At 33.6% G+C, this 72,089-nt stretch overlaps 3 protein-coding genes and 1 non-coding gene across 8 annotated transcripts in view; 1 reads left to right on the top strand and 3 right to left on the bottom strand.

The window, feature by feature from the left end:
- LOC115244129 overlaps positions 1-27,216 on the bottom strand; it is a 28,340-nt gene extending 1,124 nt beyond the window's left edge. Inside the window, exons 1-5 of one of the 2 annotated variants that reach the window (XM_029821528.1) lie at positions 26,844-27,216; positions 26,077-26,203; positions 3,689-3,790; positions 1,541-1,726; positions 711-882 (exon numbers count right to left, since the gene is read on the bottom strand). In XM_029821528.1, coding sequence (XP_029677388.1) covers positions 734-882; positions 1,541-1,726; positions 3,689-3,773 — 420 coding nt within the window. In that variant the 5' untranslated portion in view covers positions 3,774-3,790; positions 26,077-26,203; positions 26,844-27,216 and the 3' untranslated portion in view covers positions 711-733. Of the gene's footprint in view, positions 1-710; positions 883-1,540; positions 1,727-3,688; positions 3,791-26,076 lie in introns of both variants that reach the window. The other variant, XM_029821529.1, reaches the window with a different exon arrangement.
- Positions 27,217-31,760: 4,544 nt separating this feature from the next.
- Positions 31,761-53,828, bottom strand: LOC115244126 (nose resistant to fluoxetine protein 6-like). Of its 2 annotated transcripts, XM_029821525.1 has the most exons (13): positions 52,984-53,828; positions 49,568-49,764; positions 46,800-47,008; positions 37,151-37,404; positions 36,888-37,058; positions 36,490-36,583; positions 36,299-36,418; positions 35,982-36,147; positions 35,379-35,554; positions 34,437-34,566; positions 33,777-34,094; positions 32,898-33,071; positions 31,761-32,702 (listed from the first exon to the last, which is right to left on the bottom strand). In XM_029821525.1, the coding sequence occupies exons 1-12, from the start codon at positions 53,429-53,431 to the stop codon at positions 32,946-32,948; spliced, it is 2,409 nt and encodes an 802-aa protein (XP_029677385.1). In that variant the 5' UTR covers positions 53,432-53,828; the 3' UTR covers positions 31,761-32,702; positions 32,898-32,945. The 2 variants fall into 2 exon arrangements, with proteins under 2 accessions (XP_029677385.1, XP_029677384.1); XM_029821524.1 differs by lacking the exon at positions 31,761-32,702 and having other exon boundaries at positions 32,784-33,071; positions 33,771-34,094.
- Positions 53,829-58,254: 4,426 nt separating this feature from the next.
- Positions 58,255-58,338, top strand: Trnal-cag. Its single transcript has one exon. It is a non-coding gene; the product is annotated as a tRNA-Leu (tRNA).
- Positions 58,339-58,871: 533 nt separating this feature from the next.
- Positions 58,872-66,462, bottom strand: LOC115244125 (glutamate receptor ionotropic, kainate 2-like). 3 transcript variants are annotated; one of them, XM_029821523.1, is made up of 17 exons: positions 66,209-66,462; positions 65,826-65,859; positions 65,609-65,706; positions 65,147-65,302; positions 64,648-64,859; positions 64,091-64,390; positions 63,793-63,891; positions 63,166-63,339; positions 62,612-62,827; positions 61,863-62,075; positions 61,448-61,532; positions 61,044-61,182; positions 60,529-60,865; positions 60,294-60,378; positions 59,914-60,060; positions 59,528-59,796; positions 58,990-59,229 (listed from the first exon to the last, which is right to left on the bottom strand). In XM_029821523.1, exons 3-17 carry the CDS (start codon positions 65,691-65,693, stop codon positions 58,990-58,992), a joined length of 2,757 nt encoding a protein of 918 aa, XP_029677383.1. In that variant the 5' UTR covers positions 65,694-65,706; positions 65,826-65,859; positions 66,209-66,462. The 3 variants fall into 3 exon arrangements, with proteins under 3 accessions (XP_029677381.1, XP_029677383.1, XP_029677380.1); XM_029821520.1 differs by lacking the exon at positions 65,826-65,859 and having other exon boundaries at positions 66,209-66,343; XM_029821521.1 differs by lacking the exons at positions 65,826-65,859; positions 66,209-66,462 and having other exon boundaries at positions 58,872-59,229; positions 65,609-65,693.
- Between the last annotated feature and the right edge of the window lie 5,627 nt (positions 66,463-72,089).

Genomic DNA, 72,089 nt, shown 5'->3' with positions numbered 1-72,089 from the left:
TTATGCAGGTTTGACAATATTTTCAGATAAATCTATGTATCTTTTGCTTACATTTATTCAAACATTTAATGTACGAAATGAAATAGGCGTATATCGCCTATGTGTTGGAAAGAGAGAGAGAGAGAGAGAGAAAGCGGAGACAAATTTAGTATAAAAAGTGCCAGCAAAGGGATATCAAAACTGCGTTCATCTTGACGTTATATGTGATGAAAGCGTTTGATAAACCAGTCGGAGTAAAGATTTATTTATCCTGATCAGTTAATCAAACGTTTTTATCACTTACATCGTCAAGATAAATGCAGCCCTAATGGCATGATCTTTGTTGCAATCGTCAGCCAATCAGAGCGCTTCCCGCGCGCGGTGTATGTGCTATTGCTATATATTTGAAAAAGTTCAGTCTTCGTGGGGGGCATCGAAGAAGAAGACGTATTTTCGCGTTCTGCATAACTCGTCGTAACTTGTCGCGGTCTTTTATGCGCGCGTGCCCTTTCGATCCTATATTCGAGTTTCTTCTGGTTTCTTCCTCCTCTTCTTAAAAGAATTTTGAGGTATATATTACTATTTGCATATATTACTACCTGTATATATTTTATTACCTGTTGGCCGATTATGAGCAAACTCGTCCGCCGCCATTATCACTTACTCAAATGTAGCGTAACGGTCTTTTGTCCGATTTGTGCGTAATTCTAAAGCATATTTATCATTGTTACCTTGACGGTGTCAAGGCCGGATGCTAATCTGGACTACTCAATTCCAGGGCGGTGCTCTGCTCGGGATCCGAACGTTCCTCGACGACGGTGTCCAGCTCTAGGGATGGAAAGCTTCGGGAACCTCGATCGCTTCTCAAAGATACGGTACGTGCCGGACGATCTACACCAGCTACTAGAGGACATGTCGACGATACGTGAGTTGCATTGCACAATAACAATATTAAAATATATAACTATATAGTTATTAACTATACTTTACATATTAAATATATAATTATACTATAGTCAGTATACTTCATATAAAAATGAAACAATATAGTTATATTTATTTATTTTTAAAGGAAATATTTCTGAAGCTAGAAGAGAGAACGGAAGAAGTGGGCTTAACAATAAATGAAGACTTTATTTATATTCTTTCATTCTATCTTTTAATTTCAGAAATATTTTTTTTGGCTTATTTTATTCCTTATTAAATATAATATATATAAAATATTCTTCTAAAGTGAGATTTATGAAAATATATCTGTGAAAATATATATATAGATATATATCATTTAAAAAAATATTTTATATATACATGATTTTCATTTTTTTTAAATTAAAAAATTTGAGATATTAAAAATTTTGTCATACATTTGTGATTTACGTTACATTTGTGTTACATATAGCGATTTTTCCGTAAGTAACTTACGCGTTTTATTTGATTGGTCAGTAGCACTTATTTAATTTTGCACGAGTAATTCGTTTTCCATTGATACAGCAGAATATCTGTTCCGCATGCGCGCGTGTTCTAGTTTCACTTTTTAAACTTGGTTGTATACTCTACTCACCTAGACGATGAACTGGGCTGAAACGAACGAGGCTCAATGCGCCATGATCCAAATCACAATTTCTTCGCCGAGCTCGTTCCCTAGCGAGTTTCGCTCTTCTCCGTAGGCAGCAAATTACCATTAATGCTAGCAATGGAAACCCCAAAATGCAGGAGACGATGGGTATTATTATGCTTTCCGGCGTCACTGAAAGATGCAAACACATTTTAATCATGTACAATAATTTTCTGAACTAGAGTTTGCTTTAGATAATAAAAATAAAAATAAAATTATATAATGAAATATAAAAAGAAATTGATCTATTTTAACTAACTGTTTTAATCTATATATAAAATCATGCTTATGCAACTATAAATAAATTCAATTATCAACTGCAAAATGATTCAAATTTAGATCATAAAAATAAAATTAAGATTTATTTATATTGTTCAATAGCATATAGTTTGCTATGATAAACTTGTGAAAATTAGTTGATTGTTAAAGACAATATTTTTTTTGCAGAAACGGGAAATTCAACAGAATATTATCGATATTTCAAACTTTTGATTTTATTAAAATATAATGAAACATTAAACTGCTTTGCATAAATTGTTTAAAATTTCAATTATATTGCTTGAGTTTATGCTTTTAACTGAACTTTGTTTTCAGAATTCTGCTGCAAGCCTTGTTATTGGCATAGCATAGAATACCCATGCGTTTTGCCTCCATTCTGTATTCGCTATATTAGATCCGTATATTGAATTGCCTTTATGCTTGCTATTATTTTATCCATGCTGTTAAACGGCGTAAGTGAACCAGTTGAGACTTGGTTTTCTGTTTCCCATTTAAGAAAAATCTTAATTTGTTAATTATGTGCGCTAATTTTGATTAATTTAAAAAATAGGATATATATATAATAGTGTAATATTTTGTGAAATTTAAATGTTTTATATTTCGCATGTTTGTCGCGTCTCTGAAAATTAAGGATTTGTTTTTAGCGTGTACGCGCAATTTTCCGTAGTTGTTGCTACGCAGCTGCAAATTAGAAGTATTGTGGGGATTTGAATGATACCCCGATTGCGCGAAAACTCTAAAGTTTCTAAAGTTTTAACGTCAACTAATTAATCCAGTGGAAAGCTTTGAAAGTATTTCGCTTCGCCGAAATACTTTATTCTTTAAACAGGCTTCCTAGGTTAATTAAGTGTTAATTAAGAATCTCTTGAAATACAATTACGAAAAAGTCGATATTCCAGATTACTTAAAGGGAATAGAATTCCATTATTTCAGATATTCGTATATGAATTTACACTCGTCATCGTCAGTAGCAATCAGGTAAGTCTTTAATCGGCGAATAAACCGATAATGGTATTGTTTTATTGTATTATATACATTGTTATCTTGTTAGCGTATTCGTATTCCTCGTAATTCACGTTATGTAACAGGCAACTGCCTGACACTAATTATATTATCAACCTATTGTCTCTTTCTCTCTCTCTCTCTCTCTCTCTTTCTTTCTTTCTTCGCTTCTTCAAACTCGGTTCTTCCACACTGAGAAAAAAAAGTTGTTAACTTGACTAAATGCGTTCAACTGATTATCATTTTTTTAATTGAAATATTTAAGTACTTAAGTCAAATACGTCATGTTAGATTTAATATGTCATATTTAATTTAAATACTTAAATATTTCAATTAAAGAAACATATTTAATTTAAATACTTAAATATTTCAATTAAAGAAATAATAATTAGTTGAACGCATTTAGTCAAGTTAACAACTTTTTTTTCTCAGTGCAGCTACTCGTTTATAATTCTCCACCGCCGCGAGCACGATCTAATACTTCATACAAGCGTCTAATTAAACATCATCTCGCGTAGTTAATATACGGCGTCTTCAAAATGAGATGCGATTCATGATAATAATGCCAACATGATGTAAGCGGCTTACACACACACACACACACACACACACGCACGCGCACGCACACACACGCACGCGCACGCACGCACACACACACACACACACACACATATCGCTCTTACATTTCATGCTGGCATTATTATATTACTAATTTTACTTCGCTCCAAGAAATATGTATATATATATATATTTCTTACAGCGAAGTAAAATTTAGTTTCGGCTGAATTAGAAACGCGATGTTTGCGTTCTTACCCGTTGGATATACCAAAATTGTAGGCCTTTTAGAATGCGGAATCGTTGGCATGGTGGGTCGACCAGCTCTCACCCCCGTTGACATTTTCCTTTGTTCTGCAACTGAATGGAAATACATCTTTGATCTGGCTTTTTCGATTTCGATATATATTTTCGTTTCTATCCGGTATAATATAATGTCTTGATAAATACAGTCGTACACACAAAATGTGAGAAAAATAAATAGAATAAAATATAAAATAAAATACACAATAAGATACAAAATTAATTGAAAATTTGATACAACGAAAGAGCGTAATTTTTTTGTCCTCATATTCGAGAATTATTGCGCATAGTTAACAGAATTACGACATACACTCAGGATAATTTTTTCGCGCAACAATTGATCAAAATATGTCATTTTCATCTCTGATAAATATTACTCGCTATATCATAGAGGGAGGGGGAGATTGAATAGCGAACAATTTTTACATTTCTCGCGTTGGAATGCGTGGTTCACTCGCCGCGCGGAAAGTGGAATCGATAGCCGTTATGTAGCTCCGATTTCAACGTGCGATTTGCACGAACCGGGAATCAGCTGACGATATTCGCGCCTCCTCAGAAACATAGAATTGCTGCCGTTATCCGAGGCACACAGAGAATCTCCACGAGAATCGAATTTCTTCGCTTTCGAGATTGTCGGATTTACTCGGTTACCCTCGGGATTCAAATTATTTGCCGAGACGGCGGAGATAACATCGTGACAGATCGGATATATTTGTGCGTTTCACTCGAAATCCCCCGTCTGAAATATAATTCAATAACATTAATATTATTTTTCAAAAATATTTGATTTTATTTATTTAATTTAATAAAAATTGCAATATTCTATAGATCCACGCGCGTATTATATCATGAAGAAAAGGAAAATAAAAAAACACGTGTCTCGCGTATTCGACCCCAATTACCATTAGCTTCGTTATCACTTCTCATTAATATTTAACGTGTCTGATCCGGAAAAAGAAGAAAATGTGAGAAACATTTTCCCACATACGGTGTATAATTCATGTTATGTCATCTGAGTTATCTCTATCTTTTCCCCAGTAATGCTGCAATGAAATTGTGTAAAAGAACATTTTAAAATACATGTAGGAGAACTTCCATTTTTAATTTCATATCTTTACCAAATGTTGATTTTAGCGAATTACATAAATTTCACATAAAAGTACAAACTTTTTCTTAAAAAAATATTGTCGAGATAGTAGTTTTTAAAATATTTCATCTACGTAGTAATTTTTAAATATTCTGAAATTCTTTGTAGAAACATACTTTGAATTATTTTTATCTTCATCGTTTTTTAACTTGGCGCACAATATCGCGCAAGCACGCCCATTATAATTTAATGGGAAAACCACAACGCTGCAGGGACACTGGCCGAAATTCAGGTGTAATAATAGCGGACAGTAAATGATCGAGAATTTGTGATATTGCCGGACGTCAGAAGCAGATAATGCAGAATAATGCGCGCGCGCGTAAAGGCTTGCTCAGTTGACCTCGGTTAACCTGGGCATGTCTATTCTGATAACAAGAAATCAAATCTGAATGCATGACATAATTAACTATTAAATTATTACTAATTTATTTTAATCCCGAATTTGTTGGTCCTGCGAATTAGCAAGAAATTGATATTAAAAATATGTTTGCCGGCTGAACATTACGCGCTTTTACTTTTTTGAAAAATATTAATTGCGAATCGTAAATACAAAAAACAAATATATTTGAATTAATTGGTAATTAATTGCTCAGATATACTGTAGAAATAGATTTCAAAAATATTAAATTCTTATAGATACATTAATATGAATACTATATAACTATATTGTATATATACAATAAATTATTAAAATAAGTTAATATCAGCTTGACATTAAAATGTTTCCCAAATTAATTGCTGCCGAAATATCCTAATTTTAAAAATTTATTACTCGAGGAAAAGGTTTAAAATGTAATCAATAACGCTCCAACGTTCATATTGCTAGAGATTAAATTATGAGAATAAAGAATATATTATGCCAATACAGTTAATTGTTTTCTTTTTCAATTTCTATTAATAATTGAAATTTTTATAAGTGAAAATCGGAATACTAGCGTAATATTAAGTCAGTACTCTCAATTCTTAATGTCAATTTTTAGCTAATTGGTAAGAACATTAAATTAAGGATTAGAGCAGTAAATTAGCAATAAGTTAACAATTAATTATACATTCAAATTTGTTTTTTCGTGGAGGAAATACCAGGTTAACAGAGATACACGATTGATATAGTTAAAGCGTAGTACGAATTACAAAACAGTTAATCTTCTGTGGCAGAATTCTAATCAGTTTCACGAGTTATCGCAATAGTTAAATTTGATCAATCAGTATGCTAAAAATTACTACAGGTAAAATTAAAATATACAGAATGTTTAGAAATACTTATATTTTATTATACGGAAAGGAATTATTTGATCACACAATCAATTTGCCATTGACTTTAATATCTTTCTAACCATCTTTAAGTCTCACTTCGCGATAGTTAGAATTCTTATAAGTCCGTCGATATCGTTTGCGAGATTCAGTGTGCTTTTCTTTAGCCGCTTTTGTTTGGTTTTTAGGATTCAGGTCATCCTTATTTCTGCTGCGGCGGCTTGTCGAATATTGCTACTATAAATCGTTTGAAAGGTATATATACTTTCTGAGCGCTTACGTTCAAGCATTAGCTGAGAATGATATTCGCGCAGGGGAAGGAATGGAAAGGTTCCGTTATCGTATCTCGAAGAAAGGGCTTTTAAGCTGCATGAAGCTTTTTTGCGCTTGGGGGAGAATCTGCTGATAGTTTGCTTATCCTACGCGTACTGCGAGGCAGACTGAATTAAAGGGAACAAAAAATAATTGCTGTTTTAGGGAGCAAAAAATTGAAATTAGCGAATTTCTCGATTACCGAAAAATAAGGTGTGGCAGCGACGTTTTTACGATATCATAATTTATTCGAAGGATTTATAAGACAATGTGACGAGAAACGTGACGTAACATACGTCTTATTTCTCCATTTAAGGAATGTTTACCGACGCGATATAGATCTTTGTATGTTTAACCTTTGAACGATGAACTATATCATATAGAAGGTTATACATATAAGGTTTCAAAGGTGTCTTCTAAAGAGGAGTAAAACTAATATATATTCAACTAATGTAGGAAAATTTCTCGACTTATTAAAACCGTGAATTTTGAGATATTGACAGTATTTTAGATGTTGATCTCTAACACTTTTTATCTTTATTGGTTCAGCACTTTCTCGCGTCAAAGTAGATTGTTCTATCAACTGCTAGCCTTTTGGCAGAGAGAAATAGTCTTCTCCTCTTCTCCGAGGCATGTTCGTGAAAACCTGTAAGATTTTCTAGTCGCTAAAAAATGATAGTTATGACGTTCTTGTTATCTGAACAGCACGTCGCAATCAATTTTATCCATCCATATATACCATTATAATAAAAACATCCTACAATAATTTATTTATAAGCATTTTTATTAAATTATAAATATATCTCTCCTAACAGTCATGTCGAAATATCTTTAAACTATTTTGTTTCGCGGTGTCTGCCTGCCATTTTAAAGGCTGGCAAGTTAACAGCTCCATCTGCATTTCCCACATTTTGGAACGCTATCGAAATACGAGCGGTATGTATGGCCGCAGGAAGTTGCTCCTCATACTGTCTCAACATCACGGAATGTCAAGGTATTTACATCGCTTGTATATACAGGTTCGTCGTCTACCGGTCTCGAAACAGGAGAGATGTTTGGTCCCGGCTTTGTATACCGCGCGACGCTCGCACTGACAGATCCGTCGTAAGCGATGTAGGTAGATATGCATACTCGTGTGTTTATGCACGTGCACCTGCAGAGGCGGGTGTGAAAGGTGTCTCCTCAATGTGTCCTAATTTATGTACACGAAAGACAAACGCGCTTGTATATATAGACGAGATTAGATCGCCGTTATATCTGCTTATCTGTCCGTTCGGCCGCGTTTGATAGGGATGTAATCTCGAGAATAGCTAGGTGACTTTCGGAATAATATTAATCAATGGATTTCAATTTCTATTCGATGATTTCAAGATACAATTTGTTTTCTTTCTTCATAACTTTTGTTTTTACGCGAGTCGATATATTGAATAAATTGAGATAATAAATTCAATTCGCTATTGATTTTGTAATATCGGAGGAAAGATTGATTTAAAGTAAAGAGAAAATCTCTCGTTCATATACATATATCGATGTATCAATTTTCACATTATGTCGGTCAGATTTTATTTGATTCTAGAGGAGGTCACATTTAATCCGCGTCATCTATCAAACGTTCCATTAATTAGGGCAACCTCGATTAAATTGCGGATAAGCTGTGCGATTTATTCAGCCTACTCTCTCACCTTCTGCCACTTCCGTTCTACGCTCTTGTTATCTTCCTGTTGAATCATTAACACGAAACCTCGTCTTTCTGATCTTTAACTGCATCACCATTGAAATTAGAACTTGGAGAGATTGCTAATTCGCTATTTCTAAATTAGAAGTCGTTAGGAAGGTCGTGGTCAAGGTTTAGCTAAATACTTTCTAGGTCGTGCATGAGATCGATTTACTAATTGTGGGTTAGAACTGCAAAACGTTCTTTAATGACTTCGGCAACAGTCTTTCAACTGATTCCCCTCTAACATCATACAGCGTCATGTTGAAACGTCGCCGCTTCGTTAGTATGCCGGGGGATAATTTTGTCGTGGTGGTTATGAATCGTAATTACTTCTCGCGAGAGTCTCATTATTATTTCCAGTGGTATAAGTTTCATAATTTGCCGTTTGGTTAAATACTTTTTAGATCGATTTATTATAAGTAAAAATTCAAAACTTGTTTTAATGACTTCGGCAACAGTCTTTTAATTGATTCGCTTCTAACGTCATACAGCGTCATATAATGAAATATTACGGCTTTGTTAGTTTGCCGGGGATATCCTTATTATGGTGGTTATCAATCGTAATTGCTTCTCGCAGAGTCACATTAATATTTCCAATAATATCACTCTATTAATTTTCTGTCTATTGAAGTAATCCATTGTATCATGGCCGCATACGGTTCGTGTTATTTGCACATGCATACCGCGTCCTTTGAAGCTCGTGCTTCGGCACGTCACGTGAATGTAATTTCGCCCCGAAATCGACGGAATAAAACGACACGGAGAAATATGATCATGACGCGAAGTTAGAAATCTAAGCTAGGAACGTTCTCGGCTGCATGATATTCGAGAATAAATTGTCTGTTCTTTTCTTTTTTTACATCCAGAAATCAAGCAATGTTGCTTGCAATATTGTAATTTTTTCGGAAAAAGATTATCGAAGAAAAATTACAAGAGCGATCGGAAATAGAAAATATTGTAAGAAATACTAAAAAAGATATTTAATTTTTGTAAAATTTATATTAATGGAATCTGATAAAAAGCTAACTAACAAAATTTCATTATCTCTCTTAAAATTTCACATTCTGTGCATGGCCGATTTGTTGTTTTTTAATTCCGGGATTGAACGATATGCCGATAAGCAATTTATTTTTAAATTTTCACAGATTTAGTATGGGAAAACATTTTTCTGCGAAAATTGAACGCGAATTCTAACTATGTAATGGATCTAGTTTATTCCTCAGAAATAGTGTAACGAGAACAATTTCCTTTAATGTAAATATCTAAGCGATTCTCATTAATTTTTAAAAAGCAAGCAAGTTCTTTTGAAAATGCGTCTCCTTGTTTTTTTTTTTCATCGTGATAAATGGAGCGATTTTACTCGTGATATAGATAACACATTTTATCTGGTGTTGATTTTATTTACGACATATGTCAGATAAATCAATTGCCGTAAATATTCTTGCAAAAGACATAAATAAATTGCGTACTCTCCGAGAGAGATAATTAAATCGTTGCTTTTATTGGAAAAAGTATATAAATGCGTGGGCTGAGTATGTGTGTGCGTGTAAGCTATTTTTATCCCGGGACAAAATGTTGCTATAGGTACAAAATCTATTCATCTTTGTTTCTGTGATCGACAACTTTTGCTTTGAGTCACGTTGGAGCTCGCATATTCTATTTCTTTACTTCGGAAAAGGCCCAGGAAGTGTATTGGGATATTTTATGTACCTGCTCTGTGTGAATAACTAACTAGCTATGATTCTTCATGTAATACGAGTAAAGAAACTTAAATGGTAACATTCATAAATGTCAGTGACTAGAAAAGATATTCCAAATGATAAAATATTTTGATGATAAATAATGTGCATAAATAAAAGACTGATATTAAGAAAAAGGAAAAAATAATTATTTATCTATTGATTGTTTTTTCTTAAACATTTTAAATATAAAAATTATAAAATTTAGTGTATTAGAAAAAATTGAAACAATGCAAAAGGAAATCTAAAGAACTCTACGAATTTTTTCATTTTTTACATTAATATAAGAGACACTTGGTTATAAATTTATCATGAAATCATTTATTTTCGTTAATATTTACACTTGATTACATTTTTATCGCAAACGTTCAATGTAAGATTTATCAACTCAACTCGATGCAATTCAATTCTTCTTGAGGATAACAAAGTGAAAAGATTTTCTTTCTTTCCTATAAAATTGGAAAATCATAAAGCTTGAATAACTTGTATAACTTTTTATGCTATAAATTTGCTATGATTTTTTACTGTGGCTATATCGATTGCTTTGATATCGCGATAAGGTTTAAATGCCGTATCAATACAAATAAATATGTCAAAATCATTATTCTAATTTGTGAAATATCTCGATAAATTGCATTTACCTAATTATTTATTATTTTAATCACGTGACACCTAAGTATGACGAATTTTATAAAATGCAATTAATTGATCGAGCAATTTATTTTCGATCACCGTACAATTCGCGCAAGATATATCGTTGCGCTATATTATGGATAGTTACATAGAATCTCTTATATAAGTTAGCTAATAAATTTAAAAATACTATCTCTTTCCGGAAAGAATATGCGATGACATTTTTCACAAATATGGTTTACGCGAGAAATGTTATAGTGTATATTCTAATCTTATTACGTGCAGGAAAAATAAAAGCTAAAAATTCAGAATAAAAATGTTTTATTATCCCGGAAATATCGTCCAAAATCATTATTCTAATTTGTGAAATATCTCGATAAATTGCATTTACCTAATTATTTATTATTTTAATCACGTGACACCTAAGTATGACGAATTTTATAAAATGCAATTAATTGATCGAGCAATTTATTTTCGATCACCGTACAATTCGCGCAAGATATATCGTTGCGCTATATTATGGATAGTTACATAGAATCTCTTATATAAGTTAGCTAATAAATTTAAAAATACTATCTCTTTCCGGAAAGAATATGCGATGACATTTTTCACAAATATGGTTTACGCGAGAAATGTTATATTCTAATCTTATTACGCGTGCAGGAAAAATAAAAGCTAAAAATTCAGAATAAAAATGTTTTATTATCCCGGAAATATCGTCGAGGAAGTTTACTTATAACGCCGGATGCGCGTAATACTGATTCAGGCTTGAATAAATTCAGTGAAGATACCCATGCAAACTCGTAAAACAAGAAAAAAAGAGACAGAAGAGCACATGCAGAATATAAATCCAAAAATGTGAGATATATGCGGCAAATCTTTCTTTCTGCGCGACTTTTCTCGAAGAGATAGCGAAATACAAGACATCCGGCAAAAAATAAGAATCGTGTTGTCAGATCGATGAAAAGAAGTCATCTCAACTTTTTATAATTTGCCATGTGCATCCTCTTTCACCATTTGCCTTTACGTCTTCATGGTCATAAATCGTAAATTCTTTATCGTCCAATAACGTTACTTTCATTTTTATGTTTTTTATTACGAATTTTATGGCGTAAATTTAAGCGTGAACGTTTATACGATTAATCAATTGCACTTTCTTTCGAAGCAAGATGTGACGCGCCAGAAAATTCTTAAAATCATTACAATGGTTCGAGAGAACATTTTACGAAAATCCATTGGCTGCAGGATTTACGCAGAACTTGCTTTGATTTCAAGTCTAATGCATTGTACACGTGCAACGTAACTATAATAATATATTATGTAATAGTAAAGGTGCTTATAATAGAAGTAATATGTATTTAAATCCGACCATCATATACAGCTTTCAAATTAAACTTTTACTGTGACGCGATTTTAATTTACTTATAAAAATATTCGGTATTGAAAAAAATGAAAAGTAGCAATAAATGATAATTTTTTTTGATATTTTTTGTAAGGAAAATGTTTTCGATTCGACATTGGTCAAGAATTTTTGAATACTCTCTTTTCGCTTATATATATATATATTGCAATATCATAATTTTATATAAATTTATATAAATGCGATTGTTAAAAATATTAAGAACTTAGAAATTCTTTAATTCAATGCTTTATGCAGGCAATAAAACCTTACAATTGCAAATTTACAAACCAATGTACATATCAGCAACTATAGTTTCTAAGTTCAAGTCGAGATGTGATAGTCGAGATACTTATTCATGCGATCAGTTAGCGTTGTATGATGTTGCTTCCCTTGTCGGAAAGTTTGACAATAACTTTGTCAATTTGGTGAGATGTTTAATGCTTTGTAACTCTCTGTTATTGTAATTGGAATTACTCTCGATTATATGATGTATATTTGTCTCTATTTCATACATACACGCACACAAACAAACAAACAAGTGTAATAAAACCCGTAAAATTTTTTAATTTGCCTAACTTTTCTCAAGATATAGTTTTAATTTTATCAACAGTATATCGTTAAAATAATAAATTTTTTCTGCATGAGAATTATATTTTTATCGTTAATTTTCACAAATTTACTTTAATCCGTGTTTATAATTAAGCCGTCTATTAGCTGAAAATTGAATATGCTTTGGAAGAACCTTCATCAAACGATACGTCATCTTGCGATAGATTAAGTTTGTGCGTACATTTTGGACGCACCATTTTCGGTATGACAGCTTTCCTAGGCGAACGTCGTGCTTCATTATCATTTATATATAGTTTATATATATATATATGGTTTATATTTTATATACAGGATATATATATATATATATATGCATTCCATTTTAATCAATATATCAAATATGTCACAAACTGAGTAATATCAGAAAAAACATTCAAAACAAAAATAGTAGAGTTTCGAACTTCTGTAGTTAAAATTCTACGTAGATCGAGAATAAATTGCCCGATTGAATAATTGTTACGTGATTAAAATAATAAACAATTAGGCATAATTGCAATTTTTGAAAATAATTTTCGTTTCGACTTGTGTTTCGTGTCAGTCGACAATACTCGTAAATATTTGAAGTACACGATTATCGAGTCTGCGACTAATTGATTGTGCGGATAATACGCATTATTGGATTAGATTAGCCGATACGTTGATTGCTATCTGCGAATGCGTTGATATTTTACTGTTTTTATCTCTTTCTCTCTCTCTCTCTCTGTCTTCGAATTTATCCTGTTAATATAATTTAGGACGAATTTACTTTTACGAAAGAAGAAGTATTTTAATGAAACAATTTCAAGCACAAAACCGTTTTCTTACGTTAATATTTGCAATCAGACGACAGGGCTGGCATTCCTCCCTGCGGATATTTTCGCGAGTTATAGCGGAAAAGTTTCTTGCTATGGAAATAACTCGCGTTCAACTTCGCAAAACAACCAGTTTCCAATGTTAACGAGTCGTACTCGACGGATTATTAAGTCAACGTGTATAACGCTATTGTGTAGGAAGTATACTATGTTGCTGTTTACTGAAATTGGAAATATTTACCACGCGTAAAAAAAATATAATAATCTCTTTTATCTGCGAAATGATATAAAAACTGTTGTCAAACCGGGAAAGTTAATGTGGCGAACCGTAAAATTTGCCCCAGTAGACTTGAAAATGTCGTCTCGCGCGGTCGAAGTTGTAAACTGTTCCGAAAATTTATGGCTTTTACCGAGAAAGCGTGTACCTGGTTGCTGTCGTTGTTCAACCTGTAGCAGACATTTTTCTTGATAAAGTATGTGAAATGTTACCATACACTTTCTCTCGCTCTACATTTTGAGATTTTACATCATCTGAATTTTTAAACAACACCTGTTTATAAACTTGAATTTTCAAAGACACACGTATTCAGGTACAGTTTGCATAAATATAGCGTAACATTCGTATTTTTAACATGTTCCGTGTTCATTATTCGAAATTGAGTCAAACGTAATGTAGCATGAAAATTGTAAGTAAATATTTCTCTCACGTCATTACATAAAATTATTCTACTTTGTAGCAATTGATTTAACACGACGGTGCACGAAGTTTGAAATTTTCAGTAGATGATGTACTTCATTCCACTTCGGATGAAAAAAATACGCATTAATAAAATTTACATTTAGCGCGGTTTAAAATACAGGCCGTTTTTCCATGGAAAAACCCGTTAAAGACATTCGCGGTAATTTTTCACAGGTTTATAGAGCGAGACGTTACTTGTCTTCTTTGTTTTGCTATCAACATTACTCGCGACATTTTTCTCATCGGGTACTGAATAAAACTTAGCGAGAAAAATATTCTTATTGTTAGCCGGATATGCGCATGCCGAAAGTATTAAATTCCGCATAGCTCGGAGAGGTCTACTATTGTACTTCACATCAACGGTGAAACCGCTATTTATTAAACGCGATCTTTGTGATACTTGGACTTTATTTTGTTATAGCTTGCGTTTGCCGGAAAATATATAGAGCTTGCACTTTAAAACGATGCGGTTTATCGTCGATCAAAGAGAAGCACAGTTTTTCTAAAATTTAATATTCTTCGCGAGAGATGAACGTGTATGAACAAATACAAGCATATGCGCTGATAATATATTATTTTTGACAAGATAGATTATACTCTCTTCTCTCTCTTTTTTCTCCAGAAGACGGATTATTGGAGAATAATAGAGACAATGCATAATTCGCGATTGGACTCAATTGGATGAATATCATAGAGCTTTCATTCACAGTCGGTCCACTTTTTAAATTTGCGCATTTCTCATCTCCTTCTCTCATCCATTTCAGAGCTTTTCTCGCAGATTTTCTGAAACTTGTTCTCGCAGCGTAAACGACATTGTATCTCCGGCAAATCTTTCTTGTTTCTCTGGAGAAGTTTAATTTAAGACCTGGGCAAATTTCATCCTATAATTTCTCAACGTTGAACGTAGCAAAAAAACTTTATAGTTTATCGCATTTAAAATTCTGTATAATCACTAAAACGAAACACGGATCGAAACGGCCTTTTTCGCGAACGCAGTTTTACCGCAAAAATTTCTCTCGGGAAAACATCGCCGTTGATCGAGTAAAAACACGGGCGATATGTTTTGCAGTTTCTATCTCCCTGTAGTTTTGATATCATTTTCCTTGTTATATTATGCCCTCTGGCATAAAGAATATTGCTCAAATATCCGAATAGAACTGTGTACTACTCTGTATTATCTAAATGTTTCTCTTTTTTTCTCTGTTTCTGTAAAAAGAAATACTCCGTCTCATAAGAATGTAATTTTATGTTTTCTTAATTCTCTTTCCATTAGCACGCGGAAAGACACTTTTATGTGTCCATCTCGACACTGCCCTTTTTTTGTTCGGCCTTAACTTCTCGTTAATCCAAATCATTAATGTAATCACTAATTTATCCGATGACGCGTTAAATCCGTACTAACGCGAAAATGTAATTTTACCCAATCCAATAATGTCTTGTATTCGTCTTTTAATCGATTTGAAAATTCTCTCACGCACCTCTTAGCATTTATTTTTTAGTGATCGTATTTAAAGATGCTTTAATAATGGAAATTTTTTACATACCGTATTGCTTCTTCTTTTCGCAGGTTTCATAAGTCTAGTTTATATTAGAAATATTATTTATATTTATAAAGCTTTAAATTTATTGACGTCTCTTAATTCTAGACGTTGAATAATTTTGTAATTGTGCTACAATATCAATTTTTCGATATCAAAGAAAAAGTTGGCGCCAATTTAATCAAATAAAAGAAAAATTCTTATAATGTTACGTAAAACTCTACAAATACATGTAAAATATACATTTTGTACATACAAACACGAAAACTAATTGCGTTTATATGTACGTGTATATATGATTTGATTTTTGTTTTATTTATTAAATAGGAAAATCTTTTTATTTTTTTCTTGATTTATATAATCATTTACATAATTGTCAGAAATAATTAATTTCATAGGAAAATAAAATTACTAAATTTTGTTTATAAAGTGGGGTGACTGTAGGCCTTGGCTTTTCCGTGATTTTATGCCATCAGTATATGAATTAATACGGTTTCCGGTGCGTTTGCAACGTCGTTTGCACGTAATTGTCGTTGCAATTACGCGTCATGCTACTCACTAATTGCGATTACTAGACGCGGAGCAAAAATATGAGAGTGTCGTTGAATAAGAGCAGGAAATATTAATGAAAGTAAAATGAACGCGAAAATTTTTTAGCGCGGAAGGATCAAGAGGGTGAAAAAGTCGCGAAGGAAAATATTGAAATATTTTGCGTTACTGGTGAAGGAAAATGCTTTTATCGCAGTACGATATGTACGAAAGTTAAATCACTCTCCCAGAAACGAGCAAAGCGCAAAAACTTTATTGTGGTTTCATGTTGATTTTGCTTTCTTCTTGTATATATGTTTAATTGCTTCTTTGGCTAAATTAATTAATTTTTTACTTGGATAACCTGGGCAGACGAAAATAATATTTTGTGAAAAAAAAAAGTTTTTTAAATTTGTACTCTTACATGTGTTTTTTTAACATAAGCTTGTTTAATTCTCTTTCTCTTTAGTTATATATTCTAGTTTTTTCTTTATTTTATTTTATTTGAATTTTTCTTTACATATCTTTTTCTATATATCCATAATTTTCACATAATTCTCACGAAAATAGAATTTTTACTATATTTGATTTTAATCTAGTCAGCGTAACCTTGCATTTACATTAATATTAGGGAAATATGTAAAAGTTTTTTTTTTTAGTTCCGAAGAAAATCCATCATCAAATTTAATCTCGAGGGATTACATCGTTTTGGGGAAAAACATTTTTCCTTCTTGGAATGAAAATACGCACGTCAGGAAATACGTCATTACGATATGGCGCACGTGTGAATTCTGCGTGATGGCGCGTTATTTATCGCCGGAAAATCCGATGAGTAATTGTTACGCACGCTGACTTGTCGCGAGAGTGATCTATTGTGATCCACCTGTTGTACTACGATACAATACGGCATTACGGTATCATTAATACACTCGGTGCGTATTCGGAAGAAATATCAATGTATTGTTTGTACATGCAATCACCGCAGAATGAATGGATACACTTATACAGAGAGACATGCGATCACAATGTAATCTACTAGATTATCTTTCTGTCGAAATCCACCCCGGGATATATATTGGAGCATTAATGCTGTAACCAGAATTGTAAATCCGAGGTTACATCGTAATACTCTTCGAGAAGAGATTATGAATTAGTATTCTATATACATGACGCACATTAATTCTATTTTTTGCAAAAGATTTGTGAAAATTAATCTTAGAACAAATTAAAATATTCCAGCATTTATCATTTGCATATTCAAGACGCTTATAAATATGAGATCATATAAGTAGTTAAATTATGTAATAAAAAATAATGCGATGCAAATTTAAATCAATATACAGCGTAAAGCTCTACTTGTTACAAAACTGATTACGCGAGCTAGTAGTGGCGCAAATTATGGCTATAAGCCACGAAAAATGTATACGATCCGTGAATTTAATGGAAGGTGAGTGCGCGGTAATTTCACTCTAGCACGCAGAGGAGCGTCTCTCACGGAACAATATCTCGTCACGAAATTTGCGCATATTTCCGAAAAATTGCGACGAATAATTCCGTCCCGAAAAGTCAGTCACATCCGGCAAATTATGCGATAAAAGTTGCGAAATAATTTGAGATTAGCGATTCACATCGCATCGAAATATTCTTGAAATTCAAGCGGACTTGTTTTTTAACTTTTATTCCAGACAGGTTCTCTATTTGTTTTTTTTTTTTTTTTCTCTTATAACGTCGAAGCGCTTTGCCCCTCAAAGAATATTCCACGATCTAAAGTAGATGCTGGAAACAATTGGCGATTCCTCTGAAGGATCTCTTAGCTATTCGCGGGGAATTGAATTTAACAAGCGTGAATTTTAGAAAAATATCTGTGAAATTAATTAAAATCTATCGAAATTATTCATCCTGTGAGGTGTTGGATTGAAATAAAATTGAACAGCTGTTGCTCTTGTGATATGAATAGAACTTTTTGTCAGTTCATTGATTTTCTATACTCTGTACTATTTTATATTTTATTTAATATATTCGCGCTCGAAGAGTACAATATCAAGTGAAACTCATGTAAATGACTCTGGAAGGAAAATTTCGTCGATTTTTTATTTGTTATAATGAAACGCGAAATTGCTAACCATTGAAGTTTGAGAAACTTTTGCTTCGAGAATACCAACGTGCAAGATATCTGTTTCTATTCTAGCAGACGCAAATTAGACGCTTTTCGTGTAAATATCACTATTAGGTAGTATAATACGAACAATTTAATAATTCTGCTCGCTCTCGCATTGCGAGAAATACGGAATGATTTTCTCGTGCTATTCTCCGATATTACTAGTCGCCTACGGGGTTAGTTTGTCATCGAATATCAAACTCGCAAGGATTTTTTTCGTCAAAATTGATGTACTGTCTATCCAAATTTTTCTCTGGCCTCAATTCGCTGTGTAATATGGGTTATTCGTGTGTAACTTGAACGCTCAAATTTTACACATATTTTTTATTCATCTAGTTATGATATATATGCATAGCTATATTATATGATATGCAATCAAATAATGCATGAAAAATTCTTTTTTTCTTTTTGTATCGATATATCAAAATAATATGAAAATACCCGATCATTATATTAATGATATCAAAAGAGCATGAAACAAATTGTTAATTTTATTCGTAATTTTATTGCATGTTTTGATGCGATCGCGTTTTTTGTCAAATTGATGTTTTAAAATAAAGCATCTCGTTTTTTTCGTCGATGTCGCCGAGAATGAAATTTTCAATGCAACGTGATGTCCAACAGTCTGGAAAGCAATGTTCATGTGGTTCCGTTCGATTCGCGCGAAGTATTTATTACTCGTGATGAGCAATTTGTAACTTCGTTAAAACTCATTTCGTTAAAATTTACTTTGCCACATATTCAAATCCTGTGTCTTTTTAATCTCTCTATTATCATATCCGTAACTAAAGAAAACTCTTTGCTAAGAAAATAAGAGAATTTTATTTTACAATTGGCTCGAACATACTTGAGCGATCAAATAAATTACAATTACACGTTACTTGTTTTTTATTAAAGACAAGATAGTTTTGCTTGCGGAATGGTTTTTCGTTATGCAAAATGAGAAGGTAATACCGGAAATGGAATGAGAACGTAGAACGTGAAACCGTCATATAATAGTTGATGAATAGTTTCATATGTCATATGTCATATGTCATATATATATATATATATATATGAACGTACGTGAACACTTTGGAGTGAATAGATACTGTTAATTTATACACCCGCATAAAATTCGGGTGTATATTTATAATAATAAATAGCCATTTTTTCGTACTATATACGACATTTGATTTTTCTCTTTGGTTTTCCGCGGACGAACTCTCTACTAGATTGGTGCCTACGGAACATGATCACACGATATATATATATATATATAAATATATATAATTTGGCGAATAATTTAATTTATGTATTTGTCATTTCTTTTCGATAATAATCCTTCGCCGATACTTGTTGCTTTCTTCTTCTCCAACCGAGCTACTCTTTTTTTTTTTTTATATCGCAGTGGTCATCGCTCCGCGTTTTACGATCTCTTGTTCTCTTTCTGCCGTTATCGACATCGCTGTCCGACTTGGCGTATTATCTATGGTTTGCTGATATTTGTTGGTATAGTTGTTGTGGAGATAGTTTATGAAACGTCTGCAATACAACGGAGCGTTATTGCAATAATGTTATTGTCAGTCAATTGATCCGATAATAGCCATGTTATTCTTTCAAACATTCTCGCATTTAAAGGTTAAATGTATCATATTGCAGAAGCACAATTATAATTATTATTATAATAGAATTTTACAAGTTTTACGACAAGAAATGTAACGGTTATTTTAAGAGATATCTATTTTAATAAATTAATCTTCTTTATTGATTATATTCTCTATTGAGATAGATAATTTTGCGGAAAATTTTTGTTTCCCAAATTCGGTGAAGATTACACAATTATAATTGCGCAAATCATGTTTTTACTTTGATTATATAAAATTCTTCAAATAACAAAAATTAATCATGTATCTATCATATTTATGTTGATAATGGAAATTTTATCGTCCTTTCTCTCAATTATGTTTAAAATAAAGTTCAAATATTTGATATCTGTTGAAATTAATTTGAAGAGCTCATTAATAAATGTTAAATTTAGTAATGTGATCGCTATGTATCTAGTAAATACAGTGCGTGAAGTTATGCAAGAATGATTAATTAAATACATGCTTGGCGTAATTTTATGGAGATTCGCACACGATACAGTTTCAATTTCATTGTCGTATGAACTATTTCGAGACTTCTCTTAATGTAGATCGAGATGAAACGACGAAGAGAGAAAATAGCATGTCTAGGAAAGCGTACATATGGGACAAAAACTTTTCCCTTTCGTGATTTCGATTGACCTTCTCTCGGCGCGCAATAATGTGCGCCTTTGTCAAAGTGAACACACATTCTAGGTCCCGAAATAAGACGCACGCGCGTCTTTTCCTTTGGCGCTATAACCCATAAAGAATCCATTAAATCGTAATAAAGCCCTCGATAAAGAGCTCTCATATTATTAAGATAAAGGGTTCTCATATTAAACACAGAATAAGGAAAGTAATGTGTTCTTTTGTGATAGAAATTGTGTTACTAAAATAAGTTTACTTTTACGCTTATTTTTAGAATATTTAAGGTAGTAATAATATAGTAATATCTCCATATGAGGACGTGTTATTAATGTATAATTAATTTTTTGCAATTAAAAATGTATTACAAAAGAATTTAAATTAAGATAAAGTATACAAATTATAATATCTTTTATTACATTAAGAAATTTCTGAATATTTCGAGTATTTTCGCGATTGCTGTCTTCGAAGTGATGATGCTTTCGGCGTGCTTTCGTGATATAAATTATAATTAATTAGTAGAGCATTTATTTCAACGGGAGAGTCGCAGGTGTGTCGTACGCCATTAATGCGTGGTTGGGGGAAGATCCTTGTTTTATACCCCACTTTAAATATCATAATATCTCCGGAGTATAGTTCCTTAAGCAAATATAGTTCTCCTTTCTGCCCGGTCATAACTGAAAGCTAGCGAAACAATCTTTTCGTGATCTACTTTTTGGACGTGTCAGAGGATAAAGCTATGGCAGGTCGATCGGAGGGAGACGCAAAGGATGTAGCAAAAAGGGAGTTGAATATTGGCTCTCTTAAAAGCTCGTCTTTTAAAACGTCATGGCGAAAAAGTAGTCGTATTACAATGACAATTTTATTTTCCTGTTTCTTTGACACGTTCCGTAAAAACCACTTTACATTGGCATTTCCCGTCTTTACTTGACATTCGAAAGTCGACAATTTATATAAATTTGATACGCATCGCTAATAGACAATTTTATATAAGCTAGTAAATATATATTAAAGTTATTTCTCTCTCTCTCTCTTTCTCTCTCTCTCTCTCTCTCTTATAAATATCTCAGTTTCGTTTTTAGATTAGATAATAGATTTGAAGAATATATTTCCTATTTGAATCCCGTAAAAAAGAAGTTTATGAGATAACATCCATTTATTTCAAAAGTTGAAGAAGCATGGCGTGTCATGAAAAGATTTTGGACTGCACTAAAACATTTTCATTTGTACGAATCACGTGATTTTAAAGATTGGGTCAGAGATATGTTTAAACCTCCCCAGAGTACGGAATATCGCCGCAGGAGCATGTAGTACAACTACGTAACTTCGAGAATTGCATCCCTCTCTTGTACGGCCTCCAGCTACGCTTACATCAATTCCATTAAAGAGCAATGTAGAAAGACATTAGGCTTTATTACTTTTTTCTTTGTTTTTTTAAATATCTTATGACAAAGTATGTATAACGGTTACGCAATAAAATCTGCATATTATATGATATAGTTCTTACACAAACTAAAAGAGGGATATCGATTCAGAGAAAAAAAAAATTGAGATAATTGGAGTTGTAAAAAATAGTGTTTCAGCTGGCCGGGGTGTACGGGTTGAGAGCTAAGTTGGCGAAAGATTGTTCGGGCGTATTCTAGCGGTTGTGAATCTAATGTGAAAGCACGTCGAGTATCTCAACGATGGCAAAAGTAGCTAAACTTTTTACTCCTACTGAGATGCGGGTGCTTTGGAGTGGTGTTGTTGCGAAGCGCCGAGGGTTACTCAGTTGGTACATCAAGAGGACTTCTTACAAGATTCCATTGCTTGCGTTTTGGACTTCGCAAAAAGTACAGGATAATCCTGCGCCAACTACGGACAATTCTCGCGATAAGGTTACACCGTATAATTTGTACAAAGTAATCCGACCGTTGCCTTATTCAGGGGAAACTCCGCTTACAAGTTTGATCCATGACGCGACACGTGAAACTGGTTGGGGAATTTACTTAAGGGATAGTTCGTAAAGTGCGTCGTAAAAGAAAAATCTCCTCGATGACAACACGCTTTCCCGCCGGCTAAATATGAGCAGACGCTACTATGTTTCCATGTAATATATTATCAAAGTCGTGGCTGTAAAGCTGAGAGTTTAAAGGGGATCCGCTTTTTGGTTAAATTAGATGGTAATAATATCTTTTCAAAATAATATCTGTTTGCTAATTACCGCGCGAATGTTTTATTAATAGATTTAGTTAATGCACATATATGTACAATAAAATTATAACGTTTGCATGCAAATCAGTTTTCACACAGGTTATCTGCCTGAAATTGCGCGACCTCCTTGTATACAAACATCTAATGAATAATCTCGAATAGAGGAACATGTTTTGTTAATGAATACCTTTTCTAAAGAATCGCGAGAAAAGTAGAACGTGCTTTGTGCATATACAATTATTCTGGAAAATTTTAATGTACTTTACTCATGAATATCTTAATTAGGCAAGCATTGTAACAACTACCTTTGATATGGTCTCGTAAGTATTTATTAGCTCATGTTTGAATCCGGATGTACTCACATAATTCCAGGACTCCTAATTATATCTAGGGTGAATACATTAATATACTCATACATATACATATGCATACAAATGTAATTTTAATTAATATACATTCATTTTTGTACGGTAAATGTTTAAGTAGCTTTCGTGTTATATATTTGGAAAAACACGAATGCCAATTTTCTCACTTCGTGAGAGAAAGAGTAATAATACGTAGGATTACAGTGCAAGAATGTAATAAAAGTTTTATTATCCCTCGAAATCCTATACAATACCATCAAACTAGAAAAAGAGTAACGTGCAATGAAATAACAAGATTCTAAAGAGCATTGCTTACACGAATATACATTACATTTTTACATTCACATAAATCATGGGATTTTGCGAAGAATAACTTTAAACATGTAAATTTGCCCTTCTCACGTTTTAAATTTACTCCAATATTCTTTCTATAAAACCTTGCCAAGAATTGTTAATCCTATCGCCGTCACTAATTTTTTACCAAGCACGCGAAAAAATGTATAATATACTATATATATAAGTTTTATTTCTCAATATATGTATTTATTAACGATTTATTAGACGTTTTTCGAGAGTTGGACAAGTTTTTTTTTCTTTTTTTTTTTTTTTTTTTTTTTTTTTTTTTTTTTTTTTTTTTTATGTCGGTCGCGTCGTATATACGATATTTCGCATTCGTTTTCTCGGAATTTCTGTCGACTTGACTTTTGTACAGATGAAATTCTATCTGCGATTTATCGTGAAGGGGTCAGAGGGTTAACGAGACGCGAAACTTGAGTCCCGAATTCTGTAGTATCGTACCCGCGAGGCATCGTATCGTTTCTCTCCGACAAATATAGGCAATTCTACCGTCTGCCCTTGTCGGTTCGCTTCTCGGACGAATCTAGGCAACACGTTTACTCCTCGGAAAGTTTCACGGCCTAAAGGCAAAAGATTACCTTACAATCAAGTACCACACAGAACAACCATCTGTGTATTGAGTTACGGGGAGGAGAATTCTATTGCAACCGGGGAATTCAATTTGTTTGTTTTAATTGCTTTTGTTCCTCTTTTTTTTATTTTTTTTATCATCACAATTGTTCTCTTTAATTGTAAGTCGTATATAGTTTTTGTGTATACAGTTGGACTATAAAAGTAATTAAAAGAATTGAGATATTTTATATATAAAATGTATTTGAAGCTATGTTGATATATCTGGATATATTTATATTGTGTCCATCATGAATTCGACTGTAAAATCCGCTCTGTAAGCCTTATAAATTATAATCTCATAATGTCATTTTTAATTACGTTGTTAGAAAGAGAAATCAACATTGAATTGCTTTCGATCGAATAAGGGCGTGGAGGAAATTTATTTTCTTCGCGTTGTAAACATCGTAGAGCGCGAAGTAAATATTTTAACTCGTGAAGGATTGAATAAAATGTGCCAAAATTTATCTCTTTCTCTCGCATCATGATAACGTATTGAAAGAATTAAAAGAAAAAGAAAGCTATTGTTCCTCCTTTTGCCTGTTTATGTTTTTCAAATCAATTTTATTTTTATTCAGCTTGACTTTTTGCCAGATTTTTTTGCCGCTGATGCGAGTCACTCGTGCGACGAATCAACCACACATTGCGAAGTAAATTGAATATCATTCATCGACTTTTTTTTGCCAGTCCCCGTTTCGGACCAGTACTTAATTCCCATCGCGAGGGTAACCCTTGTGATTAGACTCGATTTTTTTTCAAAACGAACTCACCTCCCTTCTTTTGCTTCATACTAACCTTTGATAAACGCTCGCTATTAAACTGTCCCGACATCGGATAACGAAGCATAAAAAATGCATGAAATGATGCACTTGGTATTTCGCTTTGCCGGAATTAACTGTATTAATTAAACGTAACAGCGTCATTATAATGACATAGGATAATAGGGAGTAACCTCTTGCAAAGAGCGATGTTTGATGCTAACAGACGATGTAGATGAAAAAATCAACAGTTTGTGAAATGATTATTCGCAACGATATTTTGTTTGCAGGTCCCATAATTTGCGATACATATATCATGCATTACGAAATAGTGAAATATTATCGAGACGACATTGACAGATGCCGTACACCGTCTCGTTGAGAGAAGATCACGGCCTTTAACAAAGCAGAAGCAATATTTCAGAATGAAAAAGCAATGTTTCGACCTTGGAAACGATCCAACGTCTCTCGCGTATCTTGCGCTTATTAAGCGTCATAGTATGTGACGTGGGCTAATGCTGCAAGGAGAGACCCCGTCAGAATCATTCGCGGTCGTGAATCAGCAATGAACGCGAGTATCGAAAATCTATACGTCATGCTGCGAACAAAAACTCGCACAAATGGCGGAATTTTTGGATAACGAGTCAAACACAAAGTCGCGTGAATACGAGCGCGAAATGTTCGATGGTTCTCTCAAAGAAGCGAGCTCAAAGAGAATGAAATAATCAATATTCTATCAATTCCTTTACCTCTGATATCAACAGCGACCGAAGTATACTTATCAGGAGAGATATGATTCAAATGTTATAAATTAAATAATGTAAAGGCAGATATTCTCTATAAAATATTCTCTATGTAACTTTTTTCTCTTTCTACTTTGCAACGGTTAAAATTTTAACGGTTAATTTAATTTTAAGATATTAATATTATCAAACGTGAATATCTTTTTCGCAAATGAATATTGCGCATAGCTAATACAAATATTTTTGTATATACGTGATAGTAAGCCGTATTGTGTAACTAACGGTAATCTGTAAAGTTACAATCGTCAATTTAACTTTCCGTAATTAATGTTGATGGTGATATTACCATAATTATCTGTTGGTCAATTATTTCATATTCCAGCATATACGTAATATCATATACCAGCTGCGTGTAAATCGCGCGTATAGTCGAGGCAGATATCGGGAATATTGCAGATGTTTTAGACGCGGGGATAAATCCGGATAAGCTAAATCAACATACCTGGAAATTAATTTAGTTCGTGAAATCTTCGTGATGCGAGATCTACGAAAATTTTCCGGGTAATTGTCGCACCGGATCTCCCCTTGTTCATGCTTGGCCAACTTCGTGTATTCTCTTCGATGTCATTCTAGTTGGAGGGATACGAGTATTAACCTTCGTGCACACTAACTTCCACCAAACTAGCTTCTTCGCCGAACACATTCGGTAGTTTGACGTTTTATATGTCGGCGCAATATCTTTGTATGGATGTCGACGTTATAGTACTTTTGTATAAAATTTGAAAGCGATTCATAAAGTTTCTGCTGATTTGATGTATTCACACTTTTTGTCTAACAATAAGTGTATCGCGCAAATATTTTAATTACCGGTATAAATGATTCAAAAAATTCTCTAACTCTTAAAAAATTAAGACTAAAGGAAACTATCTCTCTTATATTAAATATACTTGGTAAATTATGTAATCAATGAACTAGATTTATATTTTAGATTTATTTTACTTTGAATAACACGTTGGATTTTGAAATATATCTTCATTAATACTACGCTTCCATAAAATATATCTTTTAGTTATTTCAATGGTGTAATCTTTATCGTATAACAAGAGTTAGAATTGGACACTTAAAGATCGATTTTTCTCTGTCACTAGCACGCCAGGGTATCTCCGGAAATTTACTAGTGGCTCGAAGTTCGTCGGTCTCGATTCTATCAGTCGAGTCACGTCCATGTGTTCTTTTTGGATTTCTCTGTCGAACTTTCAGAGCCCCAACCTTTTCTCGTTTTCAACTGCGATTAATCACGGTTGCGCGAGTCTTCATATGCAAATTTGTCCGCCCAAGGAAATTCACGAAACATTATTTCACCAAAAATATTTCCACTCTGTCCATCAATAGAGCACAATTTTGAGCCTTGTTATCGATCTTCCAGCATTTATGCATTTTACTTCGCGAAAATAGGTATTTTGTGTGTAGATAGTACGTAGTTTCTGTCAGCCTTCAGTGATGATGAGCTTCGAAACCTCGTGCGTATGTCAGGAATAACGAAATTTGCATACAATTCGAGTTCCTCGACGGCTCTCGGCCGACTGACCGAAAACGCGACTACCTTGCGCGTCTTCGTTATCCGCGCATGTGCCGCCGCAATATATAAGAGATTTTAATCGAAAGCCTAGAAAAATTGAGAGGGTAATTAAATATATAGCAGTTGGCTCGTTTATAAAACAAGATATCTGCTTGTCGAAGCTGGAATTGTGCAAATAAATTGCAATAATTATACGCTATAGCTTTTAATATTTAATGTATCTCGTTTAAACTTTTCCAATCGTTATTATTTCTTCAAATATTTGCAAAAGAGAAAATTTAACTTTAAAAAGATATTATAAATTAAATATCATATATAATACTTAATTGTGTAAAGTTAAATAATGATCGTTTATCACGATTTTAAATCGAATACAAGTATCATGTCGTGAATTTATGTATATTTATTTGTATATTTTATTTATTTTATTTGTATATTTTATTTATTTTATTAAAAATGATTAGATTATTTCTTTTGCAATTGATAATATATTTCTATGAAAGTAATCTCTTTGCTATATTATATAAAATAATGTCGCGAGACTAATAAAAACTTTAATTTTAATCTCACGACAGATACATACAAGCACGGCATAGAGATTGATAATCTTGCACATTAATTCCATTAAGTCTATCCAATCCATTTCATCAGTCACAAATAAATCCGTAACAGAGATATTGCATTCAAATTTTGTAAAATTCGATGAATCTGCCCTTCGGGGATGATAATTAATCAAGCCGCGTTACATGAATCTACAAATCTCACAGATATCCGCTATTTTTAGTCGAAGAACAATAGTATTCTGTGTGGGGAAGGGATTTTCCCCGGGGAGGGGATTTTCTACCGTTCGATTTTATGGTAAATTTACAATAGATACGGCCGCGATGTTACAAGCAAATGCTCTCCATCCTTTTACAATTTATACAGAATAAAGGAAAGCGAAGAAATTCAGAATTCTGTTATAATACATTTTGTTTGAGGATTTCGACGTAACATGTTTGTAACAAATTACCGGTTGAAAATTTATGTTCGGACAACAGAGCTCGCATATCTATATGCTGCTGGCAACTGAGAGCGAATGCGAAAATTCCTCCTTAAAGAGATACAAAGTTGTTGAAACATATGATGCGAGATGCAATTCAGTTTGCTAATTGCAAGGAAGCTGCACCGCCCCGGAAGTAGGTTACGTTAAGCCCGGCTGAGAATGCAGGCGGACACACTCATCAAAGTGAATGCGCGAAGCTTATGAGTACATTTGTGTGTGTGTACGTACATATATGCAAAGGAAGCATGTAAATCTGTGCACTCCGATTATGAAATGGAACACGAAATGCAGCCCTTTTTAATTATTTTGTAGAGACTTCAATTAATCACACGCTAGAACATTATATTTTTTATAAAATAGAGAATCTCAAGTTATATACGGAACATATAAAAATGTATATATATATATATATATATATATATACATTTTTATATGTTCCGTATATAACTTGAGATTCTCTATTTTATAAAACATATAATGTTCTAGCGTGTGATTAATTAAATATATATATATTATATAGTTCTTACGCTGATATGCACTAAGGATGATGGCGGCGTATATTTCAAAGCGTTAATTGAAATGCTTAAATGATAAGCGTGATTGAATGCACATTACATCTCGTTTATGAATAGGGCTTTGTGTGCAAAATTCGCTTGCCAGTACTGTAGCTTTTGTATGTCTGCATGCATTTCGTGATACTCTCAAAGTGATTTCCCACATTTCGCGCTTCGGTCCAGAAAACCGAACTCTCCTAGATATCGTGATTAAAAAATAGAGTACAAACTTTAGAAAAAAATAATTGAAAATTGTCAATATAGATTAGCACGAGACTTTTATTTTCGAACAAAAAATACAAGTAACATTCCAGAAATTATCCCGCTGCTCAAAATGAACAGTCCAATAATGGCGCACTGTATTTTAATACGGAAATATACGAGTATATACGAGCGACTTTTAATTAAACTTTCAGTTTAATTTTAATCGGGCGTTTAACGGCACGCGTTTCGTGTTTTTTCAATTGCTACGTTTACGTTCAATGTTTATTCATTGAAAGATTCGTATGATAATTAAAGTGATTTTCTTAATGAGATGTTGAATGTCTGACCATGTTTTCAAGCATGTGTCTTTACTCACAATCAGTTTTATTGTAGATTTTATCCGGCTCCATGTACTCTGAGAGAGTGCATCCGGAACCACATCCGACGCGCGAACGCGCGCGTGTATGTGAGAGGTTACTGTCGTTGCGATAATGTACATAGAGACTGTCACGTTTTGTAATCGCTAAATTACGACAAATAAACGATATTTGAATGTATATGTGCCGACTAAATCTAGGAAAATTTAATGTAGGTTTTATGTGCTAGAATAATGAAAAATACCGTGTGAATATATATTTTATTTGCATTCGACATGCAAAATTATAAGGAATTATATGGAGTACGGCATTTAGGCTGCAAAAATCATTTAAAAGTATAAAATATAGAAAATGCTTTAGTATGAAAAAAATATTATTCTATTTTCTACGTTCTTATTTTTTTACATATTTTATTTATATTTTTAAAAAGGCTTCTTTTTCGTATTTATATCACGACTTTAGTCGCACTCTACCTATCGAAATCATAAATAGATATATTAATGAATAGATAGAGTAATATAAAGAGGATGTTTGAAATAGAGGGTGGATATCGATTTTGTGTATAAGTGTGTGTTGTGTAGATGTGAGCGACTTTAACTCCTTCAGCAATTTTCTCGCGTGCGTGTTCGTGTCGGACGCCAGATGGTGAATACCAGACTGTGGTCAACTCAAGATTTATCACTCTACGAAACTGTATCGTCACTAAAAGACTTTGCTCGGCGTTTAAATTCTATAAATTGGTTCTTCAATAGGTGTAAATGGCGACGCTTAGATTAATACGTAATCTGCTACGATTATCTCTCAAGTAAACCCTCGACGCGCTTTAAACGCCGCCGCGAAATTTAGTGAAAAAATTGTCCATCCAATCTCATCCATTATCTTCTTGATAAGCTACTAATTTTATGTCGATATGTTCTCATACATAGCTGCATTTTATCTCGCATATGCGGTAGCACGTGCAGATGCGTTCGCACGTAATCCATTAATTAGAACTTTGTCGGTTAATGGCTGTATCTCGAATTTACAATTCTCTATATTTCCATGCTTCCTTCGATAAAATGTTTTGAAAAGTCAAAATTTTACACTAAATGAACGATATTATTCTCTCGCTATCGGGATAAAAAATGACGTCGCTATTAAAAACTTTGTGGAAATGTATGCTCGACAATTTCTGTGCGAAAAGAGAGCCGGGAATTCTTCTCGCAGTCAGTATTTGCTCGACACATATCACGTATAAGGATACGCTGTCACTAAACGTTCTGTACAAACGCGCGTTTACCGTTATATATTATTTCCTATTCTTTTTTCGCCCTGGTAACCCATATGCGTATGGCAGTAACTGTGACACATACAAAATAAGGTGAAGATTAAACGGGAGAATGTATTATAGAAATTCAAAGAAATCGAAAAGAATATTGCTCGTCTCTTCGCCGTGCAATATCGTGCAAATATACGATGATCGTTTGCAGAATACGTAAATGCTTTTTGAAATTTCTTCAGACAATATCTACGCTATTTGCATAATGTAAAGAAATTGACTTTATCCAGTTGAATCTAATAAGTCTAATGTGTTATGTTGATTTTATCTAATTATTTTTTATAGAAATTATACTAAATGAATTATATGCAAGTTATTCGATTGATGAGAAAATAGTAATGTGGTATGTGTACTATATTCCCACTCGTTATATATACATATATTTATTCTAATATTTTTTAATCGAGATATCAAATATATTTTCGAGTTGCTGTTGCACATTTATAAATCAATTTGTAGTTATTAGCCATCTGTCATTAGTCGTGATAACAAAGGATTGCATTCTCGAAGGAACTCGAGATTTTCGCGCAGATATGAACACGTTTAAACGAAATATATTGATGTCTGCTAAACATCGAAAATCAATTTGCGAAATGCGCTTCTTTTCACGTCACGTACCATTTTATGGCTGCTGATGGCAGAAAAGGAAAGCGGGCTTTTGTGCTCATCCAGATATGCTAGCAAGCTTAAAATGATATGCAGACCCGCAGATTTACTTTGATTTGATATAACAGAATATAATGGCAAATTATGTGTGAGCTTTGCGACTTTGAAAAGGAATTCGTATCACGTTACACACGCGTATTAAATAAATTTAATATTATTTGAAATGTGTTATATGCAATAAAAACAGTTTTCAAATATTTAACAGTGAGGTATCCGTAAAAAAATTAAGAAATCGGAAAAAATGATACCGAATATGTATTGTTCAGTTTAAATATAATATATAGCTTTTTTGTGTGTAAAACTTCTATAGTAATATACATAATAACGTAATTTATATATTTTATTTTATTTATCTGTATTTCCTCAATTTTTTGCAACATATTTCTCTCTCCTTTTTTTTTCTTTTTTTCTTTTTTTTCTTTTTTTTATTGAACTGACAGCTATGTTGCATGATTTGCATACATTCTAAAATGATGAATGTCACACATGCTTCTTTTCACGCTGTTCTCCCGATTGAATTTATTATTGCATATATTATACATTGTTCGATTATACACTGACAATTGTACGATAAAAGTATTGTTCAGTTTGAATGTTGCCATAGTCAGCCTTTCTTTATTTTTTATTCACACAAGAAATTACAAAAGATCGATACATATTACAATGTATCTCCAACGTGTTGCACACTTGAGCGTTCTTCATATTATACATTACCTCATATATATTTATGGCTAGATTTTTCCTCGACACGAAAGATTCGTGTAGATATGTACGGCGCGAAAAAATAATTTCTTAGCTTACGTGACTTTATATTCCATAACCAACGATTTACGCTTTGCTGGGCACGGAGAATGTCTTCCTATCTATTATGTAAATAAACGATACTCGCATTATCAGAATCGTACTGTTTAATTCATAATCGTAATCCCGTATCAAGATTTGGAGAGAATTTGCGTATTCAGCTATTTCAATTCTATCGTATCGTTTCTGCAAAAGACTGCAATCATAAAATCGAGAAATTCCTGCAAAACTGAGAGAATTATATTTCTCAGTTATTTTTAATTAATCTTTTTACATTGACTGTATTGTTTTATTTCTGCGATGATTGATTGCCACATTTGGAAAAGCTGTTTAGTATTTTGTTGTCCCTTCTTCACTCATTAATAACAGTAAATTGATTTATGAGTAATTTCTGTTAGGAGAGAAACTTTAAGGGGATTTAAGATTGTTTCACGAGATGAATTGTCACCGAGAGACTTTTCATGTATGATATTATTATTAAAAACTATCGAATATCCTCAATTTATAGTCATGAATACGTTCCAAAGAAGTAGTCAATAATTCATCTTCCAGTTGAGCTTGAAATTCGGAACAACATCCCTTACCTGCAAGAAATATCGATGCGTAAATAAAAAATAATAATTTTTCAGATATTTTTACGATACCGTTTTTTTTTTTTTTTTTTAAATTAATTTGTAATTATTATAAAAATTATTATAAGCGACGAACTCATAGTTGCAATGTATCTTTATAGTCACTATTGATCTGATAACTTACGCGCATAATTTCTACATACTTACCGCGTTAAACAATCGCATTTGTCCTTTTATCAAGCAAACGATCGCATTTTATCTCACCCTCTTCTGCGAGGTGAATGCTATTTTCAATAAGTTTACCACTGGTGCCTCGAAGGCTAGGGAAATACAGAATGACAGCAGGTACGAGGCTACCAAGTTACCGAAATAGACGATGAGCTACAAGAGAAACATATATAATCTTAACATTTTCCGTATTAGAAATTAAATCGAAATATTTTATATACATAATACATGTTAGAATTTTATATGTGCAAGACGATAGTATTTATTATACAGTGATCTGTCATGTAATATGGTTGGATAGGATTTTATATCTAAAAATAAATCGGAAATATGTAAAGTGAGATTTTTCTTACACGAAGGGTCATTTCTGAGAGAAAAATTGGGGAGTTATATTTTATCTTCACTTTAATGTTTGTATATCTTTCAATGATACTACATCAAAAAGTGTTGAAATTGTAACGGTTATCAAATTATGATTAAGATTACAATATCCTATTTTCAAAAAATGAATATTTTTTCTTTTACAAATAAATACTTCTGATATATTTAATAAATTTCAATTATTTTCTATTTCTTTTTTCTAGATACAATGTTGACTTCTTTTATTCATGCAGTAAGATAATTAAAAATTATTCAAGCTCTCTTGCGACAAGAAATAATAAGTTCATTAATCTTTAAAATTGATTGTTTGAAAATGTAATCTCGTAAATAATTTTACTCTATATTTTCAAGTAATATTTTTCCATAAAATCAAAATTATCCCTGTTGCATTACACCGACAGAAAAGGACCATTCTATATAAATATATCGCAGCCATATAAAATAATTTAATAATCTGAAAATTTTCTTTACGCTTACGACGATCCCATTGTGAAGATGTAACGGCCCATCCATTTGTGTACTCGTGATCATCATAATAACAGGATGCACTAGATAGGTGCAATATGTGAGTCTCGAGAGCGGATACATTAGTCTTAGCGAGAGTAAACTGTCAATCATTCGTGCCGATCCTGTGCAACATTGGATCACGATAAAAGCCACGGCCATCGCCCACGCGGTGTGAGCCAAGGCCGCATATATGGAGCTCACCATTACCGTCAAATTTCCGGGATACAGTCCATATACCACCGAAAACATAATCATTGCGGATAATACCCAGCCGATTAACTCTGCACCCTAGGAAATTGAGATTTTTTTATTCATTCTTTCTTATAAAAAATTTTACGCTATAAAGCAGATACTTATCGCGATATAAATGAATAGCATTATTTAATTTATTAGTTTATTATTAGTGTATTTTTATATAAATTGCTCGAATTAATATTTGTCATTTTTTGCATAATCCTTTCATAGTTGTTCTTGCCCATAAATTTTATCGATATCTAGATTTTTTTTCAATTATTTCGTCGGTAAATTCGCGTGCATATGAATATATCGCTGATTGATTGATTATTAGATTGACCGAACGATCGACTTTTGAAAACGTAAAACCATTGTGAACAATATCGACATACTCACCGTAGGTAACTTTAATTGACATTTCGTTTTAAAGAGGATATATCCAGTGATTGTGCCGACAAAATACGGGCCCGCTCTTAACCAGGGTTTGTCGTAGAGCTCATCGAAAAGGGCAAATGGCTCCTGGATCCTATGCGAAAAGTTAGATAAAGGAGTCACGCAGTGTGTACCGCGTAATGAAATTGCCGCATCGGCAGGCGAATAATGCAAAGTACAATGCCGATAAAGCGCGCTATAATAGACGCCAGCTGAAATTAAAGCCTGCTTCCAATTACAGGCGATGCAGCTGAGACTGCATCTCAATTGTTATGTTTCATAGAATAGCCGCGAGAATAGAGTGTAATTTTTCTCTTGATACAATTAAGACCTTTAGTAATCCTTTTTTATTGGTAATATATATTTTAATATTTTTATTCAATTTGTATAAGCAATTTTAACGTCGACTCATTATTAGATTTTATCCGGCTCCATGTACTCTGAGAGAGTGCATCCGGAACCACATCCGACGCGCGAACGCGCGCGTGTATGTGGGAGGTTACTGTCGTTGTGATAATGTACATAGAGACTGTCACGTTTTGTAATCGCTAAATTATGACAAATAAACGATATTTGAATGTATATGTGCCGACTAAACGTAATCTAGGAAAATTTAATATAGGTTTTATGTGCTAGAATAATGAAAAATACCGTGTGAATATATATTTTATTTGCATTATTAATATTTTTTATATTTTTAAAAATTATTGAAATATTATCTCTCCACTGTTATTTATACGTAATCTAGATATTTTCTAAAAATTCAATTTTGCCAATTTATATGAATTAATATCATGAGGCAGTAAACGTATTCAAAGGATCATTAAACACTAAATAGATTTCGAGAAACCGCGACATATGTGACGAACGTAGTAAAGTATCGATCGGGAATCTCTCGTACATTACCTGGCTATGTAATCGTTGCTGTAGGCTACGGAGAACGTAGTGAAACATGAAGAGGCGATCAAAAGAAAAACGATAACGACCCCGGTCTTGAAATATTTCACGGAGAGCAAAAGAAGAAGTATCCCAAGGACGTAGAATTGCGTGTCGTTGGCCATATACCAGCTCCACAGCATACACTAGAAAGTTATTAATGCAATAATCGCGTATCTCGATTACTGAGGAGATTGCGCATCGCGATAAGTTGCGAAAGTCCCATGTAAGAAAACTCGAACGAGGAAAAAATCACCGTGAAAGCGATGCATTAAATACCACTTTGACATAGAAACATTCTAACAATTCTCCCGCTCATTAACTCTCGTTGAGAATACACATTAATAATAAAAATCTCTTTTTACTTAATCGCATCTTATTTCTCAATAATTGCGTTTATTATTTCTAATCATTTAGTATTTAAATCGCTTCGGTTAGATCGCGCCAGGTGCTGTTGCAAAATACACCTAAGAAGTTTCATATTACGTTGAAAGCTTTGTCCCGCGAGTGATACATAGTAGCAAGAAAAAAAGGAAAGATACATTAGGATAAGCGAAACATAAATCATCTTACCATTTCCGTGCGCGGATATAGCGAGTTCAAATAAAGCGCATTTCGCCACCAGAATTTCTCACAGGTTAGATGATCGATAATAACAGGTGAAAAGACTGTCTTCGCCTGAGCGTGCTTTATGGCGATCTCGTTTATTCCCAACACAAAGAGATAAGCCGGTGTCAATCTTTGTGAAAGGAGGAAACCAGAGGTCAAGATAAGAGGATTTGTACATTATCCATAATTTATCCGCAAATTGAATTGTTTCGTGTGAAAAGACACGTTATACTCTCTTCACGCGTAAATTACGTAATATAATATAATCGAAATACATTTACCTGACAAATCGATACAGAATCATGATAACGAATTTGGTGGAACTTGTCTTCAAGAAGTTGCCCTTTTCCGTATTCAGATTACCCAGTGATCGATAGAAGAGTATAGTCACCAATAAACCGCTGCGCGAGACATTGTCAAGAGTTAATATCTCGCTAATCGAAATAGAAGCTTATCGCGCATTGTTCCTCACCTGATAAAAAAGAAAGTATCTACGGAGAATGTTGCGTTGCTGATGGTCTGGAACATGAAATTCCTCTCCGTGACTGTTCGCAGTGTCTTGTTCTCTGTAAAGCGTAATGAGGAAACGCTTAATTTCGCGAAATAGAGCCGGTGAAAGTATGCATGTTGCAAGCGGGGAAGAGTCTCGATTAGCGCCTCTCAGGAAATTCGATACATTCCGTTACATCATAACGTCGCTCAATTGCATTGAAAGCTATTTATAGAAAGTAGAGCGAGCCGATCGGTTCGAAGTGCTGTTAATGACGATACAATTTTCATGCATTATCGTGTTCTCGACGCTTCTACGAGTTACTTCGCTATTCGTTTAGTTCGGAAAATAGTCTTTTGGAAAAAACATCGTAAAATTACCCGCGATGGAAAAAACTTGGAGATACGTGTGCACCATGACGACCCATCCCAACGAGAATACCCGAAGACCGTGAAGACAAGTTAAACTATCCTTGGCCGCAGGATCGGTGCTAACGATCTTACTTCCGTTGACGGTGGGGCTGAACGCGAGCAAGCATCTCAGCCAGAATCCTGAAAAAAAAAGTGACGACGAAAGCGACGTTAAAGAATTTAAGAATATCTGGCTCAAGAAGATGTATCGACAAGATATATATGTCAACGACCTTCGCCTTCATTTTTCCCCTGAATAGGGTTCTCTTTTTGCGGATGCTTCGTCCCCTTTTCGATCAGCTCCTGACCGTTCTCCTGTCCCATTGAGATCCTGCGGTCTTGATTCAGATTCTTATCCACAAAATCGTTGGTCTTGTCATTGTTATTCGACACGCTCGATGACTCGATGTCCCCCATCGGGGAAAATGATCTATATTCATACACGGTTGCGCAGATCATCAACATCAATATCGCGCCGCCAATGGCTCTAAAATAACAGTTTAATAAATTTATTATGAAACAGTCTAAAATGAATTAAATAAAGTTAAAATTAAGATGATAGTAAGATATATTAAGAATATATATATATAATACATTTTTATTTTCTACACACAATTTTCATATATTGTGAAATTAATTTATAATTGCAAACTTGTACAATTGTAATAAAAAACAATTTTTTTTCTTTCTCGGGATGCTTCGATTTTTTGTCAAAGAGTATATATAGATTAATGATGAATATAACATATTTAGAAAAAAGATATTTAAATAATATGAATATTTTTTTAGAAGGTATAAAACAAATTGATCTGAGCTGCTGTATTATGTTATTAACAATTTATCAAGTAAAAAGAAATAATAGTTACGTTATAGTTAGAAGTTAATTATAAAAATATATTTCGGTCTCTTAATTGGTTAATTTTTAATAGATCAGAAGAATTTTTTTAAATTTTCGAGAAGCGGATTAGAATTATTAGATAATGAATCAAACTAAATTATATAAATACTCTTTTAATTAAATTCTAATACTTAATAAATTAAATATATAAATCTTTATTTGTGTAGGATTGCTTAGAAACTGTCATAACGTAATAGAGTTGTCACAAAATGAAGCGAGAAGATAGGTAAAGTTAATTTAAAGCTAATTTAGCGAGGTATATGGCGAGTAAAAGATTAAGCGGATTGTCTGATGACGATGGTAGAACTCACCGTCTTTAGGAACGCTTTTAGTCACGGTTTTACACTTGGCTCGTAAAGTGGAAGCGCAAGAAGTTCTATAGCCATGCGTATCACTTTTGTTCACTACTAACAATACTAACTTGTGCATTCAACGCTCATATGTTTATGTGTGTGTTCTATAGCCATGCGTATCACTTTTGTTCACTACTAACAATACTAACTTCTGCATTCAACGCTCATATGTTTATGTGTGTGTGTGCTCATTGTATCATAAAGGGGTGGGTTTATACATTGTGGTGATATATACGCGGCCGGAAATTTCGCAAGTCATTTCGCATATATTGCTTTACAAACGCATTCGATGATATCGGAGGAGAATTAAAAAACAAGAAATCGATTATGACCGCGCAATTTAATAACGAAATATTACCGAGTGTACTATATAGAACCATGCTAACTTTTTCAATTTCCGATTGAACAGTGCATTGGTTATACGGTCATTGAATTCGCGAAAGAGCTTAATGTTCCGAGAGATTAAACTCGGAAAACTAACCGTACGATTTTCCGCAATTGCATTTCAATTTAATCTCTCACAAATTAATGTTTTGTCTCACAAATTAATGTTATTTATTACGCGTTATAACAGCGGTTAGGCATAGAAACTAGAATGTCTAGGCAATTATTTTAATTCTCTTATCATTGTGGATTTTAATACAAACGATTTTATACGAAATACATAATTATCTGCTTTAAATTGGGGTTTTTGTGGTGTAAATATTTCATCGGTAAATATATTTTCATTAAAATATGCTCGCAATTGTAATTTACAACTGGGTTGCAAATTGTGATGCGATTAATTACGATGGACATGAATTTACTGACAGTTTTGCAATGAAAAATTGACACCTCCGTCCTTTATTACGGAACTATATTGAACGTAATATCGAATTTGCACGTTAAAGATTAACGCATGATTGGGATTTATAATTGATAGACGTGCTGCAGAATAATTACACGAGAATTTAATAACATCTCGGTGATTTGCATTTAAAGGTATTTATAAATCGATTTTTACTCTAATTGATCGACGTTTATTATCACAGGAATGTTATTGTTTTTTGAAGAATTTCAATTAATTATTTGCATGGAATTATGGATAAATATATTTGAAAATATTGAAGTATACATAAATGAAAAGAGAGATTTTCATATTATTATATATTTTTTCAAATTTTTATGTTTAATTTTTCTATATTTTATTATATTATATACAATATAATTGTTTTATTATATTTGATTGAAATATTGGAAGTTATTTTGTAGCGTGTCTTATTTACGTATTTCCGGACACCGATACAAAACCACGAAAATAGACGGATAAAGCGGGTTTGGACAGTGAATTTCGCGGTTTCGGGCCGCACATTATTTTCGCTGTAGAAACTTCCGCCTTATATCTTCTTGTCAGCCTTAAATTATTATTTTTGTCGGGATCAGCTAGGGGGAAAAGACTTCTGCGGATTTCTTTATCTCCCCACAGCACATTCTCGCGCGGCTTAAACACCACTCTCTGCACGCAAAATAGTATGGCAACACAGAGACTTCCTTCTTTTTCTTCACATTTAACCCATTTTAACGCGCTACTACCTGCGAATCCTAGTGAAGAGAAAAGAAACAAGCAGAAGCGATCTGAAGCGGTCCGAAACAAAAGTTTCACAAGGGAAGTTTCCGTCGCAACTTTTTTTTTTTTGCTTTTCTCTTTTTTTTCTTCTTCGTCTTTCTTACCACCCTATATTTTCGCTGTTCTGATTTAATCCTTCGACTACAGTCTCCGCTTGTAACTTTCATCGACTAAAAAAGCTTTTTTTCTCACTTTACCGAGCATGCCGTGGAATAAATTGCAAGCTTTCGACAGTCGCCACGAAATCGTTGGTGTATATATGGAAATTGCTATAAATCTGGATCTAAAGGGCAACTTTCTTTTCTAAATTTTATTAATGTTTTATAATATTTTATGATGTTTTATATATCTTTTAAGGTTTTTTTCGGTCTTGATGACCACTGTATCGGTTCTTTATGAATTAAGCGCATTTTTTCACATTGCAATTTTACGATACATTTATCGCAAGGTTACAATACTTGTCAAATACATCCAAAATGCGCGGAATCACATATTTAAGGTCTTAAGTTAGGAATAAAAAACGATTAATAATTTTTTTTCACGACATCATATATATGTAGAAGAAAAATACTGGAACTAAACATAGGTTTTCTAAATCCATATGATCCTATTTTTCAGCAATTAAATTAATTGCTGTACTTTATCAGAATATATCAACTTTATATGAAATTAATTCGGGTATATTATCTATTGTTATAAATTTTTACTTTAAATTTGATTTTTATTTTGAATTAAATGCTAGAGCGCGACAATAAAATGGCATGTTGGCTTAGTGCTTCTCTTTCTCCATATATGAATATGTGTAGATATGCAATTGAAATTTATTGAAATCGTACGCGGTATAAACCGGATACCACGTATATGGTAATGTAGCTGCACATCTGACGGTTTTCATTTCCGTAAACAATTTAATGGATTGGACCCGAGCGTGTACTCTGGACACGATTTGCATCTATGGCGAGGCCCGCATTCCGCCGGAATACAGACGACAGCGCAAGCGCTTTCACGCTGCGCGCCGGTGGCTTTCTATAATCTTACGTAATACATGTAGGTCCACACATGCGTGCAAGTGCGTGCGATACACGCTCGGCCGACGCATAATAGCACTCCGGACATCTTAGTTAGCATCGCTCTCTTGAGGGTTAATCTTTTAACTTTTAAGCACAGTTAGCAATTTCTTTTTAGTTTCGTCAGAAAACTTATGCATTTTATTTCCGTTTCTGTAACAGGTTGTTAAACTTAATCTATTCTAGAGCAGTAATCACATAACGATTGCAAAATAATATACTTGAAAGTGACAGATCTTTTCTCGTGACAATTTTGTGCGAATATTCAAATTTTTGTAGCATTGGACGTTGTTTATTTCTCTGGCGGCGTTGAAAAATAAACTGTTTGTTGTCTTGTTTGTCAACCGCGCAGCGCGAATTGCTGCTATGTAAATATCATCTTGGATCTGTGTACCAACGCGATAAATATCGTTTAACTTGCGTTCAAGAGAGATACCGGAAAAGCGTCTATATCAAAGTTTAAAGGATCATACATATAACGATCTATCACGTGGTTCGTAGACGTAGTGCAATGTATGGTTAGCATTATCTATAGCGATTTTTGAAGAATAACGTGCCGAGGGTTGTGACATATTGCACTCGCAAGGATTATTTACGACCCACACCATTTTACTCTCATTCCAACTTGGTGAACTGACAATGAGTTATACATCTCGAGATTTAGGTCGCAATTGATTATTCTGACTTTACCATTGTATATTGGAAACTTGATTCACATTTAATCTGATATATTATTGGTACTTTGCTTCGCGCTATTATATCAATATTGCGAAATATCATAAAGCTTTGTTAAATATTTTAATATTATTTTTAATTCTTGCATTAAATTCTCATCTTTATTGCATATTTTCAACTGAAAAACTGGCATTATTATTTTTATCTCGATTCGTTAATAGAAATAATAATCCCTTTAGCACAATAATGTATTATTTTATATGGAATATCAACGCGCGCCGGAAAAATGTTATGTTAACGATGTAATTATTTAACGCAATTTTATTGATCACATATTATAGAGGAAGGCCATACGAGGTGAAGCAACTATCGATTTAGCGTAATTTAAAACTGTAATAACTTAGCAGGCTCGTCGCGTTGCTGCGTGGCGAAGAGCCTTATTTATCCCGTTTGATTTATCCACGTTGTCTTAGACCGTGTTTAGGGGAACTACGCGAGGTTTTTTTCACTTTGCTTCTCGACAGCGAAATGACTCGAGGATGTTTCACGACTCAATAATAAATTGCGAACTGCCATCGTCCTAGTCTAAAAGGACGACGCTATTATTACCTTTGTCAAGTAATAACACAGTCGGATTTATTCGCAGAACAAATTGTATTTGTATCGGGAGAAATTCGAGATGTATTTCTATTCTTATACCGTTTGTCGTTTGGGTCATTTGAAAATCGTATTAAGAAATCAGGAAAGAAAATCAGAAAACGACGCGTATCTGAATACCGTGAAATTTTTCGTGAGTTAATTTGCGCGAACCGGTCTCTCTCTCTCTCTTTCTTTCTCTCTCTATCTCTCTCTCTCTCTCTTTTTCTATATCAATGCAAAATGACTTTTTGAAGCAGGCACGTGCCGTGAAATCGGGACATTAGATAGTAAGTCTCCTTGGAAGTTGAACTGTGCAATTCCTCTGCGTCGGACAATCCCGCGTTGTCGTTCTCGTTATTCTATCGTTATGCATTACCGCAAGGACACGTCGCGTTACTCTGCAATAGTATTATAGTTGCAACTGGGACGTTTCGAGGCATCGTCAGGTTTAAAGGACTGTCTCTCAGCTTTACATATGCCACAGCTTTCAATCGATAACAATGCACTCTTCTAAATATAAGCGAATATTCTCGGAACCGCGTATGCATTAGCAATCAAATATTAAAAACTGTTGCGAGTTAAAAATTAGTGACTAATCAATTGTTCACTTTTAATTTAATTTGCTTTACGAAGATATGTGAGTTAACTCAATTGAATTGAGAATTGCAAAAATTCTAGAATAGATTTCAGTGTTCTATTGACAAATACAAATTTTGTGCAATATTTATCAATTTTTTCGAAATTCCATTTCCACGGATATTTTTGCTAGGGAAAAAATGATATATTGCTACATGGATTGATCTAATATAAAAATAAAAAATTGTCTACCTGTAATTACCGATGTCGCACGCTTTTTATTTATTTTTTTTTTCTATTTCTCGGTGACATATACATGTACGTGTCCGGCAATCGACCGTTTAACGGATGCTTTGTAATTCCATTACGAATTACGTAACGCTTGTCTCTCCCGACATAGGGAGATGATTAACGTTCTAGGCCGACGAGAAGAAAAAAAAATCTGCTTTCCCGTTTCTTACACTAAATGCAAGCAACTCGCAATTAGCAAACCTATATAAATAATACCACGTCGCTTTTACGCAACAACCATTACCTATGTAATAATATCGCGGTAATATTGCACCAGTAAATCGACCTTTTAACAATTGTGAACATGACACATAATATACTTGCGAAATTACTCATCATTATTTCGATATTTTTTCTATAATATTAATTTAATCTAATTTTCAGTCATTCTATTGTATAGTACTATTTACCATTATAGGTTACCATTATTTTCTCATGACTAATTAAAAGTTAGTCACGTATATTATACGGCTAACTTTTAATTGGAGTAAAAAATCTTATAACATATATAAACTTGCAGTGTTTTTATAAAGTCAGGTAGGATAGTTAATAAAAACAGATATGTATGAATGAACATTAATAGAATATTATATTTATGTGAATGACACATGTTTGCTGTGACTCGCAATATCTTATTCATATTTGCGTAATTTGAAAGGGAAATGATTAAGATAATCGATGTAAAAATATGCATTTTTTTTAAATGCATCCAAGGTGGAATCACGAAGCGTATAGGGCTCGCGTGTCCGACGAAGCGTCCCGTTCTCATTTAGACGCAGAGTTAATTTTCAACTGGAAAATTACGCAATATTTTACGTGACGTTACATCGCGATGACTACATTACCGATGTGAGCCTGGTCTTGGAAGAAGACTAGGACAGCGGTTACATCGCGTCTCTCTGCGCAATGACACTTGCTCAATTTGACATCCATGATACGTCGCGTCCGGCTCGTTATATTTGCGCTCACCATGTGTGCAAACGTCAGATCGCCATTACGCAAGGCGATCGACGCGTATCGCAATTCTCTTTCTCTTTTTCCTCTCGATAGTGAAACGCAACCGCGAAAGTATGCTAAGTGCCACGTAGCTTTGGCACTAACTCCAAACAGCCGGTCGCCAATTTTTTTCCCGTCGGGCGCAAATTAGAAAACTTGCCGTGAAAGAGAAAAAGGGGAGAGGCCGCTCTTCTCTTGGACTTGTTCCGCGTGTTTTCGGCGCGTTTCGTGCAGTACATACCGTATTTATGTGTAAACTTCGCTTTCCCTCCCGCGAGAGAGGAGCTTGTCTTCCGAATCGAGGAATATTAAGGACGCCGAGAGTTAAGATCGAAGCTGTTAACTTAACCAGCTTAAACCAAGTTAAATTGAAAGCTTTCATAAGCAATAGACTTCTCGATTAAGTTTGCGCGCTAAGTTGTCTTGTTCGATTATATGCGGTTTCGACCTGTCATTAAATCGAAACACACACACGTATACGTAGCTTATATGAATTGAGCTTTCTCGCTCTTACAGAGAATGTATCATCTTCATTCATGCAATCGAGTGTGATGACAGCGCCAAGTACAGCGTGGTACATATCGCCTGACGATTGCGTAATGGCGAAAAATCTCGCGATATTAATTCATTGCCACGGTGTTAATGTACCGCGTGTCCGCGGGCTACGATGTCGCTTGTATACCTGTCGTATAACCATCAGTTCACGTGAGTAACATACTTTCCGCACTTTCTTTCTCCGCGGGTGCACTGTTTACATAATCGGCCGATGCACGTTTCTCGATCGCGTAATATTAATAATCGAGCATGTCGACGATATCGTTTTCCATCGAGCCGATTATAAAGAAAGGAGTAGTCCAGCCAAAGTGCAACTTTCGATCGTGCAACATCGAGTGAAAAAATAAATCTACGAGTTTTTCGAAAGGCCGGAATCGGCTTACGTGCCTCTCCATACGCGAAGCCCATTAATGAAGCTCGAACTTTGGATTATATCCCAAATCTGTCGCGGATCGAACTTTTCGAAAGCCGTAACTGCAATATACGCGATTAATAGTATATATATTCCTCAGTAGTCTCTTTCAGTTCAACACAGTTTGCATCAGTTATGCAACGAGAACTTAAACTAAATTCCCAGATTTAGAAGTATAATTTATTTGTAATATACAGTTCAGTTTTAATCTGTTTAGCAACATTTATTTGAATTCATAGAATTTCCATTAATTGCATTTGCATCGCTAATATAGAAAACGTTATTGTTATCGATATTAATTTCTTACGGACATATAAAAATTCATGGAGAAAGTTTTTTTTTTTTTTTTAATAACTGGTGCATGTTATTAAAAACTATAAATTTCTTTGCGGGGATAAAAAACCTGAAAACAAAAAGTTGAACACTGTATATAACGTTCTAGGATTTACTAGAGACATTTTTAAGGATTATCTTCGCTGCTTGATCCTAGCGGACTTATTTTTTTACGGGAGTTAGAGTTAAGAGAGGTGCAATTAATTACTGTTAAAATTCGCCATATGCCGATGCGTGTCTAATTAGATCGTATCATTTTTATCATGTCACGTCATATATTAATTTAAATAGATTTTATTTTATAGATATCGAAGCGGATTACTCATGAAGATAAAATTTTCTGTACGATTGCGTCGCGTATAATATGCAATTATAAAACTTCTGCGTCAATCGCACAACTGTATCACGGAAACGTGCAATTATACATTTCGCAAATACAAACTGTTACGTATTTGTTTTGAAATGAATGTATAAGCATGGATATCTCACAATTTCGCTCGGATATTGCATATCAATACGTAACCGATAGACGGCCATTGAAATTTTCCGCGCGTTTTTATTTTTTATTTTTATATCGCAGATGAAAGTGCAGAACATACTTTGTAAAATATTGATAAAGCAAAATTTCATAACGTTGCATGCATCGAAGTAAATAAAGCTTTTAGAATACACTCTGATGTTGAATATCGACGTAAATATTCCGGACCTTTATTTTCTCGTTTAAAAGAAATTGGCTCCTCTTGATTATAAAAAAAAAAATCATCAATATTTTAATTTAAAAATATTCTGTATTCACCTAGTCTAGTTCAATAGTTCTTTTATTAAGCTATTTAAATTGTTCGAATAATACGAATACCAATGCAATTGCGGACGAAATTATATTCAAATTGGAATAAATATTTCGATCGACGGAAAATATGTTGCTCGACCGTGAGGTTTTGGTTCTTCTTCAATATTGCAGGAGACTCAACTTTTGTATTCGAATATAAGAGGAAGAGGTACTCGCCCGTTTGCCGAAAGTACGGCAAGCTAGTTTCATAAGTTTCGCCGGAGCATCGTGTCCCGGAATGAAATTTTCCAAGTTGTGTCGTTAGATAGTTCAAGTGTATTGCTCACTTTAAACCGTATGAATAATATTTTTTTACTCGGTCTCTCATCTAAAATGTTATCAAAAATTATATTGCGTATATATACATAATAATATATATGTATATATATTGTATTTAAACACAATATCAAGCAATATAAGTAGATAGTGATTTTAGTACATACAGATCAATACTCATAAAATGAAATTAAATAATAACAACATTGTTGCGCTTGTACCTTTCGGCCGAATTGATAACGATATTGAATTGCGTGATTGGGAAAAGTCATATCGTAAAGTCGTAAAGTCTACCATCTGGAACGGCGGGTAAATCCCGTTCGAGTAAACAATTTACAGGCATTCAGACCGTAAGAGGATTTTTAAGATTACTCACGAGAGCACGTAAAATTTGGGATCCTGCCAGGCGCAGTAATTGCTAGATGGCACGGGCTTCACCGTAACAATGTGAATCTTCGGGCCGCTCGATCGATAGGTCGAATTGCCCTCGCGTTCGACTCTATCAGCGCTGGCCCTTAGCATCGAGGTCAGGGATGCGCGGTCGCATGTACCTGGCAGGCAGAGACCCAAAAACACCTGACGTGTCTGGAAATAAAATGAAACGATGTCGTTATAGAGTGAGAAATGTTCTCTCTATCCCTTACTAAAGTTATTTGAATAATAAATCTTGTTGCGAACAGAGAGGAAAGAGAGAGAATTCATTTTTCTCGACATTTTGGTGCCTCACTACTTGTTGCAAAAAGATACTGACTATATAAAAAAATATTAAAGATTTATCGAAGGATATATATCGATTTATTACAAAAAATTCTGACAGAGAAATATATTCTTTGAAAATCGATATACGTACTTGCATCCTTTGCGATGCTTTTACACGTAAAAAATAGCGGTGAATATTGCAAACTTTTTCGGCGAATAATCTAATCTGCCGGTAAATTCTTTATCCAGATCAAAAGGATTTTTTTTCGCACAAAAATACAACGACAACGGTCGAATCCACCCCAATGTTCGAGATTATAATCTTCGTCTGGTCGCATAGACCTATCGATCGCGCAGCAACGGGAATGGGAATCTCTGGTTGCGAAAAAAAACGCAGTTTCCACTTTTTTTTTTCGTCAGCTCCTGGCACACAAGCCGCGTGCAATTTCATTTTCTTTTTTGCTCTCTCTCGTCGCAGTCGATAAAACGACTTTTTTTTTTTTTAACTCTAAGAGCTTGATTTTGACGCTTTTTCATTATTTAGCGATAACTTATATCCTGCGTCGAGAAACTGCGCGAATCGTGAAATAGCTTAAGAGGGAAACTCTAGTAATTAACACATAATGATATCACCTAACTTTGCAAGAATAATAAGGTTAGAAATTAGAAACGCCGATTTCCCAGTACTTGAAACAATGGTACTGAGAAACTTTGAGGAACAAATAATCGAACAATCTTATTAGTGCAAATAGAAATTTTATTTTGCCAATCGGAAATTAAACTGGCTCGCCAGCTGTTACTAGATCTTTGACTTAACCAAAATGCGATCGGTCTGTGTCTAATATCCTTTACTGTTTTCGGCAAACTTGAGAGAGGTTTTTGTCACATATTTGAACTTTATTCAGTTTCTATTAATTCGCGAGATTATAGATGGACCATTGCTCGAGTTTTTTAAATATAAAACATATGGCATTTATTCATACGTGTTCAGTTTGCTTAGTTAAAAACGTTTTCAAAATTGCCATGTTTATTTGCAGTATAAAATTACGATTTAAATTTAGAAAATTATTAAAATTTTTTGTAATAAAGAAGAGGAAAAAATTGAGAGCATTTCTAAGTGTCATATATCATGTTTTTTTTTTGTATAATTTTACTAAATCGAGTTTATATTAAATTTCTCTCTCAATTTTAAATAATCCGATCAGCCGATTTAATAAAAAGTTTTGAAGTGTTCTATCCTTTAAAATGAGAGAATCAGATTTTTGAGAGAATTGGAATTTTAATATGGATAGATAGACCATTTTTTAAAAAGGCAGAGATCTCCGATATGTGCTATTATATAAATTATTATATGAGTTATTTATCAACCAAGCTCATGACGCACTGCCTCAGTTTAATATATATATGTATAAATCAAATCTCTAATTCGAATATAATGATATGGGTGCCGGTTTTGAGAAGAAAATATGAATGACAAATATATGCTATTAATAAAATACATAAACGTTCGAAAATTTATTTCTCGTATGTGTTATTAAAACATATCGCGATTAAACGAAATGTATTATTGCGTGTGAATTATTTATAATACAGGTATATAAATAATACAAGTTTATTATTTAGCTCAAACGTCAATTAAATCATGAATTTATCAAGCAAACTTGGCGCAACTAAAGATACATCATAGGCATATATCTGTCTTATTAGAAATGAAAGGACTACATACATAATTAATCGTTTATTATCACACAATTAGATACGTTTTCGTTGATCTTGCGCCACTGTTATCGCGACTAAGCGCGAGTTATTTACGATACGATAGTTATCTAATTCGAAAACGTGCAAACAAATGATTGATGAATAATCCGATAAGTGCGATCTCATGACGATTTCGTCAGTTCGTGGTGGCGTCGATGTGCGCTTAATTAATTCCTGCAGTAGTTTATCCACACAATCGCTGTGCACTCGGGAGTGTACTCGGAATGGTGAAATTGTCGTCGAGTAGTAAATACAGTAATCCACAAAACGCGCCTCGTGTCATAATATCTGCTTCGTTGCACTCTGTTATGTAGAATGTAATCAACCGTGGCGATGATAAAATTGTATAACAAGATGTAGACTTACTTGTTCAAGAAATTGAAAAGCAATATTTTATTCTCGTAAATTGTTTAATATATTTTATTTATCCAACCATATATATAATTAATTGTACCAAGTATAAAAAATATATTTATATATCTATTAATATATATTTAAAAACGTGTATGTACGTGTGTGTACAATTATATCATCGATTACAAATAAATAATTAAATAAATACAAATAATTAAAATATTTAACATATCGCGAAAACTTTTCTGGAATCATTTCTCTCTCGATAAGCAAAGATGTAACAGTTTTATAAAACGGCGAAAGAGCGTATTACAAAAAGAGCCGATGACTTACCGAAAAATCGACTTCCTTCGGGAGATTTAAATAAAGCCTCGCAACGTGGAATTTGAGAGGAAAAGGTGGCTGCTCGTTGTCGTCTGTTACGCTTTTTCCGTTGGTGACATTGAGCTCCTTGCAAAGGGTGCTCGAGCCCAACCAGAAGCCGTTACCAAAATGGAATTGCGAGGAATAGCGGCCGCTCGCGTCCGACACTGAAAAGAAAAGCCGGATGAAACGTCGATCATCGGGGCGGAACGAGCGAGATAAACGTGCGTCGCTTTGTCGCGCGACTCTTATCGCGTGTCTCAAAAGAGAGAGATCCTTCCGAGATGGCCATTTCGCGAAACGAGCGTGCTCGACGACGTGCGAAAAATTCGCACGAGTCTCTTGTCAGCACGCCACGTTCTCTCTCTCTCGAGAAAACTCTCGAAATCGCTCCAGATACGATCCAGCTACCCGGATGCTGCGCGTTTCGGTATAACTTTTTCTTTTCCTCCCGACTTTCTCTCGTTGAAAAAAAAAAAAAAAAGATTGCTTTACAGCCATCTGCACCGAGAGCGCAATGAAATTTCGTCGTTCCAAATTACCTGAAGGACCCAATAACATGGGCTGTCGGCGGAAGGTTCATTGTCAGTTACGTAAAGCGACTTGGGCTGACCAAGAGTAGAAAGCGCAATCGGGCGGGCTGCATAAACCGATGTTCCCGTCGGCCGAACACTATTATAAGAACGTAATGCGCGCGGTTCTGTTAACGCGAAAGTGATCAATTTTGTGCGATAATTTAAAAGCACTGGTATTACGCAAATAAACAGCGCGGAAACTTTAACAAGCCGTATCGTAAGCGGCGTTAAAATACAATTTTTCGACGTAGACGATATATATCCCGATACTGGTTTATGTTTGGAAGATGATTTGACTTCTTAGCGAAAATTCGATTTTTGGATGCCATAATTTTATAATCTGTACCTATATACATATATATGCACACACGATTTTATTACGTAGTTAGGGAGAGTCACTATGTGGAATTTGACTTTAGGTCTGACTTCTTAGCGAAAGTTGAACCGTTGGACCCCATAATTTTATAATCTGTACCTATATATATGATTTATTACGTGGTTAGAAAGAGCTATAAAATCACTACGGAATTGTCTTGAGCCACAAAGCCACACTGCTGCACTTTGGCGGAGGAATTTGCAACAATGGCGTAACTGCGTCCGACGGATTAATGACGACCTGGCTTTAGGAATAATGACTCGTCGTTGCGTTATGACAGCTGCGAGATCGGGGGGACGTCGAAAGAAATTACGTAACGCAAGCTCGGGGAGCGTTTGGAAACAATCCTCGTGATAGCGAACACAAAATGCAATGTAACTTTTTATTGCCTGTCGCCCGGCGACTTGATAATTGCCAAAGTTTATTGCCTTCGCTTATATTTCACGATTGCATTGCTTAACGTAATTATTTTCGTTGGCGCCTATAAAACTATATTGCGGGCCGACTCAAACATATTTTAAATCTTCGCGATGACAATCGTGTTCATACGCATCACATTTATCATCTTTCCCATCATATTAATTAATTTAATTAGCTTTCCACATAATTTTTCAAAATTTCTCCATATATATATATAATGACATTTTATAAGGGATCAAGTTTCATTAATAGAGTCAGGGATAAAATAATTATCTCCGGCAATTAGCATCGCTTTCTAAGCATAATTGCAACTCAGCTCGTTTTCGAACCGCTGTCACATACGCCCGGATCGGCAGTCGCGCGAAGATACACCTGCCGGGGGTCGCGTGTCGCGAATACAATTGCAATTTCGCAATTTTCGCGGCGCGCCTGGCCGCCGGCGCATCCGTCGTTATATCGACGTTATTACTGCGGGTATACCGATAATGCGGACGCGACGTTTTCGCGAGCCGTGACCGGAAATCGCTGTAGATCTGCAGGTGGCTCCGCAGCACCGTAGGCTCCTGGCTTTGACGCAGCAGTTGGGTGCTTTCATCGCGGACCCGATTGCGCGCTTCGCCTTTCTCAGCTTTCTAAAATCACGGGCGGCACCACGTGCAATAACGATATTCTTTTCAGGGACTGTTATTATTACTTAATTACTGATAACGTTGCTTGCGCAAGATAATTTATAGATTTATTCCCTCCACGCCCCTCTTTTAATTTAGCTACGTACGTTATATCATTGCAGATTTTGTCTGAATATAGCCGTGAACGATAATTTTTTACAATTGCTGCATCGTTGAATAATGCGAGAAGGGTTTTCATGTAGCAGATGGAATTTGCGTGTGCAAAAATGTCAAGAGGGGCTCTTGCTTAATCGGAAATATTATCGGAATATTGGAGATTCTCGTTCTCTCTCTCCGAATACAAACATACACAATGTGTGACAAATATATAAATTTCTCGGTCGTCATTTAATTTTTATGAACGTATACAAATATATATCTACGTTTATCATCGAGCCTGATAGAAAAAAAAAAAAATAATTTTTATTATGTCATTCTGTACAAAATGTTTAAATATATAAATTAATTAATGGAAAATATATAACATGACAGGGATAAAAATAAAAATATGAAGATGTGTAAAAGTTTATATAAAGAGGATAAAATGTAATATTTTTTGATTTATACGAAAAGTTCTCTTTAAGATAAATTTCGAAAACACTCGCGAAAACAATTGTGCGCTTCATTTCGAATTCAAGAAGTTTAGAGTTTATGTGAGCGTATTTCATTTGCACGACTTTAGTGTTGATTTTCTTCTGAATCCTGTAAAATGTCATATTCGGGATAATAAATTTAATTTTCTTTTGTGACATTCACGGAAAACGCGTAAAGATTTGTGATGTAAAATGTTAAAAAGTTCACTAAATTAAATTGTAAACTGGGTCAGAGCATTTCGATTATTACAAGATGAGAGAATGTAAAAGTTTCATAAAGTAATGGAATCTTTAGCGAGCCACTCTTGCCTGACAATCATATGATAGTCATAGATCTAATCGAACATACAAATGCAAATGTCTCTAGATATCTGATTAATATTCACCGACCAAAAATATTTTCTTAAATTGCTTGATTATGATTTATTGTTACAAAAAATCAAATTTTTTAATCATCCGCTATGATTTTATATTTAGTTGAATTTATAATTCGTAATTTTTTTTTTCTCTTTCTTTCTGTCATGTCATTTTTAAAAAGTCGTTAATCATTATTCTCATCAAAATCTTTATTCAGGATATGAAACGAAAGCAATAAGGAATTTAAATTATTTTTATAATGTAGACAACTGCGATGATTACCATACTGGTATGGTGTATTTAAATTACTCAAATCATTTAATGTAAAAATATCTAGATTTGGAAGAATCTGGGAGGTTTTTTTAAATATATTTTAATTAATCAGAATAACACTTACTCTTCGCGGCCCAGATTTTCCCGTTTCTCAGCGCGCCGAGGAACCTTTCCATATCCCTTCGACACTCGTCCTGAAGTTTCCCAGGCACTCTGGCCCACCTAAGAGGATCGTAAAGATCGGCAAGCCACTGTATACTGTTAGCTGTTTTTTCAAGTTTCTCCTTCATGAAATCGATGTCGAGATCCCGATGCTCCTCCTCGCTCCTGTCGAACATTTTCAAGTAGTTTTTCCAATCTAGTTCCGGATTATTTTTGCTGAAGGCAATTAAAGGCTTCCTAGATTCATTCTTCTCGTTCGCGTACTCCGTTGTATTAAAGTTTGACATCTTCGTCCCGATTGAAGCAAATTTCTGCGGTTTGCTTAGTTTGAGGATGTTCGATTCCTTCTCCGCGAGTATCGCGCAGGCGACAAGTAGGATCACGAGAAGGTAACTCGATGGATGTGCCATTTTACCTTCGTTTATTATTAGAGATGTTACCGTGCAAAATCCACTTGCGCTTTAGAAAAAAAACGATCGACTAGATTTTAGGAGATCGAGCTCATCGATTTCCGTCATTAAGTTCTCCGGATACCGTCATCTTAACACTCGATGAATTCCTCCGAGAGTAATGCCGTTGTAATGAGTGTTTACTCAATTGAATTCTCGAGCATACTTGAAGAGATATGCGAATGCGAGAAATGCCGATTCGGTATGCAGAATTCGGGGAATCACGCTTGTTCGTGCTGCTGATTTTAACGAGCACACAAGCACACGTGCAAATTCGCTCTCGAGATTGCAACGGTTTAGCGAATAAACCGACTTTAATGCCGTAAAAGAGACAATAATTATAGAAAGTTCCTTTATATAATGGTCTCCGATACACCCGTAACTTTTGAAATGTTTAATATGATCAATGGAAAAATTTAAATATTAGATGTGTCGTATTTAATTAAAAATCTCTTTGTTTCAATATATATATTTTAAATATTTTAAATGTAAGATTTTTTCACTTTCTGTCGCAATGTGAAATTTTAGAATACATAAGATGTATTAATATCAACGTTTATTATGTCAGACGTGTTTTTAAATTCCACTAATATATCGATTAAAAAAAAAAAAGTGATATGAATCTCGTTTTATCGTACGAGAAGAATTTGTCAGATCTCACTTCGCGATCGCACGACACGCGCACGTTTTTTCACTGATTGGCGTTGACGAGAAAAAAATCACAGGGAATGCTTCCAAAGCTGGAAAGGAGGTGCCCGTACATATGACAGACTAAGGATCACGCACTGAATGGAGCGAATAAAGTCCGCTGCAGTGTTCGCTCGCGGACAGGGGGTTCCCCTTTCTCTTACGACGATGCACTTTACCGCCATAAATGCATTTCCTTCTCCGAGTCGCAAAGAAATGCCATGGCTCGGGCCGGTTTTTCCACTGTGCTCGATAGAAGACTTGTCGAATCGAATAACCATTTTATAATAATATTGACGGAATATTATATCAGTTGTTATATTTATAAAATATCTCTTGTTATAAAACACTTTTATGTAAATCGTACTTCAAATTTTTAATGAAAGTTCGATGAAATACATACTTTTCATCTCGTAATATCATCGTAATTTCTCGGAAAAAAATGCGCTTCTATGATTGTCCCATTTTTAATTATTAATCGGCATATCTGATAATTACAAAGCATGGCTTTACATAATTGTAATAATAATGCGGTATATCACGCAATGAGAGATTGCACATGCGGATATAGAGACTTGCTTATGTAAAACGACAATTTACTTTTCAAATTTCTCTAATAAAAATGCAGCTCTTAGTCTCACTCCTCGCTTTACACTGTAACAACAATTATCTTATATGATAGGTTGCGCAAAGGCAAGCGGTTCATGTTTCTGATATTAGATAAGTATCTTGAAAGAGATATCTATGTGTACTCTGCAACAAGTGTTATTCGTCTACGCATATGTCTTACGTATATAAATTAGAGAAAGGTTCAATCGCTAAAAAAGATTGCGTGTGAATTTAATTCTCGACAAAAGCAGCTTATTTACATTACGATGCGCATAATCGCATATTACTGTATTGCATAGACAGCGTTCGAGTGGTTCAATTACGATAAATCCAATAATATTGTTATTATTGTAGTATTAATTGCCTATTACGTTCTATGCGTTACTTGAGGTTCCCTTTGTTTCCGAGGAAACGGCGTCATCATGATGATAATTTTCCCATTACACGTGTCGCGCTAATACCGAAATCATTTAGTGAACGATATTAAATATTTAATGAGACAAATTATTTGCTCAATATTTCGCGTTCACGTTTTGAATACACGGACTGATACAGAAATTGAACAAGTCCATCCTGAATCTTGCGAGGAAGAAAAGGTTTTTATTAATGACGGTCTCACGCATGTCCTTGACTCGGGAGGGTCTTGTCGCTTAAAATAATAAAGTAAATAAGGGGCGAGAGGAGGGTAGGATGATTGATCTCGGTTGAGATTGGCAGTGAACAGGAGTGTGCCAACTAAGAGGCGGGAATCGACGATGCGAACATTCGTCTCGATAGCATAGTCTGGAAAATAGTGAAAAGAGAAGCTTGAAGCGCGGAGAGAATTTTCTTCTCGAGATCTGGCTTACTCGGCTGTAAACAGGTGAAATATGAGTCTGGTATCCAAAAGAAAGTGTTAAGCTTTTTTTACTTTACGGCGATCACAAGAGAGCGGACACGGCTTCAAACTATCTTTTCTCGACATAAAAAAATTAAACTTTTGAATATTTATATTTTTTTTATATATATATGCACGCATAGAATTTTATTGCGCCATCAGAAGAGAGATGAACGAGGGATAATATTAACCACAGAATACACGTTTCCAACGATAAGCTCTCCTCTATGCAATCCGTGTACTGTACGAAATACGCTTTATACATTTTTCATCTTCCTTCGTATTGCGGTGACGAAATTGATGACGACCGAGACTCTCGCGTCCCGGATGCAACGGCCGTAAAATGTGTGGTGATGCTTTACAAATCGATTTTCGCTACATAAGCGGATGTTCTTCCGGTCGTTTCCCGACTTTGTATCCATCGAACCATTGTAAAGCATCTCATAAACCAGTGTATAAACAATTGATTCTTATTGATTTCCAATAAATTCAACCTGAGAACCAGCTTTTCACAAGAAATGAATAAAAAAAGAACAGTTAAAAATTAATTTTTTTCTCGAAAAGAATTATTCTCCGATTCGTGGCCGAAAGTATGTACCTTTCATTACGATTTCTGACTTCTGCACTTTACTGTACGTGTATCAGCATTAACGTTTTTACATAATCGTATTTTACGAACTCGTAATGAACGATGTTTTAAAATCTTACGAGAAGAAAATCTTACTGAGAAGAGAAAGAAGTAATAACAGCATATTAGTATGCGTGTCGCGATTCCCGGATCTCTTCGGGTAAAATTGAGTAATCGAGCAATCTTATGCGGCTTATATTTTTTTTAACGTTTACGCAAAGTCAATGAGAAAAATTGTTACAAACAACTTTTAGCGACTCTCACCGATCGCGGCGTCCACCGATTTTACATCGACGGTTTCCAAAGTTTCTCCAAATTTCTTAACCCGTCACTCTTTATCATTCGCGCATCTTTATACTCTCATCTTCTTCTCTTTCTCAGAAACAACGTCTGGCAGATCCGGTTGTATGGCTTATGCAACTGAGCTTTCTACGTGATCGGCTGCATACATTCGCGGATTTCAACCAGTCCTCGCTCAGGAAGCGGGAGATCGGTTTCGAATTTTTGCTGTCGTTGCTTTCGATTCATCGCGAAAATCTTCATACGCATTATATACGAAATATGTTCATATTCATATATAATATATGATAACTATTAGGATCATATGATGTCTTAATCATATACATGTTGGCTTGAAACACTTTACTTTAATTTTAGTGATAAATTCGTCGATTTAAATCACATAGATGAGATATAGGTAGGGAAGAGAAATTCGAATATTTAAAATTAAAAAAATAACACAAGAAATAATATCAAGCTATATGAAATTATTTCTTGTAAAGAATTTTGATATAGAAAGAGGATATTTTTTGACATTATAAATAAAGAAATATATATATTTAATATTATAAAAAAAAAAAAAAAACAAATATATAATATACATTTTTTAGGTGTCACATATAATGCGACTAAAACGCTTCTAAAATAAATGATAGTCACAATTCTGGATAATTGTATATAGTCGAGAAATATAACAGGTATAAACTATGTATCAAGGGGAAGAATCTACGCTATTTCGAAGATAAGTAGTGCTCAGGAGAATCGACGTTATCTTTCATGCATGCATTTAGATTGATTATAAGGTAGACGAGCTCTAAAAGACAATAGTCACGTTTTTTTTTTATTAGAAAGCCTAAGCTTAAACCGAAAAAATAAGTTGTTTAATAATAAAATAAAATTGTTTTGATATTACAAATTAAAGATTAATTTATAATCGTCGCATATATACTAAGGATTTATTATTTATTTATTATTATATTTGTATTTAAATCAAACCATCTTTTAAATCTTTTAAAAAAATAATCACAAATTAGAAATATTGTTGTAATGATCTACAGCATTTTATATCAGTGCTTATGAAAGAGAATGTTCGGTAAATCAGGCAATATATTGGTACAACTGTTACGTATTACTAACGATGTGGAACGCATGTGGAGTATGCCAGTCTTTAAATACGGAAGTGAAAGTGAGCATATCGAGGGAAAAGCTTTCTTTGTCGATTCTGAAGTGCGACTCTTCGCTGAGATTTTCTTCTAACCGACGTTGAAAAGGGACGTATCTGCAGTCGGTTAAGCAAATGCTATTTAGAACGTTATTTTCCCCTTTTTTCGTTGATAACATAAATTATAAAGAATTTTATTTAAAAAACCGCACTGATAACTTTAGAAATATTTATGAGTTAGAACTAAAATTAATCATCTAAAAAAAATCTTTTATCAATCAGGATTATAAGAACTGATTATAAATACAAGAAAAGACAAAAAAATTGACGTTGTTTTGAAATAATTTTTATTTATTGTATTGTATTATTGGATTATTTAATACCATATATTGATATATTAATAATAATTCTTGCTTGTCGTAGTAGTTAAATTTTATTTTTGATATAGCAATATTAATAATTTTCTTGCATTTAATTTCCTTTAATGAGTATTTTGAATTTCGAATATTTATTTATGCATCCTTTACGAAATCCAGTATAAGGTCAGGATGGCCGAGCGGTCTAAGGCGCTGCGTTCAGGTCGCAGTCCACTTCTGTGGGCGTGGGTTCGAATCCCACTTCTGACAAACTTTTTTTGCTTTTATATACTATAAAATAGAATAAAATATTTTTTGATTACAAATAATTTCTGCAATCAAAAATTTATATTATGCATCTGTATTCTATACGTAGGTGGTTATCGAGTTCCGAAATGCATGCAATTGCGTTCAGATTGCACATTTATGTATCTGAGATAGACAAGCAAAAATTAATGTTATCTTATTTTTTTATTAAAATATTAAAATGTGTTTTTAAAGTGTTATTAAATGTGTTTTTGCTTACCAAGAATTACTTGGAAATACAGTGCATTTTTGAAAATTTTACTACTTGGGTTATCCTAAGACGTATGCAATCTTATAAAAGTTTTTCAATGAAATATATATAGTATAGTTTTTTGCTAATATTTATACAGTGAAATAACAATATTGCGTTGTTTTAATCAACACTTAATTTTTTATCGAGTATAGGAACGTTGTGAGGTATATAAATATAGTGTGTGATTCGTCTCCACAGTTTAGCAAATAGAAAACTTCTTATATGATTAATAAATAAATGTATAATTTGATCTATATATATTTATTATATCGGTTAATTATACAATTTTTTATTATATAAATATCTCTTTGTGCAGAATTCTGAAAATGCGGTGGTTTATTTTAATTCGTCTGATATAGTAATTAATTAATCTTACGATCATTGCTACGGTTATTCGTGTTATGGTCTTTATCAAATTTGTCGAGCATATCAAGACGTAAAAAGGAACCAACGATAGAACGAGCCGTAGATGCAGCTCTATCGAGTCCACCTTCCATAGAACTTGCACCACTGCTGCTCTTAGCGATTTTAACAGGTTTCTTCGTTGCCCAAATATTCACCACGAATTTTAGTTCGGCTATTAGCGCTTCTTTAGGCGTAATCTGTACAAAAAAAAGGAATTAATAACTCTTTAGCATACATGATGAATAATTCTCTGGCAATAATTCTCATATATACAATATATTTTACATTTTATATTCTTTTTTTTACGATTTAATTTACGATCAAGAAAAATATAATTAAGAATAATTAACGATAAGTTTTTTGTTTTTACATTAAAACATTGAATATCATTAAAGAAAATAAAATAAATTTATTTATTTCATAGCAGTTATTGCAGAATTTTAATTTTAAATAAAATACAAGAGTGACGAAAAGATTGCTAAGGGTATATCTTACTTTTTCTCTCACAGCGACTTCTCGTATATTCCAAAGAAATTCAAAAATAGCAATAATCAATGCAAAAACACAACCGCACATTAAAACGAGGAAGACGCCTCCAACGTTTGCTAATCCTAGTTCGCTGGTACTGGCGCTTTTATCTGCAACATCCTTTGTGCACGTTCCGCCATCCTTTTCTTTCCACCAAAGTCTCTTAAGCTCTTGCAATTTACCTTTCTCACCTAGTTTCAAGATGACACCGTTTATCAATGTTCTGTACTCTGAATCTGCGAAAAAATATTAAACAATGACTCGTTTACATGAAGATGAAGAGAAATGGGGAAACATTAATCGATATAGTTATTCGAACGATCCTTGTAGAATATTTCTGCTTTTACACTTACTGCGCGGTAAGGCTATACCGTAGCCCTTGTTGTCGAGTAAAGTTCCAACCTGTTGAACTTCGCAGTTTCTTTCTGTTATGTATTCGATGGAAGTACTCTCCATGAGAAAAGCGTATTGTCTTTTGCTTTTCTTAACTCGTTCGACACCTATATCATGATAGAAAGTAAACATTTTTAAAACCAAATAAAAAAATCCAAATAGGGTATCTTTTCTAGAATTATGTTTTTTGCTAAGAAATATTTTTTCATCTATTCAAGAGCATTTATTATAGGAAATATTTAGATATTTTTATTTAGGTGTCTCAATCTGTGTGCAAAAATAAGATATCCGGAAAGAAACAAAAAATATTAAATTATTTTCTGCGTGATTAGATACTCACCTTTCTCGTTGGTCTCGACAAACACGCTTGGTCTAGCTTCTTTCATTGCTGCATACATACGTTTATATATCGTAGAATTTGAATCCTGATAATTTGAATTTCCAATGCCGTTTCAATCAATAACATTAATATTATTTATATATATATAAATACATATAAATGTATTAGTTAAATACATAATATCGAACTATACCATACTTGCAGTAATTTTGTTACAATATTGAAATTAACGTACTCTGAAAAATGCTACTGTCGCACCACTATCGACAGCTCCATATTTGATCTTCGTTTGGCCTGCCAAATCCTCGACACTTTTAATAGGCGCGTCCATCTTCTCCGCAGTGAGAAATGCTGCCAGGTTCGCGGTATAAGACGAAATCATGATCAGCGTGAAGAACCACCACATACTCGCGAGCATTCTAATACTCGGCGCTTTTGGTAGAATGTCGGAACCCTGTTGCATTAGAGAGCCAATGGTGAGCCATAACGAATTTTTTAAATCGAAATTGTTTTCCAATTCTTCAGGCTCGGCATTACATGGATGCGGATTGTCCCATTCGCCGGGCGCCATTCTTTAAAAAGAATTACATCAGAAGACGTTTCAAAACACAATTACAAAACATTTATTATTGTTTTCGTATTTATTATAGCTTTTTCGTTCTTTATTGATTTTAATATATATTTGGGTGACAATTTCTGCATATCTTTAGAGAAGATTGGATAAATAAAATATATTGGATATAATCTTACCTTGCTTGAAGAAATAACATTATTGACACGCCGAGATAAGCAGTCGCCATGTAAATCCAGACGTCGGCACTTAACGGCGATAGAAAAGAGAACAAATTCGGTTCCTTCTCTTCTGGCTTGGCAAATAAGATGCTTATACCTAGTATAGTAAATAAATAGTGTAGTATATAAATGAAGCAGATCAAGTATAATATTATTATGAATGGCATTTTTAGATAAGATAATGTATAATCTTAAACTTAGTTATTTTTTATTGTTACATGTTATGACTTTTTTTTGGCATCTTATTATAGTCTAATGTATTTTACAATTTTTTAAAGATTTTATTAAATAATATGTATATTAATATATATATTAATGTTAATATATTTTGATAAATATTTCACTTAAAAAAATATTGTTACCTAGATTCATGAACGGTAGACTAAAATCCACGGCAGACATACGTTCGTGTGTTATAGTTAAATCGCAAATCGCAAGATCAGTTTTCTGCAAAAAAGAAAAATAATTATAATAGCAAATTATTCGAAAAAGGAGAGCAAAATCGAATAGCCGTACTCGTTTATTTTCTTGAGAGATAGAAAGAAGTCGAGGGTGATATTAAATAATGGATGATTCAAATGATTTTAAAGAAGACATGTTTTTAAAACATATTAATTTTTTATTGTTAATATATCTTTATATTCGGTACGAAAATAGTTGATTCGGTCGTTTTACATTTTAACAGGCCGGTAAAAAAAGAAATTTAAGTGATTGAGATCAATTTAAATCTCTTTTTATATAAACAGAGTTTTTGCGAATACAAAACGTTTTACATACATGATCCAGAAGGCGTTTAATTAGGCCGTTCCAACTTTTGGTTTTCGGATTATAACTTCCAGTCGGTCCAGTCATGAGCTCGTACTCGTATTTAAATCCTAGCTCAGTTGCAATAGCCTCGATTAAATCAATGCAGTAGCCTTCGTAGTATTTCCCGTTGATCATATGTCCTCGTAGTGATCCATCAGTGACTTCTTTCACGTAAGGCTCAACCTGAATTAAACGGAAAAAAGAATTTATACATGTTTTTGAAAGCTTTGGAATCAGTGTCGCACAATTTTTTTCATTTTTATACAGTTTTAGCAGAAAATAACATTAGATTTATTACAAAGTTTTATTATGAAGTCTTACGTTATAGATTTCATTGATTTCTTTATTTCAAATTGAAATGTTGTACATAACGCTTCTGCTTTTCATGCCAATAGCATAGATTTTATTTTTGTATTATGCTGACTATATAGTATATTTATTTTTATACTATAACTTTTATCAAAAGCAAAATTATTTATTAAATGTAATACTGTTTTCTATTTACCGTTTTAAATTTGCTTTTCTAAATTTACTTTTTTTTCTTTATTACGAGTATTCTTTTTAGTCTGAATAATATCTGACACGATATAATTATTTAAGATTTGCATTTGTTGCAGTCAGCGAGATGTAATTATTTTTTAAAATATTGTTTTGATAGCTAATGTGATCTATTAATGTAATTAACATTGACAGATAAAACATTAAATAACATTACTAACTACTTTGGTACTAATTAGGAATGTCTTTTCTTGAATGGTTTTATATAAATAGCTTTGGCGTTCCTTCTCCGTTTGCATAGGATGTAGACCACTATAGTCCCAATAACTAATTGCAGTTACATCCGGTCGAAAATCCAGTATCGTAATGTTAAAGTCCCGTCGACGGCCGTATTTATCAATATTTATAACGCCTGTTATCTTCTTCATCTTCGATAACTATAACGAAAATTTATTATTAGTTACAGATATATAATTAATTTAAATTTAAGTATATTTAGTACACACAAAATACGATTGTTTAGTTTCAATCGCGCAATGAAAATTCGCAGAATTTGTTGTTATGCCAATTATTACTTTTCGGTAGTTATATTCATACTTTTATCATGTCTGATAAAAGTGTATGATAAGTATATTAAACATTTTCTTTTACTTTTCGAAATATTAATCTATCATTTGTGTCTTAAAATTTTGATAAGTCGGTTATGTTTGAAAGAGCTTATAGCTAAGTGTATTTTCTCTATCGAATAATAAAAAAGAGATGTAGAAGAACTTACCTCTCGTATAATGCTCGTAATATTGGGTCCCGCTTGATATGTTTCATTTTTATTGCAATAGAGTGGTACAGGATCAATCATTAAAGGATTATTATTATCAGTGTTCCTCGAATTTAGCATCTCCATCGCTTTATTCAGCAAGAATACTGCATCATATAGAACCGCCGAGTCTATCTGCAACAAAATTACAAATAGTCAAGTAATTAAATTTAAAAATGATGTTTTAGTCTAAGTTCCGTTTAATATAAAATATTTGTTTAATTCAACGTAAATATCAAAACGTGAAATAAATAATTAACTGAAATAGAATCGTTTCTTGTTGCAAACTCGAAATTATTATACTTGTAATTAAAATGTTTTATTCAAGATATATTTGTTATTTATTTTAAATAAATTAACTGCAATAATTTATTTAAGATAATAAAACGAAATGAAAACATTTTATTGATTTAATGAATAAGTCAAAAAGATTCACCGTGAGTAATTTGTAATTTTTGATTCTGAACAATTTTTTCGTCAGTATATTTAAGGGTTAAATATATGGTGAAAAGATAAATTTTTAAATATTATATTTATAACGAATATATTATTTTATTTACTGCTACTTAAAAATGCTTGTATATTTACCCAATTGATACCTTCCACATCATCTTGTCTTATGCTGAATCCGGTGATATTGGCAGAGGTGTCGTTTTGTATTTCCGAGATACCTAGTTTGGATCCATCCTACAATTTTAATAGAAATGTAATTTTAATTTTTTCTTATAATCATCAATCATTTTATCGATTTTTTTATAACATTATTTAATTAACTTGTATATGAACTCTATCAGAATTTTTAATTTCTATTAATTATTTTTTTCCTTAATTAAATTTTTATTTTTAAAACTCTCTAATAAGATTTGTAAATTTTGTATATTATTACCAAATATGTTATAACGAAATTACTATAATTTGCAAGCAATTTAATTTGTTTCGCCTGTTGGAGAAGATCAATGATCTTTTCCGGTTTGACATCAATGATGACATTGAAAATAGACGAGTTGCGTATCTCTTTGAGCATCGGGCGATAATCTGATCCATCGCTCAGTTGCCGAATTGTAACAGAAGTATCCTTTTGTCGTTTCAACGTCAGAGCCTTTTGAATGCGCGACAGTCCATCTCTGTTTTCGTAAATCGCCACGAAGCCATGCCATTTCATAGAATCGACAACATCGGCAATAGCCTAGACAATTTTATCAGTGTAAAAGTTTTGATACAAAAATAATATTATTATGATTTAACATACTTTACATGCTTTTCTGTTGATATACATGCTATACTTCGAAGATATATATTGCGCAAAATTTGAATTCTTACGGATTATGTTGCAATATAGTTTATAGAACCCCTTCAAAAACTTTAATAAGTTTATAGCGCATCTACACAAAATCGTTTTTTGATTGTAAAATATTTTTTTCTATGGCGATTGGATCGACTGACCTGACTGACCATCTCGCTGTCAGGGAATACATTTATGGTCATTGAAGGATCTTGATCTTCTTCCGTTTCCGCTCGTACTCCCTCGTTTTCCTGCCAAACATATTCGATATGCGGTATCTCGTATCTCGCGGCAATGCTCGCGACTATTCCGCGAGTATGCGAACTTGCAGGCCCGAAAATAGCTGCCACACCTTCTTGCAAAAGCTGGCAAGCTATACGGGAGAGAATATAACACATCAAATAAGCAGATATAAATTAAATATGGTCAAAGTTAAGGCAAATATGTAATAAGGCCTCTCTTTAGATTGAACCAGAAAACTAGAAAATCTGTTGGAATTCAAGTTGAATTAAAACAAATGTAACAACACATATGTAAAAGAGAAATTTTAGACATCGTCTGTATTTAAAATTAGTAGAAAACAAGATTGTCAAAATTAATTATTATAGTATGTTTCACAAATTATTCACAATGATTGATTTTTTATGTTCGCTTACTCACTAGCTAGTCCAGTCTTGAAGCTGTCGGTATCATCATCTATATACTTGGTAAGAGGGATGAATTCAAACGCGGGTGCTTCGTGTTCGTATCTTGTATCAGATATTGCTTTTAAAAACGCAGACATATGATCCTCATCGCCTTTGTGAAAGATTGCACCTGACGACATAATGATGATATAATTTCAGTAGAGAAAAGGCTTATTAAATTATTTTAAGATTTTCTAAATATTAAAGAAATTTGTACATTTTTAATTTAATTTTGTTCTATAAAATTATTATCTTAGAATACTTTTTACATTACATGGTATCAGTAAAATAGATTATTTTTTGTTCTTATTTGTTAATTTTCTTATTAAATTCTTTTGGACAAAATCAAGTTTATTATGTTATCATAAAAACACTTCAAATTATTCGTAAACGATGTTTTTCCGATTTATTTTTCTAGGAGGAGCATACTGCTTACCGATTTTTATTGGTCGCGTGATGCCATAACTGCGTGTTGCCAGTACTAATAATGTTAATGCAATCAAAAAGAGACGTGGATCCATTTTGGTAAGTACCCTGTAAAGCAAAAATCAATTTCTGCTGCAAGATAATAGATAGGATAAATTTCTAGTGCAAAATTTGGTGTATTTCTTAATTAGTATAGCAAAATTATTAGATATTAAATGTTCGTGTACCTGTACGCGCAAGAAGGCGGCTTGTATGCGATTGCTGCAATGCTATAAACTAATTAAGGTATGAACTCTAGATTCGCGAAGATATGGGGCATTTATTTCAGGTGTCTTATCACACGCAAATAATTCTAGTTTTTTTCCGTCAGATGGCATAACCAGGAAATTTTATTTTTATTTTTGCTTTTAAATTCTTCCCTTGTTTAGCTTTCGTAACTTTTAGTAATTGTTAATTGTTTCTCTTTTCTGTGTGATATTTGTTTTACACTACATATTTGTAAAACCAAGCGCGATTTAATTTAAAAAAATATAATTATGGATTTTAACGGGGGTTAAACATTATGAGATCAGAATAGAAATAATGTTTGTGTATCAAAAACCTGTTTTACCTGAATGCTTGTTATACAAGCACGTATCAGCAACTATTCTCTCATCGGTGCGATGCAATGCGCTTGCAGTTAGATTGAATGAACAAACTGAAATTTCTCGAACTATTGAGAGGAAAAACCGATATATAACTGTCCCGCATTTAGCGTTTCGCGTCCGGTGTGATTCTATGTACTGATCTAAATTTGGAGTAGACCATCCTATATATTTTCGGCTTGTTGAGAACCGTGTCGTACCGATATTGTCGCTCGTTCTCTTTTAGTAGCGAAAGATATTATTCTGTACTATGTTATTTAAAAGATTTCTTAACCATTAAATACTTTTATGCGTTATTAAAATTACACAAATACTCTCGCGCCGAATTTGTTTTTTAAATTCATTAAAATAAACAATTAAAGATATACTTTTTTTTTACAGTTTAAAGAAAGTTATAAAAGAAAGTCAAGATCATAATGTATAATTAATGCAAATAATTTATTTTCTATTATTTCTATTCATATTATAATTTTGTTCTAAAAGTTTATCAACAATTTTTGTTTCGAATATTTCTCTCTATATATGTATAGGCTGCGATTCAATATATTAATTGCAGTACTGAAAATGTATAGTTTACGTCATGTACATTATAAATTTTCAGTATTGGCTTTAGAGTTATAACATGAAAAAAAAAGAAAAAAAGAAAATTTAAATTATGTTGAATTATGATAGCACAGCGAAAAATCATGCAATTTTTTTTTATTGCGTTTACTTTCAAATTGATTACTTTTTTATATCGTCATTCGATAATATAAATTGAGAAAAATATGTCTTTACTATAAAACATATAACATTCGATGTAAAATTCGGTATAAAAATGTTTCGGCGTAATAACAGATCAAAGTAAATTAATACTGAAAAAAGAATTATTAATGTTAACAATTATATTGATTTGTATAATTATATTAACTTTGAAAAATTTTATGTGAGCTGACAATGCGAAACGTACGTGGAACATATCATATAGCGAAAATCAATGTATCGAGAAGGAAAAACTCCTTTTGTTAATTCTTTGCTTTCGGTGATGGTTTCTTTTCACCGACATCTTTCTCGGTTAAAGATTACATATCTGCAGTCGGTGAAGAAAATTCCATGTTGAACACCATTTCTGTTTGTTGGTAATATAAGGATTATAAAAATTTTTTTATAAACGCAGCGCTGTTAACATTTCAAAATAATATTTGAGGCAGAGATAAAGCTTTTTTCTTTTTTTAGTAAGGTATACGCACATATAGATGTAAAAGAAAGCAACGCGTTGTTTATTTACATATTTGGTATGTGGTATGCGGCGACGTAGTGGGGTGCCTCCCACTTCCAAAGATTGTTTATATTAATAGATTAGTACTTCCTTGACATACTTCATTTATATACAGAACGTTGACTGGAACAGCGGATTCCATTTTGCAGATATTATTTAGAATAAAAGATTTATATTTGTGTTTTGTATGTATGAGAGAATGATTAATAATCAAAATGATTACACGGTTTAAGGCACTTTGTTTAAAATACAGTTCCTCTGTGAGTATAAAAATCAAAATTTTATATATTTATATTAATATAAACCTTTTATATCACATATATTTATCCATAGAAGTTAGTCATACATCATAAAATATGTATAGTACAATCTTTTAGTGATATTTCGTGAAGCACTACGTACCGCGTTGTTTCAGTCAACGTTTCTATTGTTTACCGAGCATATAAACATTGCGGCATACGCAAGTAAAGACAGGGTAACAGGTGCCTCGACAGTTCGACGAGCGCGACGACGTCGTCGAGCAAAACGATGTACGTGATTGTAGGCAGCATATACCGTTGATGTCGCTTGTCCACGAGAACGGGGATTCCATCCAGCTCCTTGACGATGGAAAGGAGATACATTACACGGGATAATTAAACGGGAGTCTCGTACAAGTAGGCAGGTGAGTAGTGCAAACGAGCAGTATCATTTAACGCGTATTAAACGGCAAATGATGCGGATCTCGAAATAATCTGAACTCTCCATAAAATTCGCTTTCCTAGTATGTTTATACGAGGATTAAAACTGCGAAAAAAAGTCGCGGCAAAATCTTTTTATGGATGAATGCCGGAGAAGAAATTCACGCGTATTAAGACATCCTGTTTCCTTATTGATGGCTATATATATTACGTTTTACTTTTTATTGCCGACGAGAACAAATGTGTCCGTTGAAAGTATAAGTTTAAAATTTTTTGCTTCCTCATAGAGGAAGCTTTGTTTTCGTGACAAAATTTTTTTTCGAGTTTTCTATGCCAATGTGTTTAGAATGTTCCAAAACGTCGAAAAATCATATTCCTAAAAAATGTCTGTATGTATGTGTGTGCATGTGCAATTTTGAAATTTTTGAAAAATGTTTTTACATGCTGTAACTTTCAGAAAATTTGAGATATAGGATTAAATTTTTTTACATGAATAGAATATTATTAAAGGATGTTTGATATTGAATTTAGTAAGGATTAGTGAAAGAAAATTAATTTTAATTTTTATTTTACTCACATATAGCTTCCTCTATGAGGAAGCAAAAATTGAAAAAACCGCATGATTAAAACAGCTTAAGCTTTGTAAGATAAAATGATGAGGAAGCAATGTGCAAGTTTTTAATTTGCACAACTCAACTTGTACTTTTATCGTGTTTTTATGGTTTTTTGAATAAGTATGTCAATTGTACAGAATTTTTCAAATCACAATTTTCACAGAAGAATTATTTGCTCAAAAGTTTGACTCAAAATTGTGATACAGTTTGATAGGGAATAATCTAGTAAATATCTGTGGATACAAATTTTTATTTTAAACTTTAGTTAAAAATTCGAATCCGAAAACAAACAATTATATCGATTTTGACACCTTTCTCGTATATGTCGTAATTAATTCTAATCTATAATTCCTCTTAATTGCAATCATTAATGTTGACGCCAACGTTAATAGAGTAATGTTGCGTTTTTGCAACGCGTAAAAGAATGCGATACATCATTATCGTACATTATACTTTGCGATCTATTATAATACACAAAAATTTAATCATACACTTCCTAGGTCGCACGGGCGTTTACATAATTATCGCGATAAATAGCTTTTTCCATTGCTTTTTTATCCAGTATATATATAATTTTATTGATTCAACATACGGCGCTGTTGGTTGCAACATGCGCAAAGTCAGTACTGGGAGAGTCCCAGGTTAGCGGAAATTGTTAATTCTTAGTACCGACCGGCCTGCATATTAGCAATGATTACAGTAGTTTCAGTAATAACCGAGCTTAGGAGCACCAACACACACGGCAGATGCGGACGCATCTATAAGCGATATTTAAATCGAGAACCGAAGTAAGTTCATGTCCGGCTACATGGACAGATGCATAATTTCACGTGCATTCTTTAATCACGCACAGAGGTTCGCTTTTTCTCTCTTCCAAAAGATAGATCGATCTCATTTTGCCCTAAGGTGTTAATCGCAGGCGTGATCACCATCCCTCCTCCCCGTTCTCCGATTAATGCAAGTTTTGTTGCAATACACGGGCATTAAAAATTTTTTTATACATACCGCCTCTTGCTTCGCGGAATATGGGAAGATGGCATTTTCTTCAAAGCAGCCATTATACGCGTTCGTAGATTATTAGCGGGTGGGCAGAGCGTTATTAGTCGGCTATCCGCCCGACCATCTATGCCGCACGAACGTTTTCAGCGGGACCTGTCAATTACACAGATTTATGATCCCTCCTCCTTCGTCTCGCTCACTCGCTCTCGTCGTGGCCCTTATATTCCCCGCTCATTAATACGAGCCGGCGAAGGTTTCGCCGTATTCGTCTGAAATAGCAAATAATAATTTTTGATCGATAGTCGCCTTTAATTGCGACCGACTTAATTACAGATAAATACCTCCGCGTCGATTTATTCCGGCGCTTTGCGTTTCAAGAGCCTATCAATCTCCGTATACTGATTAACCCCTTGAAGACCTCGTGATACGTGGCAACGTTTCGCAGCACGAACTTTGACCGTATATAAGATGCTTGACTTTTTTCGATGCACAATGGTACTGTTAGATTCTTGATTCGCATTCATTGATCTTTGAACGTTCTATGTTCATATCGTACAGCTCAACTTTTAACATTTAATCAGAGCTTTGTTTATTAAAGCGTGATTAATATAATTTTTTTTTTTTTTTTTACTTTGGGTATAATTATGGATATATGAATCGAGTAAATTGCATTGTTTGTGTGACTTGCTCAATGAAACGCGAATGGTCAATCGACCTTAGGTCGATATTTTTTTTCGAAATTGAAGAATAGATTTTTCTTTTTTATCGAATTGCGACGTGAATTGTCTTAAAAATATTGACGCGAAATTTTTATATGAAATTTTTTTTTCTCGCTCTCTATCTACATTAAATTACTTAGGTCATTTCGAGCTTAGCGCAAATTTTTAAAGACTTATACGTTAATTAGTCATTCGCACACTTTTCGGTATCAAAACCAACGCTCGAAAAATGTAATAAAATAGTACAGTTGGCAATTCGGCGGACTCGAAAAGTGTGAAAACAACGAGGAAAAGACAGTTACACGGATAAGTTTATTTTTAGACAGAATATGAATCATGTATATTTATATCCCGCCTTGTATCGATTTATATGCGCGATTAACGAGCCGCTTTTTGACGATAACAGTTTATCGAATCGACCGTACTATGGTAAGTCGATGTAATGAGGAGACGCGCGTCGAGAGAAAAGAGGCGATAAAAACAAAAGGGAAAAAGGAGGACGAGTAACATGGATGTTGCCGATTTTTATCGGCCGATGACAAATCGATAATACTCACGCCATCTTGCATTTAGACCGGTTCTGCGGGAGTCTTCTTTCCCTGCCTTCGTTAGTCCGCGTGCTTTTAATTAATCCCAGTGCCTCGATCGACCCGATGCGTGCGACTTCGTGAAAAATGTTGAACCGCAGAGAGGCAAGGAAAGAGAGAGAGATAGAGAAGCGCTCATCTACGGTGGTGGCTCGCGGATAAACGTCTATCAGTTTCCGTTGCAACGATCATCTCGAAAGAGAGAGAAGGAGAGTGTCTAATCGTTTGCACACAGCGCGATCGAGGAATTCGACGATCATTCGTATCTTAATAATCGCCAGCTGGTCGGCGATTTTATTAAATTGATATCGCTAAAATTGCATGGAGTTTCTCGTTAAGTAACCGTTTACTGCGTACACGATGAATTTTATTCGCGATTAATTTGACGATCGCGAAACCGCCGATAAGAATTACTAACTGAATTCTCTATAAGGGTTATATATGCATCGCGTGCCGAAGAAAAGATCGTCCATTCAGCATTGCTGATTCCGCCGTTGTCCTAGTATGCGGAGAGTCCATCGCGATAACTGCTTGAGAGTAGGTGACCTTAAAGGATGTCGATCTTTCAATTGCTCTAACAGTACCAATGTTCTCGAATGCGTCCGAAGGCGAGGCTGCGTTCGTCAACAGGTGTTAGACACCTTCGTGTCGGCGAATTGCCGTCCAACTGTGCATCTCTGAGCACGAATGCCTTCCTTCGAGAAATCGTGCACGCGCGTTGATGTGAAATCTTTTTTTTTTTTTTTTCTAATTAACCGCCAGCTGGTTTTCATCGAACGTCTAATTGTCACGCGATCGGTTAAACATCGCGAATTCTGGATGTTTATTTTTCCCTTAGGCAAAATGCTGCATAATATACCGCTATCTTATTGCTAGATATGTTAATCTTGTTATAATCAAGATTTTACTTAATTGATAAGATAATTTTTTAAATAATGCATTGTTAATTTTAATTAAACGTGATTTTTGCCGTTAAATTCTAGGCTTTTT

The sequence above is a fragment of the Formica exsecta genome, unplaced genomic scaffold, assembly GCF_003651465.1.
Source record: "Formica exsecta isolate Colony F162 unplaced genomic scaffold, ASM365146v1 scaffold80, whole genome shotgun sequence".
NCBI lineage: Eukaryota > Metazoa > Arthropoda > Insecta > Hymenoptera > Formicidae > Formica > Formica exsecta.
This window is presented reverse-complemented; position numbering and strand designations above follow the sequence as displayed.

Excerpts from the sequence above, each read along its gene's own strand:
- LOC115244126 (XM_029821524.1), bottom strand. The coding sequence starts at position 53,431 with ATGGCACATCCATCGAGTTACCTTCTCGTGATCCTACTTGTCGCCTGC. Across the intron at positions 37,405-46,799 it reads CCCAAATTTTACGTGCTCTC|AGCCATTGGCGGCGCGATAT; the intron begins GTGAGTAATCTT and ends CTGTTATTTTAG. Across the intron at positions 37,059-37,150 it reads GGGGAAAAATGAAGGCGAAG|GATTCTGGCTGAGATGCTTG; the intron begins GTCGTTGACATA and ends TTTTTTTTTCAG.
- LOC115244125 (XM_029821523.1), bottom strand. The coding sequence starts at position 65,693 with ATGGATCCACGTCTCTTTTTGATTGCATTAACATTATTAGTACTGGCA. Across the intron at positions 65,303-65,608 it reads CACGCGACCAATAAAAATCG|GTGCAATCTTTCACAAAGGC; the intron begins GTAAGCAGTATG and ends TTATGTCGTCAG. Across the intron at positions 62,076-62,611 it reads TCCTAATTAGTACCAAAGTA|GTTGAGCCTTACGTGAAAGA; the intron begins GTTAGTAATGTT and ends CGTTTAATTCAG.